The 72089-nt window shown below is 39.6% G+C and overlaps 1 protein-coding gene across 2 annotated transcripts; it reads left to right on the top strand.

The window, feature by feature from the left end:
• Positions 1-47102: 47102 nt before the first annotated feature.
• On the top strand, positions 47103-50385 carry PPDPFL (pancreatic progenitor cell differentiation and proliferation factor like). Of its 2 annotated transcripts, XM_084279974.1 has the most exons (5): positions 47103-47227; positions 47324-47420; positions 48316-48405; positions 48498-48597; positions 48980-50385. In XM_084279974.1, exons 2-5 carry the CDS (start codon positions 47366-47368, stop codon positions 48990-48992), a joined length of 258 nt encoding a protein of 85 aa, XP_084136100.1. In that variant the 5' UTR covers positions 47103-47227; positions 47324-47365; the 3' UTR covers positions 48993-50385. The 2 variants fall into 2 exon arrangements, with proteins under 2 accessions (XP_084136100.1, XP_084136099.1); XM_084279973.1 differs by lacking the exons at positions 47103-47227; positions 47324-47420 and adding an exon at positions 47433-47546.
• The last annotated feature ends 21704 nt before the right edge of the window (positions 50386-72089 follow it).

Below are 72089 nucleotides of genomic sequence, written 5' to 3'. Positions count from 1 at the left end.
GCACCCTCTCTGCACATAGCCATGGCATTGCACTGCCACAGAGACCTGCCACAGTCTGCAGGATGGGCTTGCTCTCCTGGACACTCGGTGTCCTGCCTGGCCTTGCTGCTGAGAAGCAGACATGCAGCAGGGGAAATGGAAGCAAAGCACAGTGGTACAAGTGCCTCTGACTGGAGTTTGTGTCAGAGCTGTTTGGGTGGGATAAGGTGGAATAAAAAGTGGGTTGAAATAATAACGGAATGGATTTCAAAAGGATAGAACCTCATGTGTTACGCCTGCCAGGTTAATAAAGTCTGTTTAAGAGGGTTGGTTTTCAGGAAGTGCCTGCCAATCATGCCAGCTGCAAGGTCACCCAGCAGAGAACCTGGTAACGTTTGAGTGTATGAGCAGCTTCATGCTTTTATAGAAGTACACCCAATACAAACTTCTGAAACTAATTGCAAATTAACACAGAAAGATCAGTATGAATAAACTGATGATTCTATGATACCAAACAATTATGTTAATCTTTTAGTGATTATATTTTAGCTATCAGAGAGACCAGAATAAAATAGCCTTTAATTAGCTTCACAGTTTATATCTCTTCTCTGCTGGCAGGGTCTAAACCTTTGGAAGTACCTTGACGAGGAGAAATGTAAGGTATGGGACTGTAGGACTGGAACTGAGGATGAGAGACACAGCCGTAATGATATAGCAAAGACAAAGTTATGCATTACATTTCTTGGTAATCTTTGTATCAACCACAAAATGAAACTAGCAATGATCTTAGACTTCCCATCCAGAGTTGTTTACAGTGAAGCTGAAGGTTTTGCAGTGGCTGCTGAAAAGAGAATTTCTTAATAAAGTGGCAACATTCATGCACAGGACAATGTTTGACCCACTTTGCATGCAAAGCCACATTTTTATGACCATAACTGCAAGATTTGGTGGTGTGATCCTGGCCCAAGTGGCAGGTTGCAAAAAGTCCTCAGTACCATGTGTGGTCACCTATTTGAATGTTTCTCCCCCTCCAGCCAGTTGACAGGATACATTGTGTATTATATTAATCATCTTCTTCCATAAAAAGAAAATATAGACAAAGTTTCCACATTATGGTTGCATCTAGAAGCTGCTTGTGGAAGGAAAAGATACATTTTGCCACTAAAGATTGAGCAGTAGGGCACATGATAGTTAAGATTGATGTACTTCTGCTTTAGAGCTGGTATATTTCCCCTTTTACATAAGGCTGGAAGCTGGCTGGAATTAAGTAGCTTTGAGAGGGAGCTTCATATGGGACATGGAAGAACCATCATTCATGTCTCAAGAAGGTAAGACAATATTTTCAGTATTTACGGAAAGGAAGAAAATCAAATGCAATGTGAATTTAAAAGTGACAAGTACAGGACTTGCCTGTTTTGTCTGCTGTTGGGATGAATGCTTTGAGGCACTCTGATGCCACACTGAAAAGCTGGCTCAGTTGCCAAGTTCATTTGTCCACAGCATAGAGGAATCCTTTAGATTTAGATTTGCAGAGAAAGATGTGAAAATAACATTGTATCTGTACCTCCTTTATACCTCTTCTTTCAGATGCTGTCAAAAATCTCACTTGGAAACCTGTTTGGTTATAAAATGGGCAAAAATACTGACTAGCCATCCCACTTGCTTTGCTCTTTATCTTGTTCTTAATACATCAACAGGTGCATTACTTACAAATCCTTTATGAAATACTTGTTGGATTTTGTAGTTTTGGGTTTTTTTTGTTGGTTTTTTTTTTTCCCCAGTGAATTTTCTTAAATTTCCCTTGCTAACTGAACTGTCTCATGAGGAAGAATCAGAAATTCGGTGCCTGTAGGCAAAGTGAAGAAGGCAGTGGAGGAAAGAAGAGACTTTGGGGGGGATCTCTTGGACATCTGTAAGTATTTGGCTGTGTCTTTTTATTATTGTTTCTGAGTTACCACGAAAGGCAAGCCCTAAGGGAGGGTGTAAGCCAGGTCTGTGTGCCCTGCTGAAGGCAAGGTGGGGACTTGCTGATCAGACATTTGTTTTGTCTCGAGCAGTGAGAACGTGGCATGGATCACTGGTACTGGCGTTTGAATGAAGGAAGACCTAGGGCAGATCTCAGTGTGCAAAACCAGTCCAACAGAGATGTCAAATCCACCTTTGTAACAGCCAAAAATAGCAGACTCCTGTCTAGTTCCCTGGCTATAGCTGTGGTAAAGTGATACTGTCAGATAGCCCTAGCTGTGGTATTTTCTTGGATGAAAATGGGGAGTACATTTGGCTTCTTGCAGTTAATCCAGGACAGAAGCTCAGGATTATTTGACTTCCATCTTTTTTACTATTAGATCCCAAATCTCAAACAGTGATTCAGCTCCCAGAACGCTACACTAATTTGATACTAATCCGTGAAAGGTCATTGCTAGCATAACAATATCCCATAATAGCAGAACAAGAATATTCAGTGGCATTTTACATGTGCTTGGTGTTGTTAAGCTAGCATTTAGTGTCACTATAGATCCTATTCAGTGGTGAAATAAGTCTCTTCTTTCCTTAATTCTACTGCTTGATGCAAATACAAATACAGGCTAAGACAGATACAAATTGAAAACATTGAGAGGGCGGTAGATGCACTGTGAATGTATTGCTAGTCTAAATCTGATCTTTGACAAGATGCTATCTGATGAGGCAAAACCGAAGCTCTGGGTTGTGATGACTGAGCCAGGAGGGTCTGTCAGAGATGAGAGACTATGAAAATTGGGATGTCCCCAGAGCCCTAAAAATCTGGAAAAACTATTCAAAGTAGAACTGACAGGGATGTTGATTTCACTAAGGCATTGATTTTGCTATGGGCCAAAGAAGCTCCAGTTTTATGAGAAATGTCAAAAAATGTTGTCTTTGGCCAGATCCTAGCACGTCTGGATTTTCATCCTCACCTTTTGAATAGATGACTGCATGCTCCCAGATTAGCACATCTAGATGGCCAGCAGAAATTGTGGGCAGGACTGAAAACAACTGCTAGTCTCAAATTCATTACATGCCCAGCATGGAATACTTTACATGAGACTTATTTTCATAATGTTTGGACTATTGTTTGGGTAAAAGAGTGAATCTTTTCTTGTATTCATGGTGAGAGAGTGACAGTCATTAAAATGAACAAGTGCCTGTTACCTACGATTAAGCCTTGGAGCAAGTCTCTGATCCAAGCATCCGAGTGAGGGAGGAGACGAGAAGGGGAATGGTAATGAGAAACTGTATTGAATTTAAAAAGCAGTTGCCTTTGGCAAGATTTTATTAATTTTTGCTTGATATGAGGAAAAGGGTTGCTGTGTTTAGTGAACTTTCAGCACTTCAAAAAGTTATGATGAAAATAGAAGTTACAGTAAATAAGTGTTGAAATAAAAATTACTCAGGCAATATTTATATGAAGAGTGAAGAATTAGGCAGCCAATATTTTTCAAATGCTAGTGCTTTATGCAGTAAACTCATTCATAGTAACAATTAATATCCGACTGTTACAGAGCAGCACTTTGTGCTGTTGCATGTGAAAAATGTGTTTTCTGGGTGTTCAATAAAGCCATTAAGAGAGAGGGAAAGCCAGTCACTTTGGTGGTTGTTTCTTTCCAAACCATGCTTTTGAATGTGAGGAAAAGCTAGCCTTGCCCTTTGCAACTGTCCTTGCCCCAGGCTGTGACTATATTTGTTTTGAACTGTCTTCCAGTATGTGTTAAAACAAAATACAACATTTTGATATTGCAAATGTAGGGGATTTTTTTTTTAAAGTAAACTTAGTGTGTCTGAGCTTTCTTTCACTTTTGCCACTGTTATATTTACAGGTCTCTGAGACAGGCTTCTGTTGTTGCATGGCAGGAAATCCACTTACTCTTTTTACACTAGGGACGTCCTCAGAAACATCAATTGAAAGTTTGATCTTGTTGCAGTACCACAAGACTGGAGCTTCTTCAATGCTTTCTGTTCCTAAAACTCTTGGCAAGAATTTGAACAGCAGTGACCTGGTAGTCTGAGCACAAACCAACCTGTGCAGCTTGCCATCAAAGATCTTTTCACAGCATTTTTTTCTTCTTCAGCTAACCAATTCCTTTGAGCAAGAGCTCCTCTTTCTATCCTATCTGCATAGCTTGTGTGTCTTTTGCCGGTGCTTGAAAACTCTTGTAAACGGGAGTTACCTATGCAATTCTGGCAGCCTTTCATTTTATTTTTCCCCAAATAGCACATGTTGCCTTGATCTATGTACTTAGATACTCTGATTCTTGTCAAGGCCTTTGTGGTTAAGGTATCCTTTTGTTGCTGTTGTGGATTCTCTATGTTCATAAGTAGATGTTCACTGTCAGAAAAGAATGATATGAGGAAAAAAAAAAGCAAAACAAGAACAAAACCCCCAATTGCATGCTCAATAAGCCTGTAGATTATCTAACAGACAATAGAGTAGGTCACATATCAGGACTGGGATTTCATTAGAGCCCTAATGGATTATTTTTTCTTTTTTTTCTTATTTGAGGTTTGAATTCGTAATATATATAAATCACATTTTTTGTAGAGATGAGATGGACATGAATTGCAGCAAGGAACTTTTCTTGTGTTACAGCAGAAAAGGGGGTATACAGACCCTCTTCTAGTTTAAATACACACTGATGCTGGACTCTATGAATAGACTTGGTACACATTTTGATGAGTCTACAAGGTAAATTTTATGAAAGAAGGGATTTCACAGAGGAAAGTATGTTAGGGACTTCAAAATGAACAGCAGCCTTTTCAGATGAAAAACAATGAGCAGCACAAGGACATATATTTTACGTATCACTTTCCTCATGGAAATAATCTTGTGATATTTTCCTTGGCCTTAAATATTTTACCATAAATTTGTGTGTCTGAAGGTCAGTCTCCCTGTGTGAGCATTTATGCAAGGAGTAGCTGTGATGAATCTACTAGATATATTAAGACTTCATCTGAGCAAATTTGTAACACGAGAGTTCAGTATGAATGTTATTGGCCAGTTGGATCTTTTGTGCATCTGTATAATTGCACACCAAAGATTCATTAACTTTTTCTCATATTTAATTGAATGTAATTTAACTTTAATATTGTACGGTCATTTACCTGAGATTAGTATGTTGAAACCACTATACATTTCCTAATTAAATGATTATTTGATTTATTTTTGAATAACCTCAAATTCATCAGGACAGGAGCTATTGCACTTTCATACCTCAGAAATCTTGAATACTCTTAAGAAACAGTCAATGAAATAACTGAATAATTATAGCAAAGTGTTATTTATTTTCTTTGAGAATTCCAGGAACATTTGGCATCTTTTACGTTAATAAGATGTTCAAAACTTTTCAGACACAGGCACCAATATAGAATCATAGAATTATAGAATCATTTAGGTTGGAAAAGACCTTTAGGGCCATCAAGTTCAACCATTAACTTGATACTGCTAATTCCACCACTAAACCATGTCCCTAAACACTGTGTCTTTTAAATACCTTCAGCCAGGACTAGGCAGCCTGTTCCAGTGCTTGACAACCCTTTTGGTGAAGAAATTTTTCCTACTATCCAATCAAAACCTCCCCTGGCACAACTTGAAGCCATTTCCCCTTGCCTTGTCATTTTTATCAGTTCTGACCTTTACTACATATTAATTTTTTGCTATACCTCTAAGTCTATAGTTTCTACCAGCACACAGTCACTGAGTCCAGCATCCTGATTACAGCAGGTCCATATAGATCAGGTTGCTAAGCAACTGTGTAGTTGTTTTAAGTATCTTTGTGGATGGAGATTGCCCATCACCTCTTCTAGTAAAACAAACAAACAAACACACAAAAAAAATAGGACAGCAATCCCATATACTTTTAAAATTTATTTTGGAGTGCTTCTACTCTCATCCCATAGACTGAATACCCATAAGTAGCTTTATCTAAAGAAATTGAGTTCACACATTTGAAAATTACTTTATCACGTGTGGTGGTTTTACCCTGGCTGGAGGCCAGGTGCCCAGCAAAGCTACTCTATCACTCCCCTCCTCAACTGGACAGGGTAGAGAAAATGTAATGAAAGGCTCAAAGACACGAATAGGGAGAGATCATTCAGCTATCACCATCATGAGTAAACCAGACAAATAAGTTGACTTAGGAAAAAATAAGCTAATTTATTACAAAGTAGAGCAATGAGAAATCAAACAGAAGCTCAAAACACTTCTCTGCACCCTCCCTTCTTCCTGGTGTTAAGTTTACTCCAGAATTCTCAACCTAAACCCCTATCAGTGGCACAGAGGGACAGGGAATGGGGATTGTGGTCAGATCATTGTCTCAGCTTCTCCTTCCTCCTCAGGGGGAGTACTCCTCACACTCTTTCCCCACTTCAGCGTGGGGTCCCTCCCATGGGAGACAGTCCTCCATGAGCTTCTCCAATGTGAGTCCTTCCCACATGGGCTTCAGTTCTTCACAAACTGCTCCAGCATGGGTCCCTTCCACAGGGTGCAGTCCTTCAGGAACAGACTGTTCCAGTGTGGGTCCCTCGTGGGGACACAAGTCCTGCCAGCAAACCAGCTCTAGCTTGGGCTCCTCTTTCTGTGGGTCCAAAGGTCCTGCCAGAAACCTGCTCTAGCATGGGCTTCCTGCAGTGTCACAGCCTCCTTGGGCTGTTTCCACCTGCTCCACCGTGGGGACTTCATGGGCTGCAGGTGGAATCTCTGTTTCTCTTTCCACATGTGACAGACTGCTTAACCATGGTCTTCAGGTCTTCACCAGGGAGTACAGAGGAATCTCTGCAGTGGCACCTGAAGAATGTCGTCCCTCTCCTTCTTCACCAGCCTTGGTGTCTTCAATTTTTCTCTCAAATCTCACTCCTCTGGCTGCAGATGGTGCCACTAGTTTTTTTCCCTCCCTTCTTAAATACCACAGAGGGACTACCACTATAACTGGTTGGCTCGGCCTTTGCCGTCTTGGATCTGTCTGGTATTGGCTCTGTTGGACTTAGGGAAAGCTTCCAGCAGCTTCTTTCTGGGTTACCCCTGGAGCCCACCACCCCCACTACCAAAACCCATGTGAACTAAGTGAAGACAATCGCTTCAGAAGAGCTCTCTTGAGCTCAACAAAAATGCTTATGTTGTCACACAAGCTTTTCTTTTAGGAAGACAATCCTATCATGACCTCTTCAAAGTTAATTTATGTTTCTTCATCTTCTCTATTGACAGCTTTAATGTGAAACACAGATGATTTTCTGTGTAATAATCTGGTAACAAGGATTGCTTCTCCAATTATCATGGTTATTTTTAGCAGAGTTACATAGGTCTCAGAGCTTCCCACAAAGCCATAGAAAATCTGGCATCTGTTAGAGAAGAGACAGATTTCTTGCTTGATAATGATATCTTCAGAAAAGTGATATCAATATTTGATTCTCTTTCTCTCTAGAACAGCAGGTTAGAGAGAAAATTCTGGGGTAGGGTAAGATTACAGGTAAGTGTAGGCTTGCATCAAACAGATCAACATTTTAAAGTTAGCCATAAAGACTTTTTTTTTTTTTTTCTTTCGTGCAACAGAAGAAACTCTGTTGCACAATGGAATTTTGATTATATATCCCTTTTTACCCCACACATGTCAGTGAGAGAAGCTAGCTTTTACTACCATAATGTAGCCATGGTAGGGACCAGAAGAGTCAACACACAGAATTTACAGGAAATCATTTTTCTGTGCCTCACATTGATTCTGAAGAAAGTCCTTATCTTGTAATACTTTAAGAAGGTAAGATCTTGCCAGAGTCTTAATTGAAGTTTTGCATTTTACCTGTTAATTAAAACCTGTAAATTAGGTTCAGTGAACAAGCTGGTACAGCCAACCAGTAACTCAGGTGCTGTTATATTTCTGACAGCTAGAGAACACAGTCATTTTCAATCTAAATTCAATTTAAGGGAAAAAAGCAAAACTAAGAACAAATCTGAAACTTCTATGGCAACATAACATGAATTTTCTGTAACATAATATAAAATTCCACTTCACAAATGGCCTTTGCCCCTGTAGAAATGGATTTGTGAGGATTTATAGGTATGGTACCAAAGCAATCTTTACAAATATGTAGCTACATACACTGCGGTTACACTGTGGTAATGTAAACCTCACAGGCATGTTTTTACACTGCTCTTTTTTCCTGCAGTCTTTTAAGAAGGTTTAAAAGTTTTGGTGGCTTGGCAGGATGTTACTTTGGTGCTGAGCTCTTTTTCCTCCCATTTAAATATACATCCCATGAATAGTCAGGTCTGGTGACATGAGGCCAATCTGCTTAGTAGATAAAGCTACACTACCCTGGAAACAAAAACTTCTCAGCATTTTGCTGTGGGATTTTTTTGTGGAGGTTTTTTCCTTTCTCTGTCTTTATTCCATGTCAAACATGTCCCAGGCCTCACGGTAACTAGAATGCAAAGTATAATGAATATCATGGCAGGGCATTATGTCTGTTGCTCTTTCTCATCTTAAAAAAAGAAACAAAACCAAACCAGCTCAAATTCTCTTCAGATGAAGAAAATGTTATTGATGGTTCCTCCTAGTATAGATGGTTTCTCACACACTTCATATGTCGGTGAATACCTGTGGCATCTCAGAAGAAATGGCAAAAGATGAACAGAAACAATCAGAACAGGATGAATATAGTTGAGCAGGAATGGGAAGAAACATTTCAACAGTAATTTTGCCACATTATCTAGTACTGTGTCTCTAATATTGCAATAATAGCTTTTCTCCATGTCCAAGCAGTCTATAGTACCCTCCATAGACAGATGTTTTGTGATAGCTGGTGTATAAAAATATATCTAACATAAAAATATACAATTTAAGAAGGCAAGCAATGTAAAAAAAGTATGATGGAAGGAAGATATAATTCATTAAGATAAAAGTGCTGCAATGGGGCTGCTATTAACGTCACTTTTTAAAAATAAAGTCAGTTTTACAAAGGTGTGGGATGGCCACACTCCACCCTATTTTATCTGCTGAAATAAGTGGAATAGCATGAAGAGAAATCTGGTTGTAATTCTCAAGCAGCACACAACCTCTCTTCATTAAAAATAAAACATTCCATTTAAAAGAAGACATCAATTATACTATGCTTTATGTTAAGTGTAAATCAGAGATAATTCAATGGAATCAACAGAGTGGTACAGGAGTTAAACTGTTTGGAGATTAAATTTTGCCAGATTGGATTCTTTCCAAAGTTTCTAATTATTAGCATATTTTCATGATCTGTCAGTTCAAATTCAACCGGCACAGAAACTGAGTAGGGCATATCATGTCCTTTAGTTTCTATGTAAACAAAGAAAAGAGTATATGACATTTCCTAGACTTCATCCATCTGTTTCTTTTATCGGAGGTTATAATGACAGGTTATAATTATAATTTCTACTGACATGACCATTATGTCAGTAGAAAGCCTTTTATTTTGTTGTGTTTCTGTGACATTTTTTCATATAGAATACCCATTCCGAACTCTTGACAAAATCATTAACATTGCACAGGATTAGAATTGCAAAAGTATTGGTTGATCTGGAGAAGTGCAAAACACTGGCATCTCAACAAGGAATCATATTCCAGAACAGAGCTTAATGATGTAGACTTACCAAACAAGGCTTCTTGATGTCAAAGGCTGTGGCTCGACACTCATACATGGAGTTACTTTTGCCTTTTCTGGTATCTAATGGGAAGCACGAGTACTAGTTCAGGACTTGAAAGCAATTCTACATTTTATCCAAAATAAATTACTATTCAAAGGCCTCAAATTGTTCCTCTCAAGAAGCAGTGGATAATAAATCTGACAAAGAAAAAATGAGCCATAGAAAACGATATGCAGGTGAACACCTCACCTAGTTTGTACTTACGAGGGAAGATTTTTCATACACAAGATATTTGACTTAATGTAGATATAATCTGCTTAAAATTCTAGTATCCTAAAATACAAGAAAGCAGAACAGAAAATATGAGGCCCCTTACATTCCTCTAATCTTATACTCAGTAATACATTTTCTCTGTTAGTTTGATATGATACCTCTTTAAGGTCATACCTCTGGTCCACTGATCATTCATTCTACATTAATGCTGTTTTTTCCTGTGGGAGACTGGAAGAACTAGCTGTGTTTCAGAGATATGGATACACAGCACGTGAAATGGAAATCTGTCTGCCTTTTCTCAGCATGTCTTTAGTCCAGGGAACCCCGAAACACCCCTTGTGTGAAACACCGACCACAGGACACTGAAGTCTCACTTTTCTGGAAGCAGCGGTTTTAGCACTTGTTCATTTTCTTTATTTTGTGTTTGGCTAGTTCCCCTCAGGAACACAAACTACTTTTATTCAAGACATCCCAAAAGGCAATCAGAAGAAACCAGCAGAGGGTTTCTTAAAAGCATTGCTGGAGCTGGCTGAGCATCTGGCTGCTTCTTGGCATGACAGATCCGTAGTGGAGTGCAGGCTCAGCAATAAAAGGCGGCAGGTGATCTGTATGAAAATTCGTGACATGAGGAAGCTGTTATTTCCTCAGCGTGACAACTTTTGACCACAATGACACCTTGATACCACTCACTGTCCCCAGTTTTCTGGGCATGAGGCCAGATGTGATCAGGTAAGGATGTTTTTATGCTGTACATCAATCATACCCATGTGTTTCAATGATGTTTAATAATGGTGTTATAAACTTTTGTACTTTGCTCATATAGGAGTTGATTAGGTTTCCTAGATGATAATGAGTACAATAAATATAAGCCCATGCTACTGCTGTGTGTATTTGAAAGCACTAAATTGCTCATCATTATTCTATTGCAGGAATGAAATTAGAAGACTCTGCCATTAACCAAATGATGATGGCTATCACTTTTTAATCAAAACATATAATTTTATGGCTTATGAGTTAACTAATGTCTATGATGCCTGATTTGAGGTTGATACAGTGATTGTAACACAGGTCTCAGAGAAGATCCTGGTTGTTATGACAAAAAATGCAGTTCAAAAGTATGGGTAGCACCTTGTTTTGCACCAGCAGTAGTCACCTTTTACTATTTCTAGAGGCAAAGATGAAGAAGGATACATCTAGATTTATACTGTGATGATGATTGTCCTAAATGTAACCTCCTTCGAGAGTATTCTTCTCTGTAAAAAAATGGGACAGGGAGAGCTTCAGCTGCTGATGTTTCAAGTTTTCATGGTCCACCTCTGAAATGTCCTGTCTGCCCAGCCTTGGCTGCTGAGAAAGTTACTAAGTTCAGACAAAGCTGTGACAAAGTCTGTCAAGTCTTTCAAATAAGAATTTTCGAGATGTGGATCATAAGTAGCTCAGTAATTCGGGAAGAAAAAATACTGCCCCAGCAGGGTGTAAAATCTTAAATGAAATAAGAGGGTGATAAAGATTTTTCCAGCTCTCAGTGCCACTGATGCATTGGCAGTGATTGATTAATGACCTGTCACAACTTGAGGCCATTTCCTTCAGTCCTATCACTTGTTACTTTAGAGAAGGGACCAACACACACCTGCCTCTCAGGGAGCTGAAGAGAGTGATAAGGCCTTCCCTGAGCATCCTCTTCTCCAGGCTAAACCACCCTAGCCACTCCTTGTGCTCTAGACCCTCCAGCTTTCTTTGCTTTCGCAACACTTCCTTCTTTCTCCTGACATATCATACTTTGTTTCAAAATTCCACTGCTTTACAAAGAAAAACCAGAAGATTTCAAAGCCCATCATGCTTACTGAAGGGTCTTGTTTGGTGCAGTGTGCTCTGAGGCCCAAACCACAGGGAGGAAGCTACAGAACTCCACCTGGAGTGGTGATGGGTGGAACAGGTCCTCTTGTCCAAGCTATGGAATCAGAGAAACTACAGTAGCACTCAGAGAAACTAGAGACCCTGAAATATGACATTCTTAAGCATAATAATAGCATATAGATTCTTCAGGGACCCATCAAAAAGTGCAACAGTGCCTGTTTTTATTTTACTTCTGTAATTTTTAGGGAGTACATGTGAGTTCCTCACATTTATTATTATTTCATGTTTCCACAGCTGAGAGATAGAAATGCAATATTATCTAAGATATTCTCACTAGCAGACAACTGCTAAATTTTGCTAAATGCACCATATCAGCATGCAAATGAAATTAGAATCTAAGGACATCAGCACATCTTAGGTAAACAGGAAAGTGTGAAAATCCATTTCCTAGTTTGCAGGTCCAGAGACTATTTAAATCAATGAGACCGGACAATGTTTCATTTCCTTCACCTGAAAACCAGAAAAAGAATCAAAAGCTGAGAAAATGGAAGATTTTCCTTAGGACTCAGAGGTGGAAGCAGGAGTCACTAGGTTGATCTATGCCTTTAAATCAATTTCGTGTTTGTTTCTTCCCAAGCTTGGGTCATATTTCCTGATTTGGAACAAGTTTTAACTTGCTTGCAAGTTGAGTAGCAGTGTAAAAAGGATGAATTGCCTATAATACAGAATCAATACAGATATTGAATTGAAGTAAGGGAAAAGATTTTATGCTTTGGCAAATGTCAGATGAGTTCAAAGAAAGCTTGGCTGTAAATATGCAGGACAGGATTCTACCTTGTTTATAGAGGTGTCTGTGGCATAAGCAGTCTAACTGTTCAATGTGATACGTGGAAGAAGTGGTTTCTGGTTTTTCCTACTACCTTTAATCTTTCAGTTCATAACTTAAAAAGTTCGGTCTATTTCCAAGCAAGCCACACTGTTTTGGAGCTGTACAGTCTTTTCTTAAAATCTGTAATTAAAATAGTGTTGTAGGAGTGCTAGCTAATGAGAGTGCTGCTCATCTCTCTCGAGACTTCTTGCCGAAGGGTGCAGGCTCCAGGGCACCTGTGCTGCAGACGACAGCGAGGAACTGCTGAGCAGGCTGGATACCTAAATTTTACCCTGTGGGAAATTCTGACATTCTGTAATGTTTTCACCCTAAACAATAAAACTTTATGTTTCTCTCGGGATACAAATTTTACTGACAATTTTGATTTAGAAACATCAAAATGATCATGCTAAAATGCTTTATTCTCCATAGTTATGTCCAAATAATTAATCCAAGTAATGCCTGCTGTAATGAAACTACCTAGGAATTCCCACCTATGGCATGGAATTTAAGATTTCAGATGGAACTGTAGAGAGAAATCAATACTACACACTGTGTTTGGAGTTTGGATAAATCTAATCATTTCCCACCAGAAACATGCTCAAAATGAACATTTTGTTTTTTGACCAAACACCATTTTGCAATAGACAGCTGTGCTGTAAAAATAAACATTTAAACAGTTCTGTTTGTTATTTCTTAATTTCAGTCTCATATTGCACAAGTCAGCACTATGAAAAGCTCGACTGTTTCAAGCATGTGGGGATCCGTACTAGATGCTGCCTTCCTTGTTATTGCATTTTCTGTTTTAATAAAAAAAAGAAAAAAAGATAATCAAAAGCTAAATATAATCAAAACTCAAACTACCTTTAAAATATCAGAACAACTGCAAAGTAATACAGCATATAAGTGATACACACAAACAGAATTCAATCTAGTACAGAGTTCACTGTAGCTTACATCTGCCACCAAGCTTTGTATCTGTATCGTGGTGCTTTTCTCCTCCCAAGGCTCACTCTTAACTGTAACTTTTTTTTTAGCTTGAGGCTGGTTCATCATAAACAGAGCAACTGCTATTTTTCACCCTTAATCTTTTAAAGGTTATTTATATTTATACAGTTTCTATTTTGTTTTTCTTTTGTTTTTTTTTTTCAAGAGCGTAAGGGAGAAATAACTGTCCCATATACCCAAGGATCTGGGATTTTTTCCCATCCCCTATGTTTCTGACCAGATTTTCTCCATGCAGCCCTGATGAGAAATATCTGTCCTGTCAGAACTGATTGGGTAAATAAATCCATTTCCAAAACTCTGCTGTTATTTATAACATGTATTGTGACTACAGGGAAATGAACTAAAACCACAGAAACACACAAAACCATAAGGTATTCAGCTTGAAGATATGGGAGCTGATGTTAAGCATTTAATTAATACTAATAAGAAAAGTACAACTGCATTGCCACATGTTCTGTTGAATATGTATGCTTTGAAGGCTAATAACCCTAATTTTGAAATTGATGAGCACAGTAGTCTCAGATTGAAATAACAAAAAAAATATTACATTGCTTAAATTATTTTTTTTACCCCAATTATTTTGGTTCTGACAAAAATTCTGACAGAAATTGAAAAGGAAAAACACTTTGGAGAGTGATTAAATGAGAGGGGAACATAGTTGAGTTTTTTTCCTTAATTGTTGAAGAGCAGGAAATCAGCATTACTGGCAGTAAGTAAATCATAACAAATGCAATTTCTTGGAAAATTTCAACTGCAGTTTCTCATGATAAAGGAGCACAAGATTCCCAACTAGCATAGATAGAGACTGCACAGATTATTATATTCTTTAATAATACTAAGCAATGCAAATACAGAGAGCAAACTCTGAAGTATTACAGAATGACCTTACTGTGACTAATGATTGCTGTGAAGAATACTCCTGGGGCTGGAGAAGTTTACTGGCACATACTTGCTGGTGATGGCTCCCCCACCATAGAGGTGTGCTGCTATGCTGCCTCTCCCTGAAAGGGAGAAGGGCAGCATTTGGCAAAATTTTGTGTGGGACACAGAGGAAACCAGAAAGGGAAGATCTGTACCATGTAGGAAAGCGTTTATATGGCATTAAAATATGTGTGGTTTGGTACTTCAGAGGGTGGCAACTTACCTCTTGTAAGACCCACAGCCTCACATGCCCCACATGGGTGCATTAGGGGATCAAAGCCTTTACCTGTTAAATAGATGTATAAAGTAGATAGTGTGAAGGTGTTTGTTCAACTATTAATGAAATGTGTATTTCCCATTGTGAACTACTAAATCAATGACAAATCTTTATTAATTGGTTTATTATCCAAGATTCCTTACAGTAAGAAATTTGCTCACAAATATTTCATTGTGCTAAAATACCATAAAAGAAAGCAGAAAGTATCTGTTGAATTTCAGGTATTACGCACTAAGGTCAATGTCCACTTGAGAAAATGAACTCTGGTGCCTGCCTGAAGATCAGACACTCATTCACTGCAACTTGTAAGTAAATTGCCTGGTTGTAAATTGTTGGGTCCTTGGAGCAAGCCTGTGTCTTCCCTTTTGTTTGTACAAGGACAAGTAAATGGAGAGATATAGCTCATATCAAATACTGAAGATTGAAAAAGTTTGTGGGTGTTTTTCATGCAATGGGTTTGAAATTCCTGTATGCCTGTAAATCCTATTAGGCATGGTTCTGTCCCTTAGGTGTACATCCTACCCACGGTGTTGATATGCATCCAGGGAGAGCACTTCCCATGAGAGAAAATGGTAGCAGCAGGGTTGCTGCTGTTACTATGGTTGAGCTCTTTTATGTGCTGTTAATACAAAATTTTGTGTCCCTTCTAGCATTTGTGCCTTAAGCAGAAACCAAGTCTAAAGCTATTCAAGTTAATGCACAAGGCAAGGAAACTAGCTCGATAATTGTCATATAATTATAGCATGTTGTTGAATTAAATAAAGAACTTAATTTAATTGTTAGCATGCTTCCTGGCATGGTGTCAGTCTGAGGCAACTAGTCCCTCCCACACAATTCCTGGGTGAGGTGTTGGTGCTAGCATAGACCAGGGCTTCTATCTAGAGGGCAGTGTAAATGAGGCAACTTGCTCTGGATGGAAGATAGTATATCCATATGGTTATAAAACATGCTATGCCCCTTCCAAGAAAACAGACCCTGTTCTATTTTATTTGTAAAGTATAAATGTAGCCTGTGATCTCACTATAGCTCTACTTGCATGTGCCAGCTGACCTTAAATGACATGCCCTCTTCAACAGGTCATGCATATGAAATAGGCTCTGTCTTTTCTCCCACTTGACGTCAAGTGTTATGAGCCTTTGAAAACAGTAACTAAGGACATGACACAAACTTAGTCAGAAAAAGAGCAAGTACAAGTATTAATAAACATGCTCTGGCTTTAATTTTCTTTGGCCTGCACTTGCAGAAAGGTGGGAGGGAAAGATTGTTCCCAACTTCAGAGGCTTCCATGTATTTCAAGGACCAGAAAATATTTGATCTGTAATGAAAAGGTCTCATTCCTATCAGGTGAAATCATGGAGAAAAAGGTAAAGCAATAGTATTTCTGTATGGGCTGAAGTTAATAGCTCAGCTTGTGCTATGAGTCAATCAGTCCAACTCTGCCCCCTTTCCTGTATTTTCAAGAAAATGACGATAAAACAGTTTCCTAAATTCTAAGCATACATATGCACATGGATATATGCCTATTTTAATTTTAACGTAAATGTTACGGAGATCTACACTAGATGTTTCATAAACAGTTATTATTCATGGGTCACAGTTACTCTTAGCATAGTATTCCTAGCATTGTTGTTCTATTAATAGAGCAGAGAGTGTCCTGCATGCTTTCAAGAAAACAGTTGGGACTAGCTTATGCTGAAGGATAGCTCATGTGGTCATGTCTCTCGAGAAAGTATAAAAAGATAATTTATGTGCTTGGCAGGGACAAGAGATTTTGAGCAGAAAACACTCTATTACAGTGTCATCAGTTAATTTGTCAACGTTACAACTACTTCAATGGCAGACAAGAATCTGCCAGGATATCCTGTTTATGAAACACCACCTGAATAGCATACAAAATCTGATTTTTACCGGTTTTGTTCTGAGAGTGAACTGCATGATGTAACAGAGAATGCATTAAATGTCTAACGTAAGTTAAGTTGTGAACAATAGAGAAAAGATGAGACAGGATTAATAAACAGTCAACAGAAACTGCTAATTACTACTAAAAAACCCCTGGCCATCTTTGAAGATGGTATGACTCAGAGATAGGTGATGAACTTGAGGTGTTGCCTATGGCACTATGTATTAATGCAGGATTTATTTTGGCTTTCAAGATCTCTTTGACAACATTAAAAGTTACTAGCTTGAAGTAGTCTGTCTTTGCCTATCTCACTGTGTAGTTGGGACAAACAATTTAAGGTGACCTGCTGAGTCACTGTGTTCAGTCCTACGCAGTTGTCGATGAGAAAAACAGTGTCATCTTTCCCCATGGCCAAAGATGCTGTACTTGATCATGTGGCAATGTGTTGTCCAGTCATTGCAGAAAACATCTCATGCCTTGCTTTTTTCCCATTTGGTGGTGCCCCAGCTTTTTCTTACGTTTCAGCTTGGCTTTCATTTCCATCTTCAACTAACAACATACAAACAATCATCTTTGTTAGATGATCAGCTTTATCCTTCACCTTTACTGTTTTGACAGATTCGAGCAGGGTCCTGACCCTGGACTCAGGCAGAGCTTTGAACTGCAAATTAAAAGGAAAGTGAAGGGTGACTATATTCCAGACTGCAGAGTTACAGATTAAAGGGAATACTGTATATATAGGATGAAAAATGTGCATTAAATCATCATTACACCTAATGAAACAGAATTGGTTTCAGGAAAAAAGATAAATTAGAAGAGTTAAGGGTTGTTTCTCTAAAATACAGAGGAAATACAGTATGCAAATTCACACCTACAGAAGTGTCTTAGCATGAGGAATCACAGAAAACGGGTCTGGAAGGAATCCGAGAAGGTCAGTTAGTCTATTCCCTGCTCCAAGGCAGGATAAGCTATATATATAAATCATCCCTGAGAGATGCTGTGTTATGTCCTGCTAAAAAAAAATCTCCAAAAACCCAGTGAGGGAGAAACTATAGCTCCCCAGGCAGTCTACTCCATTACTCAATGATCTTGCCATTAGAGAGTTTATCTCTTGCCTCAGTGTAAGCCCAGCTTCCTTTCCTTGTCATTGCTTGATAGAGGAAAAAAGAGAAAGGTTTATTCCCTTTCTCTTTGCAACAAGCATGTATTATAAAAGAGCAGAATACTGTCAGGAGAGTGCTCTACACATGGAGACTGTGATATGGGCCATACTCTTTTCCCAATTTCAGTAAGGTCAGTGGTCCTGTTCAGTAATTAAACTCCTGTAATGGGTTACCTGTCTGTATGAGGTACTGAACAGAAAGCTAAAGTGTTAATTCAAATCATGGTAGTGACTCCCCATCCCCATTCTCTGTGTGCTTTTAGCTATGCCTACCCGACATGCACACACATGTATGCTATACTCACAACGCCCGGCCTCAGACCACTTCATGAGCTATGTGTGATGAATTGGTGGGTGTCCTGGTTTTGAGTGGGATAGAGTTATTTTTCTTCTTAAGACTTGGTACAGTGCTATGTTTTGGACTTAGAAAATAGTGTTGATAACACCTTGAAGTTTTAGTTCTTGCCAAGCAGTGTTTGCAATTATGTCAAGGACTTTTCAGGTTCCCAGATCCTGCCATTGAGGAAACATGAGCCATCTGCAGGAGGTACACAGGATGGGAGGACGCACAGCCTGGACAGCAGACCCTAATTGGCCAAAGGGATATTCCATACCATATGACATCCTGCTCTGTATATAACCTAGGGGTAGCTGGCCACGGAGCACCGTGGCTCAGAAATTGGCTGGGCATCAGTCAGCAGGTGATAAGCAATTACACTGTGCATCACTTGGTTTGTATAATCTTTTATTATTGTTGTTGGTTTCGTTATTATTAATCTTCCTTTTCTGTCCTATCTTTCTTATCTCAACTCATGAATTTTATTTTTTCCACATTCTCTCCTCCATCCTACAGTGGGGGGTGAGAAGTGAGTGAACACTGTGTGGTTGTTTTAGCTGCCTGCTGGGTTAAACTACAACAGCAGGACACAGTTATTAAGCCTGCTAGTTTGTGGACCAGCTCAGAAATAAGTCAGAGAAACCTCACAACCCTTAGAGCTGTCATTTTTAGTACTAAAGGACCATCTGTCTCGGGAGATGACTGAGAGTCCAGCCAGGGTGCAGACATGGCAGGACATGAGCTGCTCCATAAGAAAAGCCCATATATGAGGTATGCGCTGAACATCAGGTACGGAGGAGTGGCAGGTTCACTAATTAAAAGATCTGTCCTTATTTTCCCAACCCAGCTATAAAAGTCTGTGTGTAGGTTAATGCCAGCAGTCAGGTCACCGTGGATGGCAGGTGTGTGATGTGGCAGGAGCCCAGCTACAGTGTGACATGGAAGAGACACAGCCTGAGCTTCACATGGAGACAGTCTGGTGCCTAGAGGGGTCTGCTCGTTGCAGGGCCTCTTGTATTTGAGACGCCATTGGTTGATGAGTCAAAGTATGAGTGGAATCAATGGAAACAGGATTGCCAGGAGCAGGATGTTTGAGGGTCTCAGTTCAGGGAAGGTGAAATCCTCTAATTTCACACATACTCTTACTTCTCAAAAATGTCACTCCCCTATCTTAGCCCTAAAATTGCTGTTGTGTGAAGCTTACTTGATGCTCAGTATGTGGCAAATTATCTGAGACTTAATGCATAGTAGGACGAGAGGAAATGGTCTCAAGTTGTGTCAGGGGAGGTTTAGATTGGATATTAGGATATCTTCACTGAAAGAGTGCTCAGGCATCAGAACAGGCTGCCCAAAGAGGTGATAGAATCATCATCCCTGTAGGTCTTCAAAAAACATGCAGATTTGGACCTCCAGGACATGGTTTAATTGATGTGGTGGTATTGGACTGACAGTTGGACTTGATCTTAGAGGTCCTTTCCAACCTTAAGGATTCTATGAATTGGAACATGACATACCCTAGCAGACTGATTTTCCCATGTAGATGTGCACACATGGGTAAAAGTTAATCCAAGCATATTTATCTTTCACCTGATAATTTATCTTTCTTCTTTTCTGTTTGTTTCACTATATTTCTAATTGACCCCAGTTTCCTCAAAGTAGGGTACAAATTCAATAGCTTTCACATGTAATTGAAACTAGATAGCGTTGACTCTTCCTTAATCATAAAATCACAGAATAATTTAGGTTAGATCACCAAACATTAACTTAACACTGCCAAGTCCTCCACTAAACCATGTCCCCAGGCACCGCATCTACACATCCTTTAAATACCACTTCTCTGGGCAGCCTGTCCCAGTGCTTGACAACCCTTTTGGTGAAAAATTTTTTCCTAATATCCAATCTAAACCTCCCTGGTGCAACTTGTGATTGTTTCCTCTTGTCCTATCACTTGCTACTTGGGAGAAGAGACTAACACTCATCTGGCTACAAGCTCCTGTCAGGGAGCTGTAGAGAATGATAAGGTCTCCCCTCAGCCTCCTTTACTCCAGGATAAATGACTTCAGTTCCCTCAGCCACATCTCATAAGACTTGTGCTGTAGACCCTTCACCAGCTTCATTGACCTTCTCTGGACACACTCCAGCACCTCAATGCCCTTCTTGTAGTGAGGGGTCCAAAACTGAACTCAAGGTGTGTTCTCTCCACTGGTGAGTCTAGGGCGACAATCCCTTTCCTAGTTGTGCTTGTCACACTGTTTCTGATACAAGCCAGGATGCTGTTGGCCTCCTTGACCACCTGGGTACATTGGTGGGTCATATTCAGCCAGCTATCAACCAATACCCACAAGTTCTTTTCGACTGGGCAGCTTTCCAGCCACTCTTCCCCAAACCTGTAGTATTGCATGGGGTGGTTGTGATCCACGGGCAGGACCCAGCGCTGAGCCTTGTTGAACCCCATACAGCTGGCCTTGGCCCATCAATCCAGGCTGTCCAGATCCCTCTGTAAAACCTTCCTGCCCTCAAACGGGTCAATTTCATGTTGTCTGCAAACTTACTGAGGGTGCACTCAATCCCCTCATCCAGACCATTCGTAAAGATATTAAAGAGAACTGACCCCAGCACTAAGCCCTGGGGAACATCACTTGTGACTGGCTGCCAACTGGATTTAACTTCATTTACCACAACTCTTTGGGCCTGGCCATCCAGACAGTTTTTTACCCAGTGAAGCATAATATTAAAGGTAAACTAGAAAATTACAAAAGTAGAAAATTTTAGGTTTAATACCACCTCTAATCCTAGTTCATCCTCTATAGCATATATGATTCATGAAACTATGGACTGATACAAGGCAATTTTTAGAGCAAGAAACACTGCTGAGCAGTGGAGTCAGCTTTGGTCCCAGCAACGAAGTTTCTGGGGTTTTATTATTGTGTCCATGACAAAACAGTGAACACATTATTCTGCTGAAGAGTCCTCATCAGCATCAACTGAACAAAATAAAAATCATGGAACAATCTAGGGAGAACCGTGAGAGATGCACATTTCAAACTGATTTCTTTCAGAACCCTTGCAGTATTTCCTTTACTTCTACACATATATTAATACATGACATGACAATGAAAATAAGACTAAAGGTTTGCAGTAGGTTTCTAAAGTTTCTTCATAAAATTGAAGAAACGGGAGATAACACTTAATTGCAGAGTGTGTTTGGAGTATGGAGTATGAATATGTCTGAAGATAACTCTGTATTGACAGACATACAACAGGTATCAGAACATACCTCCTGTATGCAGAAGCAATCTACCTCAGTGCTTTAAACATAACCATCCAAACCTTTGCAAATTATATTCTTCAGTCAGTGAAAGTGTGGATATTTTTTTCTTACAGAATATGTATATTTCATGAATGTAGAAGATTGGCATGTCTATACCTAGGAAAAACATTCCTGATGAAAGTTTGCCTGAAATCCATCTTTCTTTTCTTTCACATCTGGGCATATGGCTGTGGAAGAAGGGTGAATTTTTTTCACTTTCTGCAGACTATTTTGCTTTTCTCTGGCAACTTGCTGATTTCAGTCTTATGGTGAATTTTTAAAATGTCGCTTTTATTTATGAATAATTAAGTTATATGTATGTATGTGTGACTTTTCAGCATCTAGCTTTAAGGTGGGGTATATGTGTAAGAATACATAAATACAGAGAGAGTATATTAAGAAAAATTTGTATCTATGATATTGTATATTTAAAAGTTACAAATGCACATAAGGATAATGGAAATGGGGTCTTTTCGGTATAATAGAAAATAAATTAAGGACAGAATTCTCCTAGTGCTTCTACCAGCAGAGATGTGTTCTTTCTCAGGTTTAAATCTTATGTCAACACACTTGGTTAAGCCATTAAAATCCAGGGAGGTCTGGGATTCTTCGTGTTGCTAGGAATCCCAGAACGTACACATCCTTAAAACAATATGTTTTTGAGACACATCCCAGCTTGCTTTTCTATGAAAAATAGATTAAAAAGCCTAAAATGGAGAAAAAAAAAGAGATTAAAATATGGTTTTCAGCCACCAAGACAAAGAGTGTTGCACGAAGCACAACATAATTAGGAATTTGCAACACACTGAAGCTCAATGCTTTCCCAATCTGCAGGCTAATCAGGATGGTGCAGATCATTTATTCTGCGGCCCGATGCAGTTTATTATTGTTACCTCTGGGCAACCTTTTCCAGTCTGCAATGGTTCCTTTTCTTACTGGTCTTTTGGGACACAGCAGTTAAATCAGGGAATAGTTTTAAATTCTGAATTTGTGACTGTGCCCTTGACCGTCTTTTTGAGGGTAAATACTCCTTTCAGTCTACTCTACAATGACTTCTTACATTCTGAGTTTTAATATTTATAAAACCCTTAGACAAAAGGTGCTGCATATAGCAAATCAAAGTCATAGGACTATGTCCAGAAGTCTTTTTTTCAGCAGTAGGATTTTAGTTGAATTAGTGCATAGCTTGTTTATTGTTATTAATACATCCTAAGAGAACTATTCTTGTTTTGCAGAAGGATTAAAGCAATTCCAAGCTGCATTAAGGAAAGTAAAATCAGAATAATTCGTTTTCTCATACCTGTGTTGAGGTCCTGAAGCATTTTAGCTTAATGCACATTAAAATTCCTTGCTTATGCATTAAATCAGAATATAGAGAGTTTATAGGGGATAAAAAAAGAGATTGGATAGAAAATGGGTTAGATGTGACTCATGATCATGAGTGTTCAGTTCAGAAATCTGAACTCAGGCTTGCTGAAATGTCAGAGGATGTTGCTTGTATGTTGGATTGAACTTCCAACCTTTCCCTTGTGCTGTTTATCTGTATTCCACGGGTTACCTTTGCCCCATAAAAGGCTGTTGGTTTCTACACACTAAAGTATACGTGAACAGCAAACTAAAAGCAGAAAACATGTCGACAGCACAACAGACTATTTTAGTCCACAGTGAAACTAGGGTAAAGGTTGCAGCTGGTTAACAAATATTTTGGCAGCACATATAAAGGAATGAAAAAGGAAATCCAGAATGCTGAAGTTTGCACTATCAAAGGCTTTTCAATTTGTATTAATTTTTAAACACCATAAAACGCTTGGCTTGAACATACAGGCATAAAATAGCATTCATAATGTTTTTTAATACGAAGGCTTGAAACAAGGAGCTGCTGACACAGACCTTTTGAAGACAACTCCAGCATTATGTTTCAATGAAAGAAATTTAATTTTGAGCTATTTCACATCAAGGCACCTGAATACCTTGACTGGAAATATAAAGTAGGATGAACCTCATTTATTCCTGTTGCTGTACTCCTCCTAAACACAGTTCAGCAGAAACAGGATAATCTTTTAGGGCTTGACTTCACTGCACAGGTCAGCTTAAATTACCACGCTTGAACAATACCCACAGGGAATTGTTCTTTCTACATTCATGGGAATGTAGAAAGAGCAGAGAGATTGCAGAACTGGTCTAGAGCACAGTATTAGCAGAGGGATCAGGTGAGCTCACCCACCCTACATGAACGTCAGCTGTGTAGGAGTGCAAAGCTGTCCCCTAACCCATCTGCATAAGCACTACCTCATGTGTGGCTCAGTTTGATCTGGAAGGCTTTGTAGGTTTGGATGAGTATTCAATTAGACACTGAGCTGGCCTTGTACTCTGGGTTGATACTGTTGTGAAGACTGGCCTTTTAGTCCTGAGTGTGTCTCACAGCACAGGAACACCTTTCCTCCTGCCCACCTTGCAAAGCTAGGCTTGAGGAAGGTCTGAACCTGTCTGACGGGCTCACGCTCGGTCTATGGGGTGGAGAAACTCACTCAAGGGAATTCTACAAAAATTTACAATAGCTTATGGAAGGTGCACTCGTTCTTTATTAGTTTGATATTCACTGGAGCCTGTGTTTAGGTCAAACCAAGTTTTCCTGAAAGAGTATTAAGCATAGAATATTCACAGAAGGCTGGGCAGATAGTAAAACTTTTTTTTCCTACCTCTGAAGAACAGAAATTTTCAGGCAAAGTGTGCTGTTTCCTGTTTCTCAGAACATCAGTGGACTTTTACCAGAGCTGTATGTAACTTGGCAGACTGTGTATCAGGTGCTCTAGTGTATGTTTGCTGTTTCTTCTAGAAATGCTTTGTATCTCCCTTACTTGGCCCTGGGAAGAGAGGCAGAAGAGGTTACATCTGAAAAGTACACGATGTTGTTTTGAACACATTTTTGGAAGACACTCTGGAACTTTCTCACCAGTTCAGTCTTTCTCCAACTGATTTAACACCAGTGGCTGACAGCAGCAGTACTTTATACACAGAACCAGCATTTGAGGTTTTGTGCCGAATAAAATAAAAGCTTTTTCCACAAGAAGCTATAAGCAATTTGAAATGTATGATTTGGCCTGCTGTATGTGAGGCAGCTTTATACGGCATCATATAATATGTTAGCAGAGGGACCTTTTGACACATCCATCTAGACGAATATTCAGTCCATGGTGCAAACAGACTTTCTTGTAATTACATCATGTGCTTTTCAGTCACCACATATAACATAAGGCAACTGCAGAAGGGATTGCACTATGAGTCTGAGCAAATATGAACTGCAGGCCAAACTATGCAAGAGATGAATACTATTACAAGACCTCCATAAAATACTTTAACATGTTTTCAACAGGTATTTTGTTCCACATATATCTTTGAAGGTTATTTGCAGAAGAGACTCTGAGTGTACACAGTATCTAGTTGTTACCATTGTCATGCTTTTTACCTCACTTCCCTGACTTGGAAGCATGAACAGTGAAAATTACTCCCTAACAGCACGCCGTGATTGTTTCAAAGCAGGGCATAGCCACAAAGGTTTTTCTCTGAACATCAATCTGCCTGTGGCAGCAGGTCACATGATTGTTTTGTTTTATTCTTTAGGTAGTTTTAAATTAATTTAGCAGATGTAGAAGTTCACGGATTTTGACAGGTGACACCATGTTCCAGGGCTTTCTTTGGAATGAGGTACACACAGAATAACTGGAAAAAAAAATTGCTGTAAGATGTGTTTTCCCTTGAATGTGCTATAAAATGCTAGAATTTTCTCCTGCTTCTGTAACAAAATTAAGTATGTTTACAAGAGAAATGTTGCATAAGTAGTTGAAAAGAAGACTATGCAAAACTTCAGGTGTTATAGAGTGGCCATAGGTAGGAATTTTGAGGACTACAACAAAGTCTTACTTTTTAACTCTCAGTACTAGAAACCATACCAGGTAGATACACAGGATCAGATTTCAAAGGATTTCGTTTTTAGGTCTCAAAACCTTCATAAAAATGGTACAAGTTTTAAACTTCCCATATAGACACTAACTTGGAGTTTGAGCAGTACGAAGGGACTGCCACACAGAAGCAAAGCGTCACCTCAGTCCACACATATCCCTTCTGAGATGAATCAAATGGCACCAAAGATGCCTTGCTGTGCTGAGCATCACAGTCAGAGAAAAGAAATGTACAACTCAGGCTCCTTCCTTTCCCCTTGGAGTCTACCGTGTCCCAGCAGAGGAGTGGATGGTGCAGCCCCATGTTCCCCGGAGAGTAAAGCCTGCAGCCGTACTGGGCTTGCAGCAGAGGGAAGAGCGCTCTGGTGGTGCTTCTTTGAAAAGAGCAAAGAGATTCTGGCCCTTTGAAAGTTTTCATGAAAGATGACCATGCTTATTCTATCCGTATCACAACTCAGCCAGAAAACTTGGCTTTCTTACAGTCAATTCTGTTAAAACCAGCTGCTGTTGATTGTTGATGGGGTTGTTACAGTAAGAAAGTGTTTTGGGATCCAGATCCCTTCCTGCATATCACCTTTACTTGAACTCAACATGTGCTTAACAATTAATTAACAGTAGCCAAAAGTAGGGAAAGATACCATTTTGAGTGACATTGTTTATGAGATGGGAAACTGAGAATACAGGAAAATGCATACAGGTTGGCAATGGAAGGGGCAGAGTCTCCCTGTTTTGGTGCCTTCAGAATGAGACTAAGTGCTTCCTGAAAGATATTTTTCAGCCACATGCAAGTTACTGGGTTCAGCAGAGGCCAATAGCCTGTGGCCCCTGTTGTATAGGGGCTTGTATAGCTTTATTTACCAGTCTTTAAACTCAATGAATCTACAAAACACAAGAGGAGAGGCTCCAGCTTAATTTGCATGGGCTGTATGAGCTGAAAGAAAGGCAAAGGAAAGCAAAGACAGCAGTGAGGGGAGCAAAGAGATAGCACATTTCCAGTCTTACAAATCAGAAGTGAATCCCTTGACACCAACACTCTTACAGCAATATAACAACAGAACAGGACCTATATGCAGCTATATTAATAAGCCTTGCAAGGGAAAGTATAAAGCTTCTCAAATTTGAGGCTTGCCAGAAGATTTGAGAAAAAAATTATGAAAAAAGCACCCATAAAAGACACATCATTTTTACTAGTATGCAGAGCAACTTAGTATATGGTTTAATGTGCACAGGTAATAGTGTTGCATATCTATGTTTTCCCCAGTGTCATATGCTCTGTGGGAAGTACGTTTTCTTGTTGCTGGTAGCCTATGAAGCATTGATAGTAATATATGTGAGTAGTACCCTAAGCACTACAAAAAGTATTGTAGTGCATATAGCAGAGAACCAATAAACAGCCAACAACGTACGGCTAAATGTGAAATTACTGGCTGCTCTTCAGCAGCGCTCTAGGAAAATTGTGATTTTCAGATACGATCTGTTCAGTCAAATTAAAGTCTGATGACTGCCTCAAGACGTCCATTTATCACCCAAAATAAATCAAACTGAGAGAACAGGCAACAATGCATGATTATATTCAAAGGCAACGCATCAGCACCTATGGGTAAAATTTCTAGCAGCAGTCAGATAACGGGGGCAGGAAATAAGAGTACAACAATAGATCACGTCAGGACAGGATATTATAGAGTCTCAGCTTGATTCATAAATATGAAATAATGAACTACTGCTTTCACAGTCTTACCTGTCAAACTGTATTAAAAAACCTTGAAAAAATATTATTGTTGTCTGTTACAGCTGAAGATTTGGTCAAGTAATTAAATAGACTGTACTGAAAGTACACCTGCCTTTTATGTATGCAGATCTGAAAGCAAGAAAAAGAAAGATAATAGAGCATGCAACGCTTGTTTTTAAAGTGCAATTTCCCCCTCGATTTTGTTTTTGCCTTCAGATTAAAATCTTATGAAACCTTTTGGTGATCTTCAAATTTGAAAGCTTTGCCAGCAAACCTGAAAGGTTCACCCGAGCGATGGTTAGTTCCTATGCAAAAAAATCAGGAAAAAATAATTTGAAAATTCAGGTGAAAATCTGTGTGGAATTACAATTCTCCAAGCATTAGTTGGAGAGCGTGAAGAATATTTGAGCAGAAAGTCTGGTCACCAGATGGTAGATCAAGGTAATTGGAGGTAATGCAGATCAACAGATGGAAGCCTGAGAAATAGCTGAAAATAAAAACCTTAAGAAAGCAATTTGTTGTTCTGAGGGCTTTACATTTTTCTTTGTCTTGCAAAATGTGCGAGTTGCAGAACAAATGCATGCCTGAAGTGGGCATGTTGAGTGGTGAGCTAAGTGTTAGAACCGGGAAAGAAAGAGATTCCTTCCCTGCATGTCAGAGAGTCTCCAGACAAGTTGGTAGAGCCCTGCAGGCTGTGCCCGGGCACAATGAGATGGGCCCTTGCACAGCAACAGCCTCTCAGCCTCTTCTCTGAAGGACTTCTACCCATTCTATTTGAATCACAGCATTTTCAGCACTGAGCTTCACAACAGGAGGAGGTCTACACCGCTGGGCAGGCATCTGCTTATATTTACACAACCCTATTCCTTGCAGCACTCCAGAGGACAAAGCCTAATTTTCCATGCTGCACAGTCTGTGAAATGCTCCTGAGGGTGGACTGAAAGCATCCACTGGAGAAGAAAACTCTGGAGGCACTCCCACACCAAATGTGAATAACTCACCAGCTGGACTTTCCCCACTTTAGGTGCCTAGAGATCCCAAATTAGAGACATTTTTGAAGATCGCTGACAAGAAGGCCAAACTGAGATAGAGGTGAACTAGAAACTGCTCCCAGATAAGGCTGCACAATGAGGTAGGATGAACCTATATGTGCTGAGGATTTGCAAAATAAGGACCTAAATGTTTCTACTTGTGCAGCCACTTAGGCTAGAAAAGAGCTCCCTATTCTAATTGTACATACTCGTTAAATTGCAGTGAAAGTGAAAGTATTTTCATAGAAAGGACATTTAATGAAAAGCCATATCAGGCTCCCTTGTACCTCAATTGCCATTCAGATTAAGTTATGTCACTGAACTCTCTGTGAATACCAGAGTCAAGAGGACAGAGTTGCACATGGCTGGCAGAAGAGGATATGACTATGTGCACCATGTGGATGAGCACTTAACATATCACAGATATCAATTTCATTAGGATGAGCATGTTCTTTCTTTTTGAAAAAAAAAAGTGCAGTAGTTCTGAAAACAGCAGTAGATGTGCACATGGCTCACTCATGGGCATGAATTGCCTGTGGGATCTCAGTGATTGTGGAATATGATGAATTGACAGCCCACGTGATTGCATTAAGTGCAATCCCTTGCCTGGGGAACACTGTCTAGGGGAAAATGTCATCCTCACATCCTACTTAGCACAGCTGAGTGTGCTATTCCCCCTGAATACATCAAAGATGTCCAGGATGATGCAGATTTTCACCAGAGAGGAAATGAGCAGATGGTGGTGGCCTGCAGACTTTCATTACATCCACAACAAACTGATTTACAACCACCAGATTTCTGTGGCATGGATCTATAGGAGTCTGGCAGAAGCAGCTTCCAAGGAGACATGCCCATACATTTCTAGACTGGGAAAAGGAAAACAGAGAGGTGTGAGGCATCCCCAGCACTGAGCATTTTCTCAGATAGACTGTACTGGGTATGGCTGAGATGGAGTTGGTTTTCCCCAGAGCAGCCCTCTCAGTGCTGTGCTGTGTGTCGGTAGGCAATGAGGTGTTGATACCACACTGGTGTGGTGGCCACTGCTGAGCATCGCTGGCACACATTTGAGGCTGACTCTCCAACATACCCCTCACCCATAGGCTGGGGGTGGGCAAGATCTTGGGAGGGGACACAGCCAGGAGAGCTGATTCCAGCTGGCCAAAGGGACACCCCATAGCATTGAACGTCTGCCCATCTACAAAAGCTAGAAGAAAGGAGGAGGAAGACAGGGGCATTTGTTATTTATGATTCTTGTCTTATGGAGCAACCTCTATGCACACTGAAGCCCTGCTTCCTGGGCAGGACATCACTTGCTGATGGGAAGTTGAGAATAAATCTTTCGGTTTTCCTTTGCTTCCACACACAGCCTTTGCTTTTATTAAACTGCCTTTATCTTGCCCTACAAGGGCTTTTTTCCATCTTATTTCCCCCACCCTGTCCTGCTAGGGAGGGTGTGAAGTGTGATAGAATGACATTGCGGGCACCTGGCATCCAGCCAAGGCCAACCAAGGCCAACTCACCACATAAACCCATGAAGGTAATCTTTTGCATCCAGAAATTAGCAACACATGAATGTAAATCACCAGGAGAAGCTCATGATACATGTCCAGAAATAAGACTTGGCAAAACCAAGTTTGATGGTGGCATCTGCCATGCTTTCAGTGCATCAGAAAACAGCAGAGATTCAGCTGGTGCTGGCGCAATTTCTGAAGAGTGCAGTCTAGAAGATCCAGTAGTCAAATGGCCTCCAGCAATTATCCAGGGGGATTGGTTTTGCTGCCCTTGAATCCGGAGATACCTGGAGCTCTTTGCTGCCTCTGTTGTCCATTGTTAACCTCCCAAGCTGTAGCTTGTTGTCATGCACTGAGTCAAGTGCAGATGCCGCAAGATGGCAGCAGGCCGTGGTCCTACAGGACCTGTAGCCTGTGCAAGAGTAAGAAGCATCTTTTGAAGGCGAGGAAAGAGCTTGCATGATTGCAGTCATGTCCTTGAGAACTTTGTTCTTGATAAAATAATAACGTACCTTTGGCAAACTAAGGGGAATGCAGACACAAGCAAGGCATTGCAGCCTGGAACCTCCTTATTTAGGTCATGGGAACAGTGTAGACATGGTCTAATTCTGCTTTCTTGCCTTGCAGCACTGCAGATCCATGGAAGAAACAGCTGAACAGGCAAATAACTATGTAAATATTTCTATGTAGCTCAAATATGTGTATATATAAAAGGCCAGAGCTAATGATGCATTTCCAAGCTTTGTTAGGGGGTTTCTTAAGGTTTGAACACTTGCTTTCAGAACCTCACTTCTGTAAAATAATGTGAGAGTTTTTAAGATAGGTGTTAAGATTGTGTCTTTTTCCTCCTACAATCCCAAAATGACAAAATTACTCTAATGTCCTTTGGCAAGATGCTACAAATTTGCAGAAGATGGAATCTGGAGCCATAAGGCAGCCAAGAGATGCTCCTTTCCAAGCTGAGCCTGCTGCCAGTGCAGAGAACAGGGTGAGACCGATTTCATTTAATAGCTGGAATAGTACATCAAGGAAAGCACAGGGAGAGGAGTTTACTCATTGGGAACACAGATGCTTTACAGACCTTCTTGTGCTTCTGAGGTGCTGCCAAGGACCACCCTGATGGTCCCCATGAGCCCTGCTCCTCAGGCAGACACCTCCAATAGTTCAGTCACTGATTATTGAGCTCCAGTGTTTGTAAGTATCCTTCAGCCTCCAGTGAGGGGTGGCAGGACTAAATTACACCATTAGCTCAGAATTTCTAATCTTCACTGTGACACAAATGAAATGTTTGATGCAGACCAAGTGCTTGAGTTTAAGCAACTCAGTAGAGAAACCCTAAATAAATGAATCAGGGGAGAAGAAACAGTGCTTTAAAAATTACTGAAGACTATCCATTTCAGAACTATCAAAGTTATTATCAAATTGAAAACCATAAAATAACAAATACTGGCATACAAATTACTATTAGAATGGTATTTTGCAACCATATTTTGTATGAAAATCGTGAAGTTCTGTGGTAAGATTTTCTGATCTTACATTTGCTCACTTTTTGTAATCCTGGCATATTAAAGAAGTCTTATGGGATAAGAAAAAAGATATAATTTTGGACTGGATTATAATTAAAATGAGTGAGGTCAATGAACAGTATCTGAAACACTGCTTTCATATTCAGAAATACTGTTTGGATCAGATGATATTTTACATCTCTCTTATAAATACTACACTTTCAGATAAACTGAAAAAAACCCAACCTAAAACTGTATCTGTGAAATATACACAAAATCACAGTAATTATGCACACGAAGTTCAGTGTCTGACTGTAGGATTGTTCTTACTTGTTGGCTAGCCCTTCTTTATGTGCTGGCGTGATTGATGCATAACCATCTTGTGTATGTTTGCCTGAAATTTTGCATACTGCAAACTGTGCATAAAAGAATATGCTTAAACACTCACATTTGAACTGCTCTGATTTGTGAATACCTTTTTCAGTAAGCTCATGAGAAAACAGTGCTTTGTAAAATGACAGATTTTAAGAATTAAAAGGAAAATAGACAGGCTTTTAAGAATGGATCTCTCAAAAAATACCAATAAAAAAAGCTATAACATCAGGTGTTTGGTGTCCTTGGCTCTCCCAGATGAGACTACAGAGATAGAGATCTGTTGAGAAACCATCAAGCACTCATACCCAAATCATCAGAAGCATTCAGAAGTGTTCCTCTTGATTCTTCTAAAGGCCGACAGTACAAAGCTGCCGAGTTATAGAGCAGACATGTGAGAGCTGAAGCCAGCACTGAGCAAAACCACTTTTTTCTGGCAGCCTGCCTGACTTTAACCTCCCTGAGGAGGTCCCACCTCCAATGCCACAGCTCTCGCGGACACACAGAACTGCCTCTTCCCAAAGGTGGCTTATAAGAAAACTGTAGGTATAATGGCAAGCTGTTCTTTTTAACATCTGCTTCTCAAACTGCAGGCCAGTACCTTTCTGGCAGTCCTGAAAGGGATTAAAGTGGGTTGGTCAAAAAACATGTGGCAGCAGCTCCCTGTCTCAGGTTGGCAGCCACTGCTGCATTAACGAGCAAAGGCTGCCAATGATTAGTGGCTGCAGGATTTCACTCTACCCAGGGAATTGATAACCACCCTAAATTGCTGACAGCAGTTCATTTTCTCCAAGGTGAAGGAGTGAATATGAACACTTGTAGCCAATTATAAGCTCTGCTCTCCTGACTGATATGGAGGAGCTAAGCTGCTGAGAAGGCTAACTGAAGGGAAGTGAGATGGATCCAGTGGAGGTGATGTTTTCAGGGTTTTATAGCCTAGTTCTAGATATTTCTGTATTCTCTTGCTGAGTTCAAATACTCTATTCTCTGTATTTGTGCTGGCAAAGATATGTGAAGCTAATCCAGCATTTCTCCCAGCTTCTGTTGCTCCCACTTTTGTTTGGCCATACAAACAGTTGGAGCATTATATAAACCAGAAACAAGATGGTTACAAAAATGGCAGTAAAACACAATAAATAAAGATGCAGAGGTGAGGCCTCAAACATTTGTTACAGCTTAGCACTTCTTATTTACAGAGGATTTACAGGATTTTCAGCAATATGAGTTGATCGTGTTTCTTCTGTCCTGAATGGCTGATTTGTGGGTGATGAGATCTGTAAGCATTTAATGGAAGTTGTAGATAATTGCAGGTACCAAAGGAAGGTGTTTCAAAAACATGTTTCTATTTCCACATAAAAGTGTCAGATGGCCTTCTTTTCATAGGCAGAATAAATGTAACATGGACACTGGCAGTGCAAATTTCCTGTCTTATGTGGAATGGGTGGGGGGTTGTGTTTTTTTTCCTAGAACAATTAGGACTAGATGTGAAATGATAGCATCTTCTCATTTCTTTAGTCATTTACTCAGGCTGTCAAAATGGATCCACTTAGTATCAGTTGCACAGGTGAATTTTATCTGTACTACCACATGAACATTTATTTCATGTGGAAGGAACCAGTGACAGTGACACATTTTATATGTTAGCAAGTAATCATTTGATCATAACCATTATCATCATTGTAAATGGTAACTTTTAATCAACAGCAATATATCTGTCGCTCCTCTTGAGCTGACAATCTGCAGATAACAATTTTCATTCCATTATCAACCACAGAGTGTTACTGTGTTATTAAATAGACAGTATTTTGCTTTCACTGACTGAAAGAATGAAATGTATGCGTAAAAAATCAGAGCTGAGACCCACCATTATCCCTGATTTCACCATGCCTGGTGCCTGTGTTGCACCAGAAAGAAATGGAAAAAGGAAAAAAAAACAGTTAACAAGTTTGAAATTATGCATACTTTTTTTTTGATGAATACTGAGTGATTAGTTAAACTGCGTCTTCCTTCAATTAGTTGAGGTTTTTTATTTGGTCTGATTACCAACTTTATATAAACTGGTAGAACAATGACATCATCACACCTGTTGTGCAGATAACTTCCATTTCCTCAGAAGTATCTAGATTTCTATGTACTTTTCAAAGTTCATATGTCATGGTGTTTCTTATAAAAGAATAGATTATTTATCAAACTTTCTTTATGGAACAGGAGCAAACACAGGCCTTCATTTCGTAACACTGTAAGCAAACTAAAAGAAACTAACAAAACCCCCTCCTGCTCACTAAGCCAAACTATGGAAAAGGAGAGTCTTAGTCTATGCCTTGTAGTATTGGTTTTTTGGACAGCATGTATGTTTTATAATCCTATTGTTCCCATAGCAAATATTTAACTACATCTTTCTAATTTATAACACTGATGTAACCTGTTGAAAACTGGAGCTCTTTCAGTGAAGTGTCTCCACAGAAACTCAGTAGATAACACTCAGCTAGACATGTGCAGTTATAGTGAAACTATGCTTTTGGCTATACTTCCTCCAAATGTCCATCAGTAAAAGGCAAAAAGGGCCCAGCTGAAATTTCTTTTTACGTGTGGGTATGATTTGGTATCATTTTATAAGTTGTCACCTAAGCAGACTATGTTAAAGATTTAGTTTGCTTCAGCAAGAGCTGGAAGTCATTTTGGCAAGCATGCATAGTAAAGTTAGTATTTGCTTTGAGATCTTCTGATACAGCTTTCTGTCATGGTAGCTGTTTTTTGGTTTGCTTTACTTTATTCTGCCTACATGACCAGATCGATTAATCCATGAATTCCTGTTTTCTTTGTCACTGGTCATGCCCATCACAGTTTGAGAGGTTGTTCATCTTGTCAGTTAAGTAATCATTTTTCCAACTTTTCTCTTATAATTTCTTTTGTCATCTTTGAAGATGCAGTCTCTGTTAGGCCATTTAAAATTGGATGATGCCAGGATTTTGAAACAGGTTTAATAATCTTGGGTTTTGTGCCATCCTCCTCCTCAAGGCAGTAAGCCTCTGTTTTTCACTGTAAATGCTTATTCAATACACATCTTTTCATTTTCTGGCTAAGGGCCCAAGCTGGAGGCATCTATGACATTGGGAGATTTCATAATCATGAACTGGTAAATCAATTTCTCCATAGGAGGAACAATCTATAATGTTTAGAGGCTTTAAAAAAACTGCATTTCATACATTTGGTCAGTCTGACTCTCTCTGAATGCAAATCTGTACAACCTTCAATATCACTTCCACTACAATTGCTTGTTCAATCACTTTGAGCCAGTCATATTTTAGTTCTCTAAATATTGCCACAAAAGAGATATGTGTCCTGTGTCATATCCTCTAGGACATTTTCAACTGTTTAACAATCAGCTAATTGTTTCTGGCTTTATTGGAGTAACTGTTTCACCTTGCCTTTCCATTCCATTATAAAGCTTGATGTGTTCTACACCACCTTTGATAGCTCTGGTATATAAATGGTCTTGGTGGTCTTTTATAGTTTGGTGATATTATATAAATCCTGTTTTTCTCAACTGCATTCTTCAAAGGGAGTAGATTGGATTGTCACAGATATGAGACAATAGGGAACAGCAGGAGGGATGGAGGGGATCAATTAAGGTAGTCCTAATCTGTGGTCTCATGCATAATAATGTATACCTTTTCAGTTGCTACCATTTCCACTGTTCTGCCAAAAGTCAACTTTCACATTGTGTGTGAAATGCTTTCCATTTCCAAATTTATAAAGGATCTGTTGGACTTGAATTCACTCCAGAAATTTGCAGTTAACTTAACTGCATTGCAAGCAAAAAGAAGGGAAAACTGGCAGGGTGAGGGAAATGAGCTGTAGGCTTTCTGTCTGATCAGACTCCTCATGACAGAGACCACCCCTTGTAAGACCAATTTACAATGGTTGTACTTCAGTGTCATGAAGATAAATGAAAAAATGTCTATCATTCTTCTCACTGGTAAATCAGAAAGTGGTAAAATTCAACCATTTATACCAGATTTGGTGATAAGAAGCATATAAAACACTGAACAAAAGAAAATAAATAAGAAAACTTAATTTAGCTGTGTTGAACTTTGACTATGCTATTGACACTATTCTTCAGACACTTGTCTGAGTTTGATTTTTCTATATTTGCATTTGCTAAAACCTACTATGGACCTGACCAATACAATTCTGTTACAAGTATACCTGTGTTCCTGAAATGGTGAAGCTATTTGTAGACCTCAGTTCTCATTAGCTGTAGAGAAATGGATTAAATTTCTGCAAGGCTGAGAATATTTCAAACTATAAGAATCGAGTGAAAGTCAAGGAGCCAGATGTTTTGTATGAAGCATCTGTACCAGTGTCGAGTCTTCTGGACAGACAGTTTAGTCACTTCGAGGAGAGGTATGTGTAGCATCAGCAAAGTGTGTCAGCCTCCCAGTTATCTGAAGATCCCCTCCACCAGTAGTATGAGTCTGAACATCCATTTCTGTGATTCTACATCAAATTTGGTATGATTCAGTGTAATAGTATGCAGACAAACACCTGTCGGTGTTCGGCCTGCCCTAATGGGCAGAGTACTGGAGCAACACATCTCAACTGAATTGGTCTTAGTTAGAGTTATTTAATATCTCCAAGACTCACTAGAAAACATAGCTCTACAATGAGAATGGTTCACATGTTTTTGTAAGTGTCTTGGTAAATTGTGTCCTACAGATTAAGTAACCCTGGATTAAAGGACCACTTGTCGTTCTTTCATTTCCTTTTCCATGTTTCTAGGATTGTAAATCTGTACCTACACTGTTTTAAACCTGTATCTATACTGCTTTCATAGCAGTGACTATGACCTCAGGTTCCCAAGGCTTATGGTATGTATACAAACTGTGTATCCAAACACAGACCAACCAATTGTGTCCATGTTATACTTTGGTGGGGTATTTGTGTGTTTTCATTGCAGAATTTTGTAGTGTGTTTACTAATCCAAACCTGTCTGACTCATCCATACCTTGGGACCATGAAGTACATTGGAAAGAAGAGGCCCTGTCCTCTATGGTTGTTCTGGATTTGCCAGCAAGAAAGTCAAAACCTACAATTAGGAATCTGTGCCCCTATGAAAGAACTAGGCAAGCCAAGATTTGTGGATAAACTCCTCCTTCTCCCAGAAACACACTTCACCAGAGAAGATTTTCCCGATTACATCAATTTAAGTGAAGAGGTTGACATGCCTGAGGGACAGGAAGCCATTCAGGGGGACCTGGACAAGCTGAAGAAGTGGGCCAGTGTGAACCTCATGAGGTTCAACAAGGCCGAAAGCAAAGTCCTATGCTTGGGTCAGGGCAGTCCCTGGTATTAGTATAGGCTGGGGCAGGAAGGGATTGAGAGCAGCTCTGTGGAGAAGGATTTGGGATACTGGTGGGTGAAAAGCTGGACATAAGCCAGCAATGGGGACCCACAGTCCAGAAAGCCAACTAAATCCTGGGCTGCATCGAAAGAAGCATGACCAGCAGGTCAAGGGAGGTGATTCTGCCCCTCTGTGTCACTCTCTTGAGACCCCACCTGAGTACTGTGACCAGCTCTAGGGTTCTCAGCACAGGAATGACATGCAACTATTGGAGTAGGTCCAGAGTAGGGCCACGGAAATGATCAGAGGGATGGAACATGTCTGCTATGAGAACAGACTGAGAGTTAGGGTCATTCTGCCTGGAGAAGAGAAGGCTCTGAGGAGACCTTATAGCAGCATTCTGATACTTAGATGGGGATTACAAGAAAGATGGGAACAGACTTTTTAGTAGGGCTTGTTGCAGTAGCACAAGGTATAATGGTTTAAAACCACAAGGCTAGATTTAAGGAAGAAATTTTTTATGATGGGGGGTGGTGTGATGCTGGAACAGGTTGCCTAGAGAGGCTGTAGATGCCTCATTCCTACAAACATTCAAGGTTAAGTTGGACAGGGCTTTGTGTAATCTGATCATTGTGGGGGTTGCAGTAGACGACCATTAAAGGTCTCTTCCAACCCAAACTATTATATGATTTTATGAATTGTAACTTTTTCCTGCCTTGAAAAGAACTCCTTTTGGCATTCCTCTCTCTGGTCTTTATGCTGTCTTCTAGGTTTGGACCCTGAACATCATGGGAGCTGACTGTGCTGCCTTGCAGAAGCCTGACATGCAAGGAGTTGAAGCCTTAGGGATCGTAGAATTACCTTGAAAAACAAGATAAATCAGCATACCTTTAACAGTTTCAACATGTTTATTCAAACTGGAAAGGGGAAAACTAGGTTAAAGAGCAAAAGCAAACTTAGAAAAGCAAAACAAGATAGGAAAAACATATGTCAACTGTGTCCTGGGCTGCATCAAAATCAGCATGACCAGCAAGGTCATGGGAGGTGATTCTGCTCCTCTATGGGCTCTAGTGAGATCTAACCTGGAGTACTGCATCCAGCTCTGGGGTCCCCACCAAAAGAAAGTTACGGACATGTTTGAGTGAGTCCAGAGGAGGGCCAGAAGGTTGTCAGAGGGCTGGAGCACCTCTCCAATGAACACAGGCTGAGAGAGTTGGGCTTGTTCAGCCTGAAGAAGAGAAGACTTTAGGGAGACCTTATTGCAGCCTGTCAGTGCTTATAGGGGCCTTATAGGGAGGGTGGTGATAGGACAAGAGGTAATGGGTTTAAACTAAATGAATGTAGATTTAGGCTGGATATTAAGAAAAAGTTCTTCCCTGTGAGGGTGGTGAGGTCCTGGCACAGGCTGCCCAGAGAAGCTGTGGCTGCCCCTGCCCTGGCAGTATTCAAAGCCAGGTTGGATGGGACTTCAGGCAACCTGATGTAGCGGAGGGTGTCCCTGCCCATGGCAGGGGATTGGAACTCAATGATATTTGAGGTCCCTTTCCACCCAAACCATTCTATGGTTCTAAAGAGCATGCAGGTATGATGCACAGTACATAGCTAAACACAGTCTGTAATACAATTAACCCTGAAATCATGTCAAAAAGAGTTCACAGATATAAACATGAAGATTCATATACAAGGGACCTCAAGAAACTCCTCATCATCTTTCCTCAGATCCAGCAAATGCCGGCAGACATGCCTTCTTGGACAGTGAGTTGAGTTTGTGGTTGGTGTAAATTCTTCTGGGGTTCTGGGAATTTTAACTTTGAGTGGTGCCCAGCTTAACTACCTTTGCTTTTTCACAGAGGCAACTTGAAGTGCGGTGTCTCTATGTTGTGCCTAGAGACTCAGCAACAGTGTTAAGTAGGATGAAGACTGGGACTAATGGTGTCTCTAAGAAGTTACTTGTCTCACACTTTTCTCTCCTTTTTGCTCCTAAGCTGTCACAGAAACAGAGATTTGTTGTGCCTATTCTCTACTTTTCATTGCTGACATGTTGCATATTTCGGGCAGAAAGCCATCCCTAGCTGTCTGAGTGGGACTGTGTAGCACATCTTGCTGTCCTGGAAAACTTGGCACCTGGGCTGTAGGGGCAGCTTTGCAGCAGCCTGAGCTTCCCACCAGTCGCATCTGTGGAGACAGAAACACACAGATTCATTGTGAACTAAAGAAATACAATAACTGGACCCTAATTAGCCACCTATAGCCCCTTTAAACATGGTAAATTTATAAATGGACACCTAGGACAGGCATGTTTGCAAGCTAATTGGGCTCTAGACCTCTTACACCAGGCACCAGGGACATCACATTAAATTAGTTAAGCCTTATGTTACTGCCAGGGAACATTGTCAAGGAACAGAACATAACTGTCCATACTATTAAAATGTTAGAAAGGTCCTGGAATGGTTTAGAGTTTTCCCTGACTCCCTCCCAAAACATCCCCAGGCAGCTTAGGATTCAACACAAGCATGAGACAATTCCTCACAGACCATTTTGTATGTAACCATATTATTCTGCAGTATAAACCAGCGTGGATGTAGGCCATTCCATACCAGTTTTCTTCAGGGCCAACAAACGGTCTCAAGTGTATTTAAGCCAGTAGTATGGAACAAAATCTAAGTCTGTGGGAATCTAGGAAAAATGCCAGAGTTCCTGGTCAGTCCTAATGAATTTTGCACTTCTGAGGCCAAGTTAAAGTGTGGGAGAAGAAGGAAATAAAAAGCATAGCGAACCAAGGATCTGGCCTGACAGCATTGTGTAAGACGTACTACACTGCCAGTGTTCTTCCACTGTGTCTCTCTGCAGGTTGATCTGATTTGTGAATGGATTAAGACATCCATGCTGCTTCAGGGGTCCCTGTAGAAAACAAAACAGGTACCTGAGATGTATAAGGACATTCTGGAAGAATTGCAATGGAGAAGACTGGGACATACAGAGACATGCTGTATGTGTTCACTATCGTTGTGTTTTTATGTGGCAAGGTTCTGGTGGAGAACAGGGGGATGCAGGGGGGGGTTCTGCAAGAAGCAGCTAGAAGCTCTTTGCAGGCCCGACAGAGTAAACACCAGCTGACTCAAGACCTGAGTCATTGACTGAGGCCGAGCCCATCACTGATGGTAATAGTGCCTCTGTGAATCACATTTAAGAGGAAAAAACCCACTAGCAGACAGTTTTTGCCACCAGAGAAGAGAGTGAGAATGTGTAAGAAACTCTGCAGTTGTCAAAGGACCTGTCTGAAATTGTTTGTATGCAAGGTTCTGAGAAGGAACCAACCTTTAATGTATGCTGCTGTAGGAACTCACCCTGTTGCCACAAGTGGGAATGCACATCTAGAAACAAGGAAAACAACAGTTGTCTTAGCTCTACATTAGTCATAAAAGTCCAGTGAGCTAGTGAAAGTTGTGTCATCCCGAGGACCAAGTAGCCCCATGCAGATGTCCCATCCTTCTATCATCTTGTTCTCCTTCATAGCACTTCTGTCTCCTCCAAAGCCACTATGTAGTGTGGTGGTTTGATCCTGGCTGGAGGCCAGAGCCCACCAAAGTCGCTCTATCACTCCCCTTTTCAGCTGGACAGGGGAGACAATACATATTGAGAGGCTTAGGGGTACAGATAAGGACAGGGAGAGATCATTCCGCAATCAATGTCATGGGCAAAACAGACTCAACACAGAGTAAAGGAAATTATCTACTTTATTACACTACACTAGACACACAGTGAAACAGGAGTTGGATAATGAGAAGTGCGACCAGCTCTTAAAAACACTTCCCCCCACCACTGCCCTCTTTGTAGACTTCACTTTAGTCATGATTTTGCTCTCTTCTTCCCCTGCCTTTGTGGCACGGGGAGAGGCAGGGAATGGGGGTTTCACTCAGTTCCTTATGAGTTGTTTTCCTTCTTAGGGGTGGGGGTGGGGGGTGGAATTCCTCACACTCTTCCCCTGCTCCAGCATGGGGTCCCACCCACAGGAGACAGTACTCCATGGACTTCTCCAACATGGGCTTCGACTCTTCACCAGCTGCCCCAGCGTGGGTCACTTCTATGGGGTGCCGTCATAGAATCATAGAATGTCTCTCAGTCTCTCAAGCCCAGACTGCTCTAGCCTGGTCCCTCACAGAGTCACAAGGCCACCAGCAAACCTGCTTCAGTGGGGGTCTCTCTCTCTCTAGCTCATCTCTGTCTCTACTTGTCTCTACAGGCTGCAAGTGCTGCTAGAAGCTTGCTCCAATGCAGGTCACAGCATCTTCTGTGTCTCCACGTGCTCCAGCATGGGGCCTTTCCATGGGCTGCAGGTGTGGTCTCTGCTTCCCATCCTCTTCCATGGGTTGTGGAGGGCACCTGCTCCACCACGGTCTTCTTCACAGGCTGCAGGGGAATCTCCTCCCACTTCTTCCCTGGCCTTGGTGTCTGCACAGTTTCTTTAATTTTCTCACTCCCTTCTCTGGTGGCAAAAAGCGTCTGCTTGCACTTTTTTCCTCTTAAATGTGATTCCCAGAGCTTCTGTGACCATCGCTGATGGGCTCGGCTGTGGTCAGCAGTGGATCCAACCTGGAGCTCTTTCAGGCCTGTAGAGAGCTTCTACCTGCCTCTTGCAGAAGCCACTCCTGCAGCCCTCCCCTTTTCCACCAGAACCCCGCCACACAAAACCAGAACAAGGGAAGTTTTCCAGCTGCAAAAGGGTGAACTTGTGCTTCTTGCTCACAAGTTTGACTCCTTTTGCACCTCCTGGTGTTCCATTCTGAGCATCTGGCCTGGTGACAGAACAACTAGCCAAGAAATGAGGATGCCAAGGGTGTCATATCTCAGTGCTGAGGAATGGTGTGGGGCATGCTAGGCTGTAAGCACCTTCTAAGATGTCTTTGCAGAGTTGCAGAGGTGTCAGGTTTTGTCAGTTTGGTTAGGCTGAGTCCTTCCTACTTTCAAGGACAGAGAGTAGGTACAGAAGTGAATCAGAGCAGTCTGTGTGTTAAATTAAAATGCACAGTACTGTTTAAAGTGATTGGAAGAAGTGGATGCTACACAACAAACTGTTAATTTGAACCAAAATAGACAAGGATACTAAAATATGCATGGTTTTGGCCCTGCATCTCTGTACTGGATGTGAAATTGAATAACAAGCCAACTCTTCTTGTCTCTATAGATCAATCTCCAGGGACATATTAAAGAGGTAGACAAACATGCCTATAATCTCCAATTTTGCTTTATTCAATTACATTCCATTCAATTACACATTCTATTTTGTAGGAATACAATTCACAACCAATATATTTGGTCATGCTCAACCTTCAGGCTGCTTCTTTGGAATATTTGAGAGACAAAAGTAATGAAAAGTTCAAGTATTCATATGCTTCCTTAGAAAGATGTAAAAGATGTAGCTTGCTGGAAGAAATTTATCAAGCTTGTGCAGCTGCTTGTGTCTGGATGCAAAGAAAATGTGTTACAACTAAATGCTAAATTAAGGGTAAAATCACACACATTAAAATGTCTTTGTTTTCTTATGAGTGCAGTGCTGCACAGGAGATGGAACTGAATGAAGAGAAACTGGTAACAGCGTTAGAAAACTTGATGTACTTAACTGTAACTGCACAAACTTGCATAACAATTCAGCAACATGTATAGCCTTTTCCAGTATTTTGGCAATCCAGTCCATAGGTCAAAATACGTGTTTTCCCTATTTTTGCTGACTTTTTAGGCAATGTGCATCATTCAGAGGAGTGCTGCATGGAGTCTAGAGTTCAGTAGTTACCCTTTGCTTTCAGTGTCATCTCATTGGATATCTTAAATGATCAGGAATACTAATGCTAATGCTAACATGATTGTCTTTTTTTCTTCAGTATTTTTTTTAGAGTATTCCATTCATATTTTTAGTATGGATTAAAACAAATAATAAAAGGAGTGCCAGAACTGCCAGTAAGCAATCAATTCACTACTGGAAGTAGCCATTACTAAAACGCTGATGATTTCCGGAGTGCCACACACTGCAGCAGTGAAGAGAAAGGCTTTTTCTGTCCCTTCTGTGCTCTGGCTCTCCCCAGCAGCTCAATGGCCCCGTGTCTCTTTTGCAGGCTACAGAGAGTATAAATTGCCATTCCCCTGCTGCCTCGCACACTGCCATTTAATTCTTCATCAATACCTCAAATCATCTTCGTTTGATAAATGAGCCCTGCATTCTTTCTGAGCTGTCTTGCTTGAAGGAATGTTTGAACAGTAAAACAAATGAATGAAAAAGTGATGGCACTTGGAAGTCACTAACAAACCAAACGGGTTTTGATAACTGATTTTTGCATAGAGAGGGTTTATTACTTTACACAGCGGAGCTACTTAATTTCTTTAATGCAAGCCTCTTTCTGCAGACTCCTTTCAAAATTTGATAGAACAAGCATGCAAAACAATTTGCTGAGACAGAAAATAATTAGAGTTACTGAAAGATGTATGAAGGAAACATTTCTGAAAGTTCTCTGAAAATGTTAATACACCCATTACAAAACACTACCCAGGGAAGTTCAGTATTCTCATAGAGAGTCATACTGTCAAATTAAGACACAACTCCTTTCACATAAGAGTGATTTATACTTTCTGTACATAATTTGATTGAAATCTTAGTTCTGAATGGGCAATAAGACTGGGCTATGAAAATATTAAAAATCTGCTTGCTATTCCAGAAGCTTGAGAAGAGGGAATGCTCTACCCTCACTTGCCCAAAATGTACCTGTCTGAATATTCATGTGAAAAGATGCCTTCATTGAAATTGTTTATATCTTCCTAAATGTTAATGTCTGAGTACTCATACAGTCATTCAGAGGATGCAGCCATGAAGCAACACTGTAAAATTTCCAATGCCACACTACTCTTCCACAAGGTTAAGACGGAAAAGTAATAAAATTGTCATAAAAGCGAGTGGAATGAAACATCCAAAACAAGCCCCCAGAAAGATTGGCATCATGCTCACTGATATTCCAAGAACTGAAAGAGTAGCTAAGTTTATTAGATAAACCTTGTCTAGTGAATAATTAACAGGTCAGCTTCAAGGTGAAGCTCAAAATAGACAGTTCTTTAGGTTTGGTTGTTGTGACTGAGATGTTTTAATACCTAAAGAAAGGGTAATCCTGGCAGGGTTAGGTGGGACATTTATTCATTTAATGGACTATATTGACTTAATTTTTAAATTCAAGTTATACTTTTGATAGATATCCACAATTCATGGGATGACATATAATGCAGTGTTTTGCCCGTTTCATAGTAATGCATACACAAATAAATGAATACTGTTGTCAGGGTCACAGTATTAGTCAGTCAACAGGCTGAAAATGTTCCTTCTGTAAATACGTTTATATACTATTTATTTCATAGAGCCCCTGCCTCTTTTGGCATGAAGCACGGATATGAACTGAGCTTGTGAAGCTAGAGAGGTTATTACAGAATGCATTTAGTAGGACTTCTATGGTTGTGACAGAAGTTGAGTAGTGAATGCAGCAAAGGCTTCCAGGGAGAAAAGAACAGGTCAGTGGTTACAGCAATTGAATGCTGTCTTGAAAGCTAAATTATAACCTTGCCCCTGAGTTTGTAATTGATGCTATGTGAGTTAGTTACATTTATCATAGGTGGCCACTAACCAATTTTTTCAATGTCTGATGAGAATCTGATTTATCAACGTGCTGAGTACTTAAATCTGGATCTGAAGTGAACGAGAGCTGTAAGTGGCTAAATGAAGTGTGGCATAGTTATTAAAAAAAAAGTCCCAGACTGCTCTCATGTGAGACACCTAAGCTTTGTGGATTTTGTTATCTTAGCTCATTTGGATCTTAGAAAATCCACTTGTTAACTGAAGATAATAGCATGCCTTGGTTTTGCGGCAATACTTGAAAATAAACCTGTTAGTATTTTAGAAGCACTCTGTCAAAATAACGGTGGAAGAAAACCCACTGGCAAAATCTGTAGTTCTGTATTCAGAGCACTACTTGAAGAAAATATGATAGGAGGACAGAATGCCAGATCAAGATGGAGAAAAGGTGGAAAACTTCTCATTAAATAAGTATTTTCTATTCCAGTGCAATGCATGAAGCAGTGCTCCAGAACAAAACTGGTAAATGGTACAGTAAAATAATATGCATACAGCAGAGAAGCAATTTAAAGTTTCACAGACCTGGTGCTCCTCAGCTCCTCAGTGTTTTGGTATGGTTCTAATAAGGATGGATATTTGTAGGAATCGCAAGAGAACCACTAGTATCTGCTTTCTTGCCAAATGCAATGCCCACACCATGGGCTTAAACAGAGACCAAGCAGTTTTTCTAACAATGTCCTTGACAAAGTTCTGAGTAGATTAAAATAGGATCTTAAAGCTGAAAGAATGGCAGATAAAATAAATGATGTTTCTAGCTCTGTCTAGGGGACAGTGCTATCACTACAAATGCACACCCTCATGGCCCAAGAACAGCAGTTGCTATGGCTCTCTGGGGAGAAACTTCCCTTCTTTCAGGAATGGATTTGACAATCCAACAGCATGACCAGTGTGTGAGAATTTGTGGTGAGCTTCAAAATGCAGATGCATTATTAAGACAGGAAAAGGAGCGACTGATACAGTGAGTTAGTAGTTCTGTTACATTTAGGTATCCATAAATGTGAAGCTGCAACGATGGGTAGGGATGTACACTGTGAATGGGGTATCAAAAAACCTGTAAAATTTTCTACTCTTACAGTGCTTTTTTAAGTAACAAGATAAACATACAGGATAACTGGTGCTGGTGCTTGGTACCAACCCAGCTGCAAACTATTTTCTGTGTCAATCTTGCAGATTTCACAAAAGTGAGCCTTCAAGTCTTGCTCGGGAAAGACAAACACAGTGACAAAACTCTGACAGCTGGTCAATAAAAAGGCCCAGGAAAGCACACTATGCTTATGTGTCACAACTGCTGTATGAGTATTTCTTTACAGTTTCCCTGCAGTAGGCTTTGCATCCTTACAAATATGCTAGGAGCTATTATGAACTACAACCTTATCATTTGAGGCAGGACATACTATTCATAGAATGATAGAATCATTAAGGTTGGAAAAGACCTCCAAGATCACTTAGTCCAATCATCCCCCTAACACCTATATTACTCCCTAAGTACTTCATCCAACCTTTCCTTGAACACCCTGAGGGACAGTGACTCCACCACCTCCCTAGGCAACTCGTTCCAATGCAAACCCACTTTTTCTGAGAAGTCGGACTAGATGACCTTTAAAGGTCCCTTCCAACCTAACATATTCTATGAAATTCCTACTAATTTCTAATCTGAACCTCCCCTGGCGCAACTTGCAGCTATTCCCTCTTGTCCTATCGCTAGTTATCTGTGAGAAGAGGCTGACCCCCTGCTCATCACAACCTCCTTTCAAGTAGTTGTAGAGAGAAGTAAGGTCTCCCCTGAGCCTTCTCTTCTCCAGGCTGAACAGCCCCAGTTCCTTCAGCTGTTCCTAAGCCAGATACAGCGCACTCAGACAGCACATACAGCTGTGTTCTTACTCACAACTCCTGCTATGAAAACAGTGCTAAAACATTTCACCGTGGAGCAGGAGCAATTCAGATAGTCAGAACTGTTTGTTCCTCCTTCTGTTGACAGTTCTGGAAGGCGAGGAAGCACACCGTAGGAGACGTTTTGCTATGAGATAGGATTACAAGAATTCACAGAGAGTTGTGCATTTACCTGTGGGAAGAAAAAAGCTTATTTGTTTATCTGTCTGGGACTCAGCATTAACTTTACCGAGACTTTAGATTATCACAGCTTTCACTTGTTGCCGTGATAGTGGAAGGTGTTCCTTTGACTTCACTTTCTCTAGCCTATGCGCATAGAAATGTGTCAGTTTGCAAACAAACCTAAAAAATCTCTACTGAAACAGGCACCTGCCTGCTCCATCCCCCTCCTCCCCTTCCCCACCGCGGAGGGAATGCACTCCGGAAAAGCGCTCGGAGGTGACATCCGGGAAGAAGGACCGAGGGGACCCGGACGGGGACTGCGGGCCCGCTCCTGGCTGGCCGGGGCCGGGCCAGGCCGTGGCTCGGTTCCAGCCTGCCGGGGGCTGGCTCGGTCCCGTCCCGCCCCAACGCCCTCGGGGCGGGCCGCCCGCCTCTGCGGCCCATATAGGGGCCGCCCGGGGAGTCGCGGGTATCCGCTGCGGCGGGGAGAGTGATCTGGTCTATCTCTCTCCTGCCTTCCCTCGACGGCTGTTTCCCCTGGGTGAAGCAGGTGAGCCGCCGGGGCGGGCAGGGACCGGGGGGCTGCTCGCCGCCCTTCTCTGCCCGTCACGGCTCTCCCCACCAAAACGCGTCGTTCTCTTTGCAGGCTCCTGCCGGAGAGAACCGGTCTCCTCGTCGCACCGCTGCCATGGCCTCGGTACCCTCCGCCGGCTGCCTCCTGGCCAAGAACCAGTACTACAGGAGTAAGTGCGCGGGGGGCTGGGGCAGCCCCGCGCTCCCCACGGCCGGGGTGGCTAGGCTAATGAGCACCTCCTCCGAGTCGGTGTCCGGGTGGTTATCGCTCATGGAGCAGTCAGAAAACGTTTCAGGTGATTCACAGATTAGAGAGAGGCAAAATAGTGGTTTTTTGCCTGGTAGTTCTTAGTTGCTTGGAGAGTTTTCTTTACTATATCAACTTCAGATTTAATGAGCAGCTGCTTCTGGCTGTTCATCTACTTTTTTTTTTGGGGGGGGGTTGTTCATTAGGGATATCTAACTTCTTATATGAGTGTATGTAAAGTGTGGCATGGAAAAAGCATTAGTCTAGCAAGTTCTGACTGTTAGCTCTACTTCACATTTACTGTGCTGACTTGCAGCACAAAATCAACTCACTTGTATTTCTGAATATGTGAAATAGTCACCAGTTTGAGGTTACATCTGGTGTATCAAGATGTCTTTGCACAGGATGGGTACTATAGTGTGACTACAGTATTTAGTTGTATCATAGCTTAAGGTAAAGCAAATAGGTTGTTTTGGACTTGAATATTCAAGAATAAACACACTTATTTTGATAGCAGCGTGTACATCTTGGAAGCTTGTCACTGATCTCGGTTAAAGCTAGGCAAATGCATCTAGGTATGCTCTTAAGTGAGGAGTAATGGATGGAGGGAGCAACTTGTTTATAAGTTCTTACATAAGCAACTGTAGTAGGCTGGTGTATAAAGCCCAGAAGCTACACTTTTCAGCAAGTAACTTGGCTTTTAGATTGCTTCCTGTATGATAGCAGCAGGTCTTAAATTCTTGGCGTACAAATACTGTACTCTCCTGAAGCATTATTCTTTGGTTTTAATCATGTGTATCTCTGTTTTCCATGAACAGCAAGACAGAACTCGGAGTCCAGTGTTTCTTCCAGCTCCTCCTGCTGTTCAGATGCTGTGAATGTTACAGACCAGGACAAAGCATTTCATGGTACTGTTCCCTTCTTTCAAACAGTATTCTGGCTTTTCCTGTTTGTTATTTCAGCCAGTGCCTGATAGTGTGGGCTTTTTCTCCTTTGGCAGGGTTACCAGACTTGGTTGATAAATGCTGGTGGATAAAAAGTTTTTTCCATAGTGAACCATCTCCACCAACTGTTGGCAGAAAAACACTATCAGCAAGCAGGTGAGTCCTGTTCTTACAATGATGGGTATAACACTCTTTCTGCCTTCCTTTTAGTTTAAAGTAAAAAGTCATGGTCAGATAAAACAATATGGGGGTATATGCAATGTCATATTGACTTAAAGACTTTAAAAAGTATATGGCCATGGAAGCTTCCCATGCTTTCATTTCAGTAAATGCATTCATACTACTTCACATCAAACAGGTTCTAGTGACTGTAACTGTTCTACATTTATTTCTAATTTTATAATTTCTGTTTATGTGCAGTTTACTCACTTTATGCTAAAAATCTGATATTTATCTGTTGAAGCATTTTTAATGCATTCATATTTTTGAGGGAAAAATACAATAATCCTATTAACCTTTCTAATACATGTTTTTGCAGTACCAACAGTTGAATGTGACAGCATGCTGGTTTTACTGACTGAGATACCACGTACGGACTTCTTTTTCCAAGAGGCTTGTGATCTTCCTAATGTCTGGATTCAGCTGCAAGAAGAAAACAAAACCCTTAGGAGGGTGGAAAAGTGTATTTTTGAAATATTTGTCAGTAGCTTGAATGATATTGCTTAATGGACATGTCCATGGCCTACCTCGTTCACTGCAGTTGCTGTAATTTGAGATGCCTAATGGAAGCTAGTTGGATTAAATATCCTGATGACTTACTTGGATAGTTAAAGAAAAATGACAGTGAAAGTAAGAAGGTATTGTAGGCTTAGAAAAAGCATGTGTGTTGAATGACTCTGCAGTAGAAGATACTGTTTTACCTTTAAGGTATCAGCTCTATAGGTGGTCATGGTGATGTAAACAAGATTCAGATACACAGTCTGGAGTAGGACTGCTCTGTGGTAATGTCTTCTATCAAGCACTTGTGTACCAGTTACAGGGAGTAAGTTTACAGTAATATTTGTTACTGGGCTTTCTAAAAGCAAGCTAGTTACAGAAAGAAACAGTAATCAGTTTTCTGTCTGGAGTGTGTAAATTCCAAGCTCAATTGCCAAGGTACAACTGTTACATCTATGTGTGTTGGCATTTGAGGACAGAACAGAAGACATGGGCAAGAAATGGGTAAAACTAAAAGACACTGACATCTTTTAAGCAGAAGAGCAACCTTAGAGCTGATACTCCTAGCTCTGTTTTAGATTACTGTCACCTGCTTTGCTGTAGCTGAAAAAGCTACTTGTTATCAAGTGACTCATCCTATTGGTGTTGTCTGTCAGCTTAGGTGTGTGCCAGATCTGGCCAAGTCAACTCAATCACATTCATGTTCTTAACCAAGTGTACCTTTGCCAGGATTTATGCTCTTGGAAGATACTGTAACAGCTCCATTTGGTCTTCACCATTGCAAAGCAATAAATCAGGTTCTTTGTTCTACCAGGTGTGACTGAAGTGCATCGGAGGTTGTAGAAGATAACTAGTATTTGGCTGGGTGATGGCATTTCTGTAAATTACCTATGCAGCTTCTTGTACTATCACTAAACCTACTTGACCTCTGTCAGTCACTGGGTGAAACTTATGGTAGCAAATGTCAGTATAGTCAACACTTCTCATTATAGGTTAATGGTTGTCATGGTTATGCATAGGACTCAGAAGTTTGAGTGGCTGCTTTCAGTTTTGGTGGAGACAAATGTGTGGCACGTGACAACAGAAAACACAACTCTGAAAACAATTTCAGGAATCTTTAAATTGATTTGTTACACATTTGACTTTATTACTATTGTGTGGCTTCATCTTTGTCCTTTTTCTATTCTATTTTTTAAGACCTTTATTAATAAAAAGACTTCATCAGTATTTGGTTGGACTGACTTTTAGCCTCTAAAAGCAAACTGGTGAAAAGTGTTTGTGGTGTGTGTGGCTTTTTGGGGGTTTTCTGATATTTTTTTTTCTATATGTGAAGTATTAGTGAAATCTAAAATTCCCACAGAAGACTTTAGAGGTGTATGTGCTACTCTCTACCTTTAGTTGCTTTAGAGTCTGTGAGGTGAAAAAGGAATGGAGGAATGTAAGCTAGGAGAAGGACCCTAAAGCTCCTTCTGTAACGTTGTGAGGAATGGAAAAAAGATCAGAATGGTAGATGCAGAAAAGTGATTGTAGCTCTTTGAAGGAGCTTGAAGCTGTAGAAGAAAGAAATGGTGTGGCCCTAACTGTATGTGAGAAACACAACACTTGGAAACTATGATCAAGCTTCTGTATTGCGCTCTGACCTTAAGTTGCTTCTGCTGTTCTAAAGTGGGAAAGTAGGACACAGAACATGCTGGAAGAGCTGGCAAAACCTACGAAACAATTCCACCCTTGTTCTTTTTCCCTTTTCTAAAGTCTGTTTATTTTGAGGTGGCAGACTGCATATTGTTTGTATTCATCTGCTTAAGCTCAGTGAACTACTTCTCATAATGGTGGCACAGTGATGGTAAAAAGCTTTTCTGGAGAGAGTGCTTCTTGTGCCACTCTCATCTCTTACTGGGATCAGCTCAGCATTGGAGCAGCACCACTGCCAGCCCAGAGTTATTTATACCAGCCGCTCAAATCACAGTTACCCTGCAGTGGGTCAACTCTATTAAATAACATGTTGCTATGACAGACTCCTGAGAGGATATGGGTAAATGGGACACTAGAGTCTTTGCTATAAAAAGGACTCTTATTCCATCATGGTAATAAGGAAATGTCAATTTTGTTAAATTAAATGTCAATATAATGTAACTTTGGGTATGAAACTGAATGGTTTAGAGAAACTGAGAGAAATGTAAAGGATAATTTATACTTGTATAGCTTGAGTGTAGCATAGAATTAGGAAACCATGAAAAGTGTGATACTAATACCTGAGTAAGATAGAAATATTTCATCAAAGATTAATTGTGATAGAGAAAAGTTTTTCTGTTAGAAGGGCTGTAGGCAGAGATTTATTTTGCTAAAGTGAAGTTGTGTATTGTTATTACCCACGTAGGAAAAAACCTAAGTGTCAGAAAAAGGACTTGTGCTAGCATGTAAATACTAACTCAGGTTAGTATGGAATGGAGAGTTGGACTTGAAAATGGTTACTTTGCTCGTGCCTTTATAGCAATAACATTTAATAATAGGCTTCCATTTCTGTCCCAGGAGGAAAACTGAAGTCATAGTCTACTGGTCATAGTAGTATCCTATTTTAGGAGTTAAATACAAGACAAGTCTGGTTATATAATTTTTTTTTTTTTTAGTTCAAGAAGGATGAAACATTCCTGTTGAATATGTTTAGAGAGTGAAATTCATTCCCCTGAAGTAACTGACACTGTTGCTACTAATTCTACCTTTTAAAGTAACATTCCAGTTTTGTGGCAAATAATTCAGAAATGTCTCTTCTATATGCATGTTCAAGACTGACTCAAGATTAAAAAAATCCCTTTAGAAGTCTGGGAATTTTTCTATCACATGAATTAATGTAAATCACACAGATATCCGAATTGTGGCAGCTGGGGCTTTATTGCCACAATATAAGTAATCTTAGATGACTAAGGAATATTATTTTCAAGAAGTTTGAAAACTGGTATTCTGGCGGGACAAAACTTTAGAATGTATGTACAGAAGTGATGACTTTACACATTGCTTTTCAATGTCAAAGGATTTTCTTGCCTGTATGTGAACTAATCAAAATTTATGAAAGCATGGTATTTAATACCATTGCACTACATATTGTGCATGGACAATAGTAAGGATTATCTATATGGACTATAGCTATGGCTATGAAGTGACATTTTTTGTCTACTAGCCTTTTCTGCAGAAGCAAGAATAATAGATGAACCCGTTTAAGAAACAGGTTTCCAATATGAGCGAATAGCAGACCAAATTTGCAAATAAGTGATTTTTCATCATATATGCAGTGATTAAGGCTTTAGCATTCCTTTAATTTCTTAAGAAATGTAATGTCACTTCTGTTTGCAATAGTACAACCTTCTGATATTTTAAGATATGTGCAAATCTTGTTGGGGTTTAGTTTTTTTATGAACTTAACTAATCATGCATCATTTCTTCTTGAAAGCAGACCATATCTTACTGTCACTTCTTAATTCCTCTGCAAAGGAAAACCCAACAGGGTTCATTCAGCCATTTATACCAGGACTAATGTTTGCAAAACATGCCTTGGATTATTGCATGCATGGCTGGTGATTCTGAAGACTTTGACCATGTTCAGTGTCCTGGCTGCCGCCTCAGTGATGGAGGGTTTCTGCCAGATTTCCCTTGTCACACACTCTGTCATATGCTGTTCTGAGCTGTTCTAGCAGTAGCAGATGTGAAATATATATGTAATCACTGAAAGATAAGTCTGTGTGTCAGAGGGAAGCAATCACTAATAGGGAAGAGAATCTGATTATTATATTGGAAGGAAGTTTGAGGAAAGCATTTTCCACCCCCGCTCCAACCCCCCCATCTCTTTCAGAAACTGTGGAGAAAGAATTCACTGTTTCCCAGCCTTTTACCAAAAAAGAAAATTGAGCTCCCAGTTACAACACTCAGTGGTATGTTCAGAGACACTCTAACTTTTTCCTCAAAAGTGTGAAAGTGCTTGTAGTCACAATGGCAGGATGTGATTTGGGGAGGGAATATTTTTGTTAGATTGACTCATAACTAGGAAGGAAAGGGCTGGTACACTGGAAAAGTAGTTGCTTTTCTTAGGTGTGTCAGTGACTACTCAAAGTTTTAAAACTATGCTATCTTTGGCTTCAATAAAATGTTTTCTACCCATAAAGCAGTACCCATAGTCTCACCTTACTTGTTCAGCTCGGGTAACAGGTGAAAGATAAAAATGTTTTGTCACTTTGAGATGCACTGAGGTACAGCCTCTACTGTAACAGAAGAGGACTGAATGACTGGATGTGAGTGGCACTACTGGGATCATCTCCTGGACTCCCTGAGGGAAGGATGTCTGTGATAAATGCATCAATATTGGGGATAACTACTTAAAGATACATTTTTCAGTTGTTTGGTTGGTTGTGGCTTTTTTCCTTCCCTGTTACTGTTCTTGCAACAAGTGAAAAACCATTTCGTCTGGACTTTGAGGTAGCTGGTGATGGAGAGTACATAAAACACCCTAGTAAAACTTTCAGCAGTTGATCACACTCATCTTTAAAGATCTTCCCCTTTGCTGCCAGCTTGAATTTCTCTGTGAACAGCAGTTCAGGGGTTAGTCAGGAACGCATGGCTCCACTAACAAGCAGAAAAGTTTTAAAATGCTGATTCTGCCTCCTCTTTGAGTATCTTGACAGTGATTTCCATGAGGTTGTATCATTTTCTTTAATCCCCAGCTATACTGACTTCTTGAAGTATTTCAGTACAATAGGAGTGGATCAATAGGTGGAAGCAGATGGCGATAGGCTTTCTGCTTTTGTGAGTGAAAGCTAAATTCCAGGCTGTTAGAGTGCTTCCCGCTCAGTAGTTTTCTTACAGATTAGGTGAAGACATACAAACTATTGCTAAATAAGCTGAACGGGAAGTGAGAAGTGGATGATGATGTTTTGGGCTGGCATAAAAGTGTTGACCATTTTGAAACCTTGGAGCCTTGGCCACAAGTTTTAACTTGATTCACTTGAGAATGAAATTTAATTATCAGATTCCTTAATACCTCAAACCCTAATATGTTGCAAGAGTTCTACCCATTGCAAATGACTAAGTGTATGAAATAACACATCACCTCACATTTTTTAAAAATTGTTAAATAATTTTTAATTCTTTCTGACATATATTGTGCAATATTTTGTTTCTGATTTCCTTGTCACATTATATACAGCATAGCTTCTTCATCTCCAAAAACCACTTTAAATTTTGAATAAATTTTGCAACCTATAATAGTTTCTTAGAATATACTTATTCTAGATAGATTATATCTTTCTAAGAACCTCTAAATTGCACGTTTCACTGTCTCATAATAGTGCAGAGGTAAAAAGATAATACTAGGGGTAAAATACACAATGAAATAAGTTCCTTTGAATTGGTATTTTCCCATCATATTTTAACCAGGTTAATTTAATGCTGTCATGACTCAGACCCACCACTGTACGTTTCAATTCAGGTAAGATCTGATACTGCTCTTGCATCACACCAACAGGATGTTTGTCACTAGACAGTTTCTCAGTGGTAGTAGCACATTGAATGGAGTCTTGAATGTAAAATGTGAGGTAAATGTACATATGTAGTAATCCCTTCACATTCTGTTCCAATAAAATCACAGAATTGTAGGGGTTGGAAGGGACCTTGAGAGATCATTGGGTCCAACCCCCCAAAATGCCTGCCTGCTAAATGGACAATAAATTTGGAGGAAAAAAAATGAAAACACTGAACCAAAACTCCCTCCGTGTTCTCACTCTGCTTTCCAGAAATGTGTTTTCCTGTGTGAAACATTAGTTGCTTTGTATTTCTTTCTAATTTCATTGTAAAAGAATGACAAGCTGAAATGCATTAAGCAAACATTGTTAGTTTCGCTACTTATTTTTCCTGGTTGTCATAATTATTTTCCTACATTAATCTTATGCCATTATTGCTTAATGTGTTTAGTGGGGGAGTTGTTTGTTCTCTGTTTATCTGTCACCATACTGTGAATGTAACAGGAGTGCTATCTGGAGGGGGGGGAGCTTTGTGGTGTAAACACTTTTTAAACACCTACGCACAATTAAACTGGAGCTCCAGTGACTAAATGGGTCAGCTCAGACCTCCTGAGATCAATGTGCGTAGACTGTAACTCTGTCATGTACGGACTGATCTTCATTCTGCATTTTTACAACATAGCACTGGACATTATTCTTCAGAGGCATCAACTGGTAGGCATTGTAATACTGTATGAGGCCTTTATGACTAATTCTGAAAATGGATGTCCTTTCACTTCTTTTTGGACATCAAAGCACCCACAGCATTTATTATGTATTTTAAAGGAAGACTTGCCAGGAGTAAGGACTATGTTTTAATCAGCCAAAATGTTCCTCAGCTGAGAACAGGTCTGTTTCTGTACAATATCAGTCAAATACTATATGCTCTGTATACTTAATTTGCTCTCACTCATAGCATTTAGTTGAGCCCCCAAACATGAAAATCATTTGGGATCTATTTAAACTAAAGGCCGCTTTTCCTCAGTGTTGCCCAGTACTGAAATCCAGTGAGACCAGAAGCGCTTTTTAGAATCAATAAATGTAATATCATTGATGGTGGATTTGAAAGTTAAAAAAAAAAAAAAAAAGTCACAAAGCAAGCAGTTGTGATACTCATTCCCACCTACCTAAAAACCTATTTATTACTATTTATATATATATAGGGATTGCTATGGCTCAAAGCATCGCAAAGACTGTGTTAGTGCTCATTCACTCTCCTCCAATTGCTCTCTGCACTAATTTAAAATCCCGTGTACAGTCTTTTAGTACCTACCCAGGAATAATACAAAAAGGATCTAGAAAGGGCAGCCAGGGCAAACAACAGTCCCTGTAGTACTAGAATGGGTCAGCCTTTCTCCAGGACACACATCTTTCTGTCTCTGGTTTTTAAAAAAAAAAAAAAAAGAAAAGGTATTTTGCTCTGGCCAGGAAAAAATCAAGACCATGTCAGAAGCTCAGAAAGACCAGGCAGTGGCATCATTTCTGTTGATCCAGCTCTCAAGTAAGGAAAATTAATTGAAAGAATCCACAGTCTTGCTGGAAAAAGGGGTAGAATTGTAGCACAACCTTTTACCTCAAAAAAACCTTGACTTTTTGGCTGAAAAATAACACCCCTGAAATGTGTTGACAGCATACGCTCCTGTGATGGCCAGTGGGAGTTTTGTTTAACACCTCTCTTGTGACCTGGTCTCAGGAATTGTTTCCCTTGACCTCCTCCCTCCCCCCAGTTTTGTGCATGTTACGTTACAGTGGATTCAATCTTCATGGGGAACATGGTGTTGGGCTGTAGCCAAGCAAAACCTCCTAGGGATGTAGCTCAAATAAGTATCTAATTCCAAATGTTGTGAATTTTGGGGAAAACATAATTAAAAATATATAAATCTATATGTAGATTGATATATAGTACTTATATATCAATAATAATAATAATAATAATAATAATAATAATAATAATAATAATAATAATAATAATAATAATAATAATAATAATAATATATATGTGAATAATATGTGAATAATAATAATATATATGTGGTGTGGTTGACACACCAGAAGGAAAGGAAGCCATCCAGAGGGATCTTGGTCTGGAAAGGTGGGCCTGGGTGAACCTAATGAGGTTCAACACTGCCAAGTGTCAGGTGTTGCACTTGGGCCGGAAGAATCCCAGACATATATACAGGCTGGGAGAAGAGCTTCTTGAGAGTAGCCCTGCTGAGAAGGACTTGGGGATTGTGGTGGATGAGAAACTTAACATGAGCCAGCAGTGTGCTCTTGCAGCTCGCAAGGCCAATGGTATCTTGGGCTCCATGAGAAGAGGGGTGGCCAGCAGGGACAGGGAGGTGATTGTCCCTCTCTACTCTGCCCTCGTGAGGCCCCATCTGGAGTACTGTGTCCAGAGCTGGGGCCCCCAATATAAAAAGGATGTGGAATTGTTGGAGAGGGTTCAGAGGAGGGCCACAAGGATGATTAGAGGGCTGGAGCACCTGCCCTACAAAGAGAGGCTGAGGGAGCTGGGCTTGTTCAGCCTGGAGAAGAGAAGGCTGCGGGGGGACCTCACTGCAGCCTTCCAGTACCTGAAGGGAGCTTATAAGCAGGAGGGGATTCAACTTTTTAAAAGAGCAGATAATGGCAGGACAAGGGGGAATGGACTAAAGCTAAAGGAGGGAAGGTTTAGATTAGATATTAGGGGGAAGTTTTTTACAGAAAGAGTGGTGAGGTGCTGGAACAGGCTGCCCAGAGAAGTAGTGGATGCCCCGTCCCTGTAGGTGTTCAAGGCCAGGTTGGATGGGGCCCTGGGCAGCCTTGTGTAGATCCAGGCTTGGAGGTTGGTGGCCCTGCCTGTGGCAGGGGGGTTGGAGCTCTATGATCCTTGGGGTCCCTTCCAACCCAGACCATTCTATGATTCTATGATTCTATGAATAGAAGTAGTATTTCCGTGAAAGAACAGAAAAAAATATCAAAGCATTTTGACTGACCGTAATAATGACTGTTACAAGGGGAGCTAGTGTGAGAAATACGCTGAATTTAACATTAACCTGAAATATTAGAGGGGAAGAATTTTGCTAATCTCTGAGAATGCAAAGCTAACCACTATAGTAGATAGCACATGGAGGCTTGATTCTCCTGTCCTTTCAATAGGCAGCACTAGCAGCGAAGTCTCTACTTAGACTAGAGCCATCAAACGAGCAGGCTGAGAGGCGGTGAGGAGGATGAATAAGCCAAACTCCCACTGGCTGCTGCTGTTTATCAGGAAAAAAAATAAAAATCTTCAAGCTCATCTGGGATCTGGAAATAACATGACAAATTTCTTGTCACAAAACTAGTGGAGGTTGTCCACCATTTTACAGTAAAAGGCTTTTTTTGCCTCCTCTCCTTTTTTTTTTAAACCTAAGAAATATTTTAGCTATGGGAACTGAAATCTCTAATGAGCTGAAAATTCTTGTGCAAATGGATGCCCAGAGAGTGGTTTGGTTTTTTGGTTATTTTTTATCTCAGAATTTCTTCCTGGATCCTAGCTACATATGTTACTATGGTTTTGATAAGCATTTAGTTTAAAATAATGCAAATACATTAACTGAAATTACTTTTTATTTATATAATTTGCAATTTGAAGAACGACTATGCAGCTCATGGCAGAATATATGTAAGGATGTATTTTTAGTAGCATTTCAGCTACTTTGGTATCCATTTAGTTGATGAAAGCGATGCACTTTCAGCATGAGCAAATAAAGGATATTTTTACGGTGTCTTTTCAGGATTGAAAAGGCTGATCAGCTGAAAGTAAATTTCAATTAATAATCCTCACTTCCATCTCCCTCATGTGGAGGAGTGACCTAGAAAGAGCACTGCTTATATTTGGCTGCTGAAATGCTGTACTACAAATACACCATGAGGGGTTCATCTCACGTAGCTCCTTATTTCCAAGAAATTCAAGTGCCTCTAGTATTACATAAGTCACCCAGGACACTAGAGTTTAAGTTACTGTGCTGAGGCTTGCTTAGCACCGTTCTATAATTAGTTGGCAAGTCAATTCAACATTTATTTTAAGTGTATGAAGGAGAAGCGCATTCATGAATAGATAATGGTGAAGGCATACATTGTCTGAATGCATTAGTTTAAAGAAGTGTTCTTAAAATACTGCTTTAATGAAAGCGTGTGTCTGAAGATCTTAGATTATTCCGTTTGCGAGTCAACACATTATGTGCGTTACACTTGTATTAAATTATTATGCCTCAGCTAAATAAAGGCCCTCATCCCTGATGCCTCACTTTTATGAGCCTCCTACAGCAATGGGCGTAAAGGCACATGGGAGAGAAGAGGAGAAAGAATTCTTTGTACTTTCAGTGCGTATTGAACAGAAGAGTTTTTGGGTCACCACAAAGAGTAGGCACAATTTGAACAGTAAAAGCATAAGCAAAATCTGTCTTTTGAGAATGTTCTTTTGAGACTTACAAAGATTTCATATAGCATTGTCTAATTAGCCTCGCTTTCTGACACAGCATGAAATAAGGACACAAAGAGGTCTGAACTTTTGGGGCCATTTCTTGAGTTGTACATTTAAAAAAAAAATCAACAGTTCTGTGCTGCCAGTATTTAAATATAAGGCCAGAAATGATTGAGAGGGAAAAGACAGGAGCAGAGGAAGTGGAATATAAACCCTTTGACTTTAGCTTGCTTCTTCCTTCTGCACTTCTCTGAAAATTCTGAAGTGACCATTTATTATCAAACTGTTTTTTTTCCCACTTTATAACTATTCAATGTTTGCCAGTCAAGACTCAGGCTGAACAGGAATGGGCGTACTTAACGTCAGTGATTTGTAACATACAGGGTCTAAAATTCAGAACCTAAAACCTAACATTAATAGGTAAAAGCTTTTTCTTTCAATAACATATAAAATGTTATTGCAAAATCTGTATCACTATCAGGGGAAAGCAAAATTTCTCTATCTTACCAAGTGCAAAAAATATTATTTCTGGACCTGATTTAGAAATTTTATACAAATCTATGCTTTCCAATGCTCATTAAATGGCACAGTACGCATTTATTGAACTACAGCCCCTTCCTCTCAAATTAGTATTACTAAATTATTGTGTGCAATGCAGTGTTTAGCATTTCCATAGAAACTCTCACTTGCATGCACTAACTTTTTTGGCTGTGTATTCTTAAAATTGTATCAGTGTTTTTTTCTTTCCTATAAAATGGGTAACGCTGCATGTATTTTGTAAAGCAACCTATTTCGTTTCCTAGTTCCCTGTCTTCAGTCTCGGATCAAAACCACCAAAGCACTGCTAATGATGCCTTTGCCTAATTAGTGGGGCCTGTACTAGAATATGTTTAAAATCAAGGATGCAGTGTAATGATGCTTGCATTTCTGCAGGGAAAATTGTCTCTGAACACTGAATTCTTCCAGGGCAATTTTCTTTATCCTAAAAGATAACTTCATTTTTGTAAAAAGGTGCATTTTTGTGCACATTTTTGTGTGTACATATAAACTCACATTTAGGAATGGTCAGACATTGTATAGTTTTAAAGTGCTTTTATTGTTAACATCTAAAAGTAGTAATATTAAAAATAAATTTATAGTCATTATAACATGCAAGCATTAAAATGCTTTTTAATTAGAGCTGAGCTTCAGACTGAAATAAAACTTTACATTGTGTCATTTTCCATGTGGTTTATCTTTTAGGCACTGTACTTGATGTTTTGGTAATAGTTGCCACTAAGCCAGCTGAAAATACACAAGATGTACCTTTGTTTTTACTGATCAGTAAATAAGTAGAATTAGCAAGTCCTGAGATATCCTGGTATTTTTCATGACCCTCTGCTAAAACATGCACTGAACACTGCATTAAAATCTGTAGTGCTACCCACAGTAGTAATGATGTGAAGTCATAGGACCAATCACTTAGTAAAACTGGTATCTGTGTCAAAATCACTAACGTCAGCTCTGTGGGCCCAATATGTTCTCTAGTTCTCATCTGATGGTAATAGACCGTGTCTTACAATGCGATAAACCTCTTTTAAAGCTTTCTATTGTGGCTATCTCATTCTTTGCTCAAGATTGAATCTTTTTTCAACCAAAATAATGACGATGATCATAGTGATAACATTAACAATGGCAAAGTCCTCACCTCTAGCCTACTTGAAGAGGTTGGCTCTATAAAAATGATATCGCAGGGAAGATGAATTGTCTTGGGGTGATTATACATTAAAGCAGATTTCAAGTTTTAAGGTTTCTGTGGCTTGAAGATACATTTATTCTGGAACATGTAATTTTCCCATATGTTTACCATGGACAATTATGGCCTTCTGTCTCATACAGTCGTCACATTTACAACAGTTCACCAAAAATGAAAATCAATGAGATTGCAAAGGTGCTGGTTTCCTTTTATTGGTGGATGTAGATCTCAAGAGTTTCACCTGCTGTGTTGAAATGCTGTTCTACAGTGGGAAGAGGATCAACCAGTAAAAAGACTTAAGTGGAACAGCTGTCCCCAGGATACGCTATTTGGCATATATTGTATATATGTGTTGGCATATGTTTATTTTTACTGGCATAACATGTCATTACTCTTGTATTTTTATATAAAGACCTTATTGTTTTCCTATTAGAATTAATGCAATGTAGGAGTGGGTATTACTGAGCCCTTGTTATTCCTTAGATTGTTTTCTGGCTGTGTGTGCTTACAAATGCTGCAGGGATGACTAGATTTTATGAAAATACATCACTGAGGACCCAAAACGCCAATTTCAAATACTGCAGGTGTTATAAATGGAAGTGAGGACAGTAGCTAATTTAAATAACTTTCCATTGCTAAGCTATCTTCTACCCTAAAAGGACTGTAAAGCACATTTTGTCCTAGAATAAATGATGTGTGTGTTTTTTTTCTGTGAAGTTAAATTAAAAATCACTTCCTCAGCATAGACCAGAGGGGAGAAAAGTAGATATGTAGGGTATTGCTATCCAAACAGGATTTTGTTAAACAGACAAACAAACAAAATGGCCTGCCAGTGGTTTATTATGGTCATCCATTTACATTCTTTATGTCAGATACCAATAGTGTTCTCAGAACAGTGCAAAATGCGATTGCTGCCTACTCCTTAAAGTTAGGAGTCAGACAGCATAGGTACTAAGAAGGAAGAATGTAAAATGCTTAAGGGGAAAAAATGAAATTAATTTGGTTTTAATAACTGATTCCTATATTTCCTCACTGGAAAATGTCACAGGACGTTTTAATGACTAAAAGTAGTTTATAATCTTTTTGGAAGACGACATTTCTAGTAACTTCATGCCTTCACTTTTCTTGATGAACTGAGTAATGTGGCTTTCAGGCAGCCATATAAATTTATCTGGATGAGATGATAGCTGTCCAATTTATTCAAGTTTCTACTCAGTATATAGTTTATAAGTCATAGTTTCTAACTGCCCCTTCACTGTTCAAAATACATACATAAATACATAAATAAATACCTAATTTGGTCCATATTTCCTAATAATTTGTGCACTTATAATTGTGCAAGAGTGCAATTTGCAGACCAAATTTTTGAAGTCAAGCCTGATAGAGCATTGAACCCACAGTCCATGACATAAGAATCCATGGTCCTTGGTGTTGGTGGGGGAAAGAAAAGACAAAAAAGAAATAGGATAATGGTATCTGTATTTAGTGTCTCAGTGCTGGGATTGAAACTGGTGTATGCCAAATTAGTCTCAATTTGGTTCAACTAAAAATGTTTATGATGTTAAAGTAAGATGCTCTCAGTCAGGAAATTTGGAAGAAAGAGTTACTTCCTCCCCTGCCCTTCAAAAAAGTCCCCTTAATTCTGCATTCCTATGAAGAGGTATGAGACTAATGAGCAGTAGTAAGCAGTATATACCTGAACTCCATGGTTTTGGTCTGAGGCATTATCTCTCTACTTTTCAATAAATATCTATGGCTTGTTTCCTGGGACCTCCATGCCAATGTTGTATTAGGATTTATGGCAGTTGATTTTTGCATTTACCTTTTTCTTAAGCTACGAGGAGGTACGGGTGAAATTAGGTCTCACTGAAATCTCATCCAAGAGTGCATGAACAAATTTTCCCCGAGAGTTTAGGTGAGAACTCTTTATTTCAGGAATGCCAACCAAATGTTTTTTGGGACAGAAAAGTGATCTACCTAAGATGGGAGATACTTTTAATGAGACTTATTCAGTAAACACATCTGGAGGAGAAAGCTTTGATCATGAATTATTAGAACAAGAAAAGCAAAATGTTCAACTTTTAATAAAAAAGTCAGTTCAGTGATGTTCACACACAGTCAAAAGGTAACTTCGATATTTCTTAATTTTTGACATTTCCAAATCAAGTGTAACAAGACTGAAATCTCTTTTAACATAGATGTTTATTTTGTTTTTATCATAATTTCTCCATCATTTTACTAAATCATAGTCCACATAGGAAAATAAAAGATGTTTTAACACATAGACTGAAGGACTTCTTTCTTTCTATGCTGAGCATATGCAGTCACTTATATCACCCAAATTTAAGTACCTATTTCAGTTGATGACTTTGGCCAGATTTTACCTATAAAAAAAATTACATTTTGCTGAGCATTGACTCCAAATATGACTGACTCTAGATGCCATGTCTCTCTTGATTGTATAGGGGACCTAAAGAGATCAGTTTTATAATTGAAGGCATTGAGGCCAGTGCCTGAGATCTGAGTAGGAGCAGATGACCTGTGCACAACAGCAACAATGCAATCAGAATTCTCAAAATGGAGATAAAGTTTATAACCATTTTGTATCCAATTTATATCCAACTTCAAAATGCAGTTGGTTGTAAGAAGTCTGCCTAAATATCTGCTTATATCACAAAAGGATTGCAAAACTGTTAGAGGGACTCCATGGGGTTTTTTCTTTTATTTTTCTTTTCCATTTTACTGGACTTCCATTTTATTTCTATATGAGCAGAGGGGATGTGATGCTCTTGCTGTTGGTTCCAATGTGCTTTGCTGTAAGATATGGTCTTTCATGGGAAGTGGGTCTCTCTTTCAAGGTTTACTGGAGTTTTGGTGGTGCAGATAAAACATGAGTATTTTGGAAATTAATCTTTTTTAATGTAAAGCATCTGTAGGGAATTGTGTATTTACCAGACTCCCATCAGTGGTGTTGTGTCAGACCCTTTTCTGATTAGCAGTTACAAGAGGAGTACGTAAATTTCTTTCCCTGTATATTGTTTACCAGAGAACAATAGGAGCCTCACTAGTCACTGTAAGTAAAACCGGTGAAGCAGCTGACCTAAGGAGGCCTGAAAAGGGTTTCAGGCCTGGCAGGTTACCACAAGCTCCATCACGTAAATTTAAGAAGTACTAACTCAGTGTGGCTGGTGTTGAGTTTTGGGAAAACAAGAGCAACAGAGTAGTTTGGGATGCCTCAGAGTCAGGCTGAAAACAGCTAGTAAATACAGCATTCACATGAATTTTATAAAGAGATGATGACCCAGTGTGAGCTCAGGAGGGAAAGAGGAACTGTGCATCTGTGTCATTAAGACGTGACTTGGGAGCGGGCACTTTGCCAGTCTATGCAAAGACGAAAGCTAATCACTATGACAAATTGGTGCCATTTTCTGAGGTCCACCTCTCAGTTATATTTGTGAAGGAAGATTTTGGTCTACAGGGCAATACTAGGTGTGGAGCAGCTTCATTTGCAGCTGTTCTGTACTGCTCTGCTAGACTATGTCCTGGTTTTCAGCTAAGATAGAATTAATTTTCACAAGAAGCTGGGAGAGGTGACCCCAAAATAGTCAAAGGGGTATTCCATACCATAGGATGTCATACTTAGCATATAAATGGGGCTGGCTGGGGAGAAGCAGAGGCTTGGGGATTGGCTGGGTGTCCGATTGGATGAGCATATTGCATTGTATAGTCCCAGATGTGTACATTCTCTTATAAGTACTGTTGTTATTGTCCTCTTCCTTTGCTGTCACAGTAGACTGTCCTTATCCCAATCCACGAGTTTTATCTTTTCTTCTGATTCTCTTCTCCATTCCACTGGCAGTGGAGGGGTGAGCGAGCGACCACGTGGTGGTCAGCTGCGGCTAAATCATGACACATTGAAAACAAGAGTTCTCTCAGTGTAGCTACTGTTCATGAGAATCAACTCACACTGTCTTCATAGGTGTCTTATGATAGAACCTTCTGAAGGAAATACTGATGCTGTGAAAAGCTGAAAGCAAAACTCAATAGCCTTGGTGACTATTAAGCAGCTATTTATTGCAGTGCAGGGCACACAAGGGATCACCTCTCCTAGTGTTTGCACTGTTCAAGACAAAGCTTCCTAATTTTATACAGACTAATATTAGCTATTCAGTATATTTCTAAGAAAAGTCAGGATTATACAAATCATTTGAAATAAGTCATTTGTATTGACTCCTTCCAGATAGAGCATGCCCAGTAACACTCTGGTGGTCTTCAGGGATGAAGGCTGTATGCCTTCCTCTTGGTGAACTTTTTACCTCTTCTTTCAACACATGGTCTTTGTGCTTTTCTTTATGGTCTACAAGCATCACCCTGTTAAAACTAATTTCAACTTCAAGCAGGACGCACCTAAACAATTACAACATATTACCCTTCCTTTGTCTGGTTACTAATAGAGTCATGAGAGACAGTATGCTATTCTTCAAAATTATGTTAACTCGTTACTTCCTTATCTCTAAGGTTGTTCTGCTTCTGCGGTTCAACTATGCAGCTCTTTTTTATTAATATAACTCGAAGGTTATATAAAATCACTTCATTTTATGCCAATTTCTTTATCTCAATACCCTTCATAAAACAGGTAAGAGTCAATGTAATTGCTGCAGAACTATTTCCATACTATGTGCATGTCCTACCACAGCCTGAAAATATTATTTTTTTGGAAATCTTACCCTCAAGGTGCCTGACCTAAAAGGAATCATTGGAAAATTGGAGAAATATGCTTCCTACCATTAGAAGGAGGAAGTTTAAGGCTGAGACGACCTGGGAAAAGTAGGAAAGACAATTTTATTTATTGCTATACTGTATCGCAATCCAAATCTGGCCTTGCTGCACAGACATTTGGACAAAGTGTTTGTTAAAAGAAAATAATAATAATAATAATAATATACTGGAATCTTGGTGCAGAGTAGCACATGCATGGAACATCAAATTTCCCAAGCAGAATGACTAATGGCTGTCCAGTAGTGATGGGCAGCTTAATCACGAGAGTCCTTAGAGTGAAGCATACACAGGAATCAGGAGATATTCCTCAATCTAATATTTTGCTCTGTTATTACAGTCCAGTTGACCATGTTGTTGTGTGACCACCCCAGTGCATGAATAATCCATTGTTATTGATACATCTTAACTACCCATGAAGTGCATCTTAAGGACTATATTTGGAAGACTCTATTTGTTACCATATCTTCAGGAACAGTTTCTATTGACCTTGACAAATGTCTTCTCTACACTCAGTCTGATACTTCTGCAGTAATGCCACTCCACCCAGGATGTTAGCACATTTATGCATAGAAATTGAGCTAGCCACAGCTCAATTCCCAGGTGGAGGACTCCTGTAACCATTGGTCAAAACTTAAATGTGAAGGCTTGGTCAGTTTTCATGTTGGTCCATTGCCTCAAGCTGATCCATTCTCTCACCTATGCAGATAGGGAGTTCTTGAAGCACTCCAGGAATGAAGCATGCACTGTTTATGAATATGGACACAGCACAAGTACCCAGCTACATGAGAGAAAAAATATAAAAGCAAACTTTATTTTCATACTTAGAACTCACTTTAAACTTAAGTCCCATACATAGCCATAGTCTGAATTTCAGAAGGGTCATATCATCAAAATGAATTCTGCATATAGTTGAGGTGAAATTGGTTATTGGATTCTTTTAGTCACGTAAGTTTGATAAAGGAAAAGGAGCTAACAGGATAGCATCTTTTGAAAGACTTGAGAATTGGAAAGACTGTTAATTGGAAAATAAAAATATTTATGGACTGATAGTTTTGCTTCAATAGATGGTAAATAAATGGCAAATAAACTCCACTAAAACCCAAAACCAACCAACCAAAAAAACCCACCTGGGAATATTTACCAAGTAAGTAAGGAAAGAAAACCTGGGAATACTGATGTATTTTGAAGATACCAAGTCCAGGAAAAAACCCAACCCAACAGATAGCTGAGCTCAATAAAATGCATGCAACAATGGTAAACAAAGGATTTATTTAATGAGAATCTTCTGACATAAAAATATAAGTCTTTATACTAATTCACAGATTGCTGCTGGAAATTAGTAGCTTGCTTTCATACAAAACAATTAGAGGTGACAATGTTAATAAAGTAGGGGAAACAGCCCTGGCAGGGAGGCAACCAAGGAGGTAACCAACTTCCACGTTTCTAATTTATGCCAACCAGCTGTCTCTAGGAAAAGGGGATTAACTGTGAATAGTAATAACAATGATTGCTATTTGCATAGCTGGGTTTTTTTCAAGATGAGAAGGCTTAAGTTGTTCAAAACCAGTGAACATGAGAGCATATCAACTGCTCTTAAACTGTGAAGCGGCTCCTCAGGGCTACATCAGCACCTACTCAAGAATTAGATTTACAAAGGTGCCAGATGTGGAACAGCTGTCTTCTGGGATGTGTCTTGATGTTAGTGTAGACATGGACCATGTCTGAAACAGATCCAAAATACAAATCACATTAACTGTTGTTGCTTTCTGGTTCCATTTCTTTAGACAGTGAAAAGCTGTACTGTTTTGTAAGGAATATTTATAGTGATTTTGAATATGGTAGTGTTTTGTTAGAATGCTGTAATTTTCAGAACTTTTAGTTCTGTTTTGCCTCCTGAAAACAAATTCTTGATGGATTATCTAAAAATCGTCATTTATCTTCATAATTCTGATTTTACTTAACTAAACTTCCAGTAATTCTCAACCTGACTGATAGTAGTCCATGTTAACTTGTTTTAATCTGAAGCTACTTTCTGTTCTGAAAGAGATCATGAAACTGTACCTGAAAAGCTCTGAACGTGTAGTGTGCCTCTGAAAAGTAACGTTCTCAGCCTCTGCTCTGATGTGTGATTGAAGAATCTGAGGAGAATTAGACCTACTTTACATATATTACCAAATAACTCTGACAAATTTACTGGAACTAGAAATGCAGGATCAGACCTTATGATTCATGAGTTGTTATTGTGGGTTTTTTCTTCCCAATGTTAATTGTAATTATTTAGAGTCCTTACTGATAGCAAAAGAAAAAGCTCCTTTAATTTATGTTGAGCTATCTCAAACTAAGTTTTTAATTAAATTACATCATTTTTTTTTCTCACCTTGACTTGTCAGGTAAGAAGCTCATATTAGAGTTAATCAAGTATATTTTTAAAACAGTTCTGGACATCATTTAAATTTTGCTTCAGACTACAGACTTCAGTACTGCATACAACCCAGGGTGAAATCTCCACCATCTGTTCTTTGTCAAAGACTACTATCATCAACCCAAGCTAAAAGTAATTAGTATACATTAAATAATTGAAACAAATTGATTTTACACAGGATTTAATATTACAAAATTTATTAGAATTATCAAAAACTGAGCTTGTACAGCATTGTACAGGAATTAGAATATTCAAACAGAAAATCATGTCCCCTGATCCAGCCAAATCTTTGTTATTCATACAGGACCTAAAATTACCTATTCATATATTAGAAGTACATAATATAAGTTAACTGATTCTTTGTAATTCTTGAAGGCTGTCTCCTTTGAAACATTCAGCTCTGACTGGTTATAACATTTTGAGGCTGTTCCAAAATATTGGCTTTAAAGTCCCTCCTACCCACACTGATCTCATAAATTAAGTCAACAAGAAATGGTTTAAACTCTTTGTCATCAGGTGGGCATACCCAATACTATTTATTGCCTTCAGAAACTTTTGAAACAATAATGATCACTTAATTAAAACAGATTTTTGCTCTATCATACCTTGTATATACACAATCACTATCCAATATTCATTATGCTTTCTGAAAGCAACAGCTAATTGACACATAAAGAATGAGCTTGTGAGGATTAAATAAAATAAAACTGTTGACTTAAAGTAATTCAGTGAGATCATTACTATGATAGGAAATTTAATTAATTACATGAAATATAAATATGCTGTGATGTTCATGCATGTTTTTATGTCTTCAGACAGAAAGTCATGTCAATAATGAGCACAGAATCACAGAACATTAGGAGTTTGAAGGGACCTCGAAAGATCATCGAGTCCAACCCCTCTGCCAGAGCAGGATCACCTAGATTAAATCACACAGGAATGCGTCCAGGCGGGGTTTGAATGTCTCCAGAGGAGAAGAGACATTATTAGGAAGATCAAGAGGCATTATTAGGAATCTTCTCAGAAGAAGCAGTCGCTATTATTGGGTTTGTATACGTCACAGTTCCTCTGCAGGTGGATGAGTTAGCCATGGGAGAAACACCTTCATGTGTGTGACAGTGTGTCTGTGTGAACACTGACGCTGTTTGGTGGGAAGAAGCAGAGGTGATATAGACATGAATCTGCAACCGGGAGCACATGCACAGTCAGGCTTCCAAGCTGATGAAAAGACGGATGCTTCCTGTGGACCCCGTGAGGATGTTTTTCCCTCCAACCCCAAATGCCACTTGAAGCTGCTGAACTGAGATTAGGTTTGGAGTGACCAAAAGAGCCACTGGCCATGAGGGATGTTTGTGTTCCCAAAGCATTTTATTTTGATCCGCCAATAGATTAGAAAATTGCTGTGCTTAGAAAGGTTTTCTATCTTGTGTTCTTTTGACATGGTCTCCAGAAAAATAGCAGACAGATTCCTCTCAAGGCTTTAGCTGAATTTAGGTCCTGTCATAAAGTATTTAACTTTTTTTCCAGGATATTGTTTACCCTATTTTCAGATATAGACATTGTGAGATAGCCATAAATCACAGGTCCGCATTTTCACAGGTCCTGAATAGCTAAAACCACACATCTGAAAACACTCACTGGTCATTGATTTGCCAAATTGGAGGTCTAACAAAAAGATTCTGATCTCTGTTCTTTCAGAAAGATCTCTCTTGTGGTGTCTCTCCTTGCAGCCGAAAAGCAAAATTAAGGTACTATTGAAGGTTAAATAAAAGTAATGTCAATAACATTGCCTCCTATAAACGAGAGAGAAATTGTTTCTGCAGAGTGCTCAGGCACTATAATGAACTGTAGGAAAGAAATGCTTAGGTCTTTAAATGAGCTTTGGGAGCACTGGAGTATTAGCTATTAAGAACTGAATTTACCTTAAATTTGTCTTCACCCATCCATGTAGATTCATATCATGAAAGTTAAAAACTCTAGAGCTTAAGGTGGAAATCCATCCAACCCTCAGAAAACATTTCTCATGATCTGCCTGCGTCTCTCTCTTCACAGGCAGAGAGAACGGTCATGAAACTCATGAGGGCTAGAACATTGAGCAGAAAGAATTGAAAGCCCACCTTTCGTTTACCTGCTAGGTGAAAGGCATTGCCGTCTAACTCAGGGAGACAACTGCTACACCTCCTCTCAACAATTGCCAGGGCTGTAGGAAACAGTAACTTGCTAAAGCTAGACTCTCAGAGGGAACTGTGGTTATTCCTTACCCTTCAGAGGAGTATATTTGGGGTACGGGCATTTTCACAGGGTCAGAAATTTGAATTTTTTTGCCTTTTTATTATAGAGATGCCACACATCTACCCTGGACAGGTGCCACATGGGAAATGTTCCTGTGCTTTTGTCCTTTTGTACCAATGCAGAAAAAGACATAACTTATCACTACACACTTTAACATTCAGTCTTGATCTGTAGCGAGACAACAGCCTTTGGGCTGACCTCAAGAGGAATTGCACACCCCACAGGCAAAACTGTGCTCAGTCTGCGTAATGTCAAAGAAATTAAGTTTATTCAGAACTTTCCTGTGCTGCTGGTAAATCCTGGTTGATTTAAAGTGGAATCTTTCAGAGCAGGCATAGGCATAGGCATCTGACACATATTTTCAACTGGGTTGATGGGATGTTGGATGCAGCAAATTTAAATGGTTTCTGCTTTAAAATATATTTTCACATGTTCATGTTCCATTGTATCACTTGTTCCAAAAAAGCAATCTTAATCATTATTTGCTTTGTATTCCACAACAATTCTTGGCAGCAACAATCTTTATAAATATTTCATTACCCAGGAAGATACTGTGTGTTTTCCCCTTATGAAAGCTAGAAAGATAGATACTGTCATTAAAGAAACAGTGCTCAAAGTGAAGGTTTTGCTAAAGAAAAGGGAAGGATGCAGGAAGAATACAGTAACAAGTTAGGTCTAAGCAACCATTTCACGATCAAATTTCAAGGGCCTAAATTTAGCTTTGACTACATTGATCTAGCCCGGCAAAAGGCTATTTTACTCTTTGTGTTGCCAGGGTTTTTAAAGAAATAAACACATCCAACTAAGCTTTTCTTATTACCAAGGTTACATTCTAATTTTAAGCCCCACCTTTTTCTTCTGTTTAAATGATGGCGACTAATGATACAGGCATTATACAAGATACAGGTGCTCTTACAAGTCTCAAGAACTTCAAACCCAACAAATACAGGAATGTAAAAAAGATTTTGGAAGAAACTGTAATTGAATTGAGCCTTACACATGTTTCTGCAGGTGCTCAAACTGTTTGGTATATTCCCAAAAATTAGCTTGATCGTGTAGTCACTATTTGAACATCAGTTGAGAGTATTTGTTCATCCCCGTGTTGAAAGCATATGCTGCTGCTACAGGCATTATTTAAATTTATTGTTGCTGTAACAAAATACATTTTAATATGCTAATTTTAATATTGTATATCTTTATTCCTGTGTCTTTAAACTTAGAATTTGATTTACACTGCCTGTATTACTTTCATGAGGAAATTTTATGTTCTGGTGTTCTGTAGAATGTTTTAATATCTAGTGTAAAGACTTGTTAGCCATTACAAAATGAGAGGCTTTTCTCTGACACTATAGTCTACTAGAAAAAAGGTGATAACTTGCTTCTAAATACTTCTGAATGAGACAAGATTTTTTTTTATAGTAGACATGATTATAATATCTAGGTGTCACTGCAGAAGAGCAGTTTTAGTTAATTAGAATCTGAAACTAGTGTTTTTAATTTTTTGTTTTACCATAGCAAAAGAATGGGTAGAAAATAAATTGCCATAGTCATATATCTTTTTATTAAAAATGAGTCTTAGATTTTCATTTCAGAATACATGGTGGCCCAAAGGAGAAATGTTTTCAAAATGCTGGTAATGTAAAATGCTTGCATTATGTTTTATTTAAAAACTGAGACAATATTGATAACACAGATACCTTTGCAGTATGTCTACCT

The sequence above is a fragment of the Gallinula chloropus genome (assembly GCF_964237585.1).
Source record: "Gallinula chloropus genome assembly, chromosome: 2".
Taxonomy (NCBI): domain Eukaryota; kingdom Metazoa; phylum Chordata; class Aves; order Gruiformes; family Rallidae; genus Gallinula; species Gallinula chloropus.
Note: the sequence above shows the minus strand (reverse complement) of the source record. Positions and strands in the feature narration are given on the sequence as shown.

Excerpts from the sequence above, each read along its gene's own strand:
- PPDPFL (XM_084279973.1), top strand. The coding sequence starts at position 47,480 with ATGAGCACCTCCTCCGAGTCGGTGTCCGGGTGGTTATCGCTCATGGAG. Across the intron at positions 47,547-48,315 it reads GCAGTCAGAAAACGTTTCAG|CAAGACAGAACTCGGAGTCC; the intron begins GTGATTCACAGA and ends TTCCATGAACAG. Across the intron at positions 48,406-48,497 it reads CCAGGACAAAGCATTTCATG|GGTTACCAGACTTGGTTGAT; the intron begins GTACTGTTCCCT and ends CTCCTTTGGCAG.